The sequence below is a fragment of the Molothrus aeneus genome, chromosome Z, assembly GCF_037042795.1.
Source record: "Molothrus aeneus isolate 106 chromosome Z, BPBGC_Maene_1.0, whole genome shotgun sequence".
NCBI classification, from domain to species: domain Eukaryota; kingdom Metazoa; phylum Chordata; class Aves; order Passeriformes; family Icteridae; genus Molothrus; species Molothrus aeneus.
Genome location: NC_089680.1, coordinates 46,381,252 through 46,442,199, shown reverse-complemented (window position 1 = coordinate 46,442,199; position 60,948 = coordinate 46,381,252). Strand labels below are relative to the sequence as shown.

Genomic DNA, 60,948 nt, shown 5'->3' with positions numbered 1-60,948 from the left:
AGACATTTTTTTGGAAGGGTTCACGAGGCCTCTACCCCTTCTGTCTTTGTCTACATGTGCCAAGGTTGATATACAGCTTCTTGATAAACAGTACTTTGCCTTGAGGAGTTAATAATTGGTAACAGCATCCACGCTATCATTTGGGCACGTATGCTTTTCTGTTTGCTCACTTACACTGATCTGCAGCATCTCACTTGTGAAGGACACTGAGTCTCATAGTCTTGTCACAGCTGCTAGCTCAGCCCAGAGCTGCTCTGCCACCCAATGAGTGATGGGACTAAGGTATGTAGATGAGCTATCTGTCTCAGACTCTGATTAATCAGACAGGACCAGAACAATGTTAGCTGAGGTGGTGACCTGGCAAAAGAAACCTCTGCTATTTGATCTTGGGTGCTGCTGTCTACTTACCAAGTTCCTTATTCAGGGCACTGAGGAGTTTTGCAGTGCTGCCAAGGTACCAGCTGACCCCAAAGAATGAGTGTGAGATCTGTGAGAAGCTTTCTAAAGCCATATGCCATCAGTAAAGGGCCTGCAGCTTTGGGCCAGTCTCTCTCCATCTGCCAGGGACTACTGAGACAGCCAGAGGCTGCCAGCTAAGGCTGGCACATTAAAACTGTTGCAGGGGTGTGTGCAGTGTTCCGGATGCGCGGTACCTGGTGGGCACAGAGAACTCCGAAGCTCTCTGAGCTAATGCAAGGCCTGTGGCACTCACTGCAAGTGACGGCAACGTCCTGATGCTGTCAGGTCGATCTCGTAAGGAGGATCACGCAACCACCTTTCACCATGTGCCTCTGGGCACAGAGTCGAGGACCCACCTGCAGCGGCGATGGTGACGGCGAATGGCACCATCATTGGCTCGGGTGGGATGGCTCCCAAGCCCAGGGATGGCTCCCAAGCCCAGGGTAGCGGAGATGCACCGGAACACCTTGCTGTGGTTGCGGAGGGGCTCTCCCCGTCTCGGCACCAGGACAAACCCTCGCTGGCCACGGGAGGTTGCGCCCAGGGGCCGGGCACGGCCGCAGACCTGATCGCCCCGGTCAGGCTCTTGGGAGCTCCACGGGGCCAGCGGCAACCTCCGGTGCCCGCCGGCACCTCCCGGCTGCAGGGCGCGGCGCGGGGGCGGGACGGGGCGGGGACCGCGGGCGGGCCGGGCTGGGCTGGGCTGGCGCGGCTCCCGTGCGCACGTCCAGACCCCCGTGGCCAGCGGCAAGGTACGAGAGCGCGGGTGGTGGTGCGGGGCGTGGGGCCGGGGCAGGCGCGGGCAGGGCCGGCTCGGGCACCTGCCGCAGCCCAGGGCCTGCGGAGCTCGGCGGTGCCGGGGAGCGGGAGGGGACGCCCGCTCTGCCCGTCTTGCGCCGGGGGTGCCGCAGCTCCCTCCGGCCCCACCCCGCTTTGTGAGGAGCTGGGGCAGCCGCCTGCAGCGGCGGGACACCGACGGCCGGGGGATGCCCTGGCCGCCCAGCGCCGCAGGCCTCGGGCATCCCCCGTGCTGCGGCGGAGCGGGGCGTTCCGGCCGGCCGCGGCCGGGGCAGCCGGTGCTGGTCGCGCCCTCGGCGGGTAAGATTCGCTCGGCGGTAGCGCCAGGGCTATTCCTGCAGGGATCTGCCGGCGGGGTTTTCTGCGCGGGGTGTGGCGGACTGGCAGCCGGCCCGCGGCGGGAGCCCTCCGACTGGGGGTCTCTAGGCAGCGGTGCGCGGAGCAACAGGGCTTCTTGCTGACCCGAGCCGTCCTGGTGCCTGGTCGGGAAGGTTGCCCCTGCTGCCAGCCCTGCCGCCGGTGGCACGGTTTGGCATCTGTATAACTTCGCTTATTATTTATACAGAAGCCTGACCTGTGGCTGTGTGTGCGATGACTTAAATTTGGCCTCTTTCCTGCGAGTTGTGGGGAATTCGGGTGCTTGATGTCAGGGTAGGTCGCATCTTGCACTGAGCGTGACGACAGCCACATCAATGACTCTCTGGCACCGGGATCCCCTGGTCCCACTTCCCCCTGAACGGGCAACTGGCACCTTGAAGGAGTCTTATTTTCAGGCAGCACAGCTTTGAAGACTGCTTCTTCCGTGGGTCTGGCTTTGATGCCGCAGCTCTGTCAAAGGCCAAGACAGGCTGTTGCGAAGGGATGTGTAACAGACAGCACTTTGCAGACCTATGGCCCGGTGAGGCAAGCTATGTGCAGTGTCTGAACACATTGTCACTTTGCAGGGAGTGGTGCCCTCCTTGTCATGCTCTGGAGCATCCTGTCTGTTCCTGATTTCCATGCCACCCTGCCTCAGCCCCAGCCCTTTTTATTTATACTTTCTAAGAAGACGCTGTGCTGCAGTCCTTGTGAAGGGTATTTACCTCGACAGGCTTAGCCTCTTTTGGCCTCTTCGTGCTCAAGGGAAGTGATTTCTGCTGAGGATTCAGGGAACATTTGGGAGAAGGTTGACTGATGGTTGCCTTTAAGCTTCTCCAGTGCAGGCTCCCCAGTGGGTTAACAAAGGAGCAGCCTGTGTAGCCCTGCTGTTCCCTTTGTTCTTCCTCTGGCTGTGCCCTCTTTGGAGAGCTCTGATCTCTCCTGGTTTGATCAGAGATAGGGAGTGACTGATGGAGACACGAGGGAGTTCATGTTTTGGTTGTGAGCATTTCAGGAAACTCTAGGGCATTGGGAGGCAGAATAGGGGAGAGCTGGTTGCTTCTTAGAGACAGGAAAAAAAGATGTGTTTTCATCTGTGCTGCTGTTATTTGGTGAATTAGCATTATGACATCTATTGTTATAGCTTCAATGAGCTGTGTTTCAAATTCATACAATCTGTTATGCTGTAGCAAAAAATCACTGCCCGTTATCTCAGTAGAGCTGCCTTAGACAGGAAATGTGAGACCCAGGTACTGGACAAAGAGCCACACAATTCTGCTGCCTGCACCCCAACTCTGCCCTAAGTTCCTCCTGGCCCCTCTTCCTCTGAGGCAAAGCATCTGAGCATGAGTGTGCCAGTTTTTGCTAGTCCAGGGGTGAGGGAGACCACTGTCCCCTGCCTGACTAGCAGCACTGATCACCTCCGTCCCGTTCATCCATCTAGCTGCTGGCTGTGTCTGTGCAGCAGGTGGATTTCGTGGTGGCAGGTCAGGGTATCTCCAGATGTTGTATATTTCTCATTCTCCTTTTCTGCCTGGGTAATTACTGCCTGTCTTTCAAGTATGCTGGTTTGTCCCCTCTGAGGAAATTTCCCGCTCTGCAAATGCCAGTAATGGATAATATTTTCACATTTCTGTGTCTGCTACATTTGTTAGTAGCTGGATAATGAGTGGATTTTCAGTTGCCTAAGTCTGTGAGTCTCTTTCTAGGTGTGTTGGTACTGGGCAGGTTGCTGTCTCTGGAACAGGTTTATGGTGCTTCTGCAAGGGGGAGTACTCTCTTGCCTGTGGGCTGTCTGGACTGCCAGATGCCTAAATGTGGTGTGAGCTGTGTTTTGGGGATGAATAGCTGAGTACAGAGCAGGTCCCTGTGCTGTAAACCTCAGGTGCCCAAGCACTCACTGTTACAGAGGCTTAGGGAGAGAACTGAAAGCTTTGGCATATCCCAGAAAAAAAAAGGTAATTCTTTGAGTGACAGACGGTTGCCTTGGGGCAGGCTAAGCTGTATTTTATGCATGACCTTGCAGGCTCCTCATAATTTGTGGTCAGTTTGCTGCCTCTGACTTTTTTGTATTCGTTGATCCACAGTGGCTGCATAGCATGAAGTCTTCATGCTACCTTGTTAGATCCTGATTTCCCCAGGCAGGGATTTTGATGGGAAAACTACTGGCGAATGGGCTGTAACAGGGTATGACAGAGACTCAGTGAGGAAACAGTGTGGAGGGAAACTGTGCCAGATCATTTCCCCACTATCTACTCTTGGCTGGTTCAAGGGGACTCAGCTGGTCCTTAACAGCCCCACCCTGTTCTCCACTCTCATAGGAAAACTTTGTTTGAAGTGTTTGCTTCAACAAAAAAGCCCCACAAAATGCCAGCACCTTATCTGAATGTTCCTGACTCCCAGTTATAAACACCAGTGATCTTACAGCTGGCCAGTGGGCTGTCTGGGTGGTTGCTGTGGTTGCTACTAAACTGCTGCTCGGAGCCAAGGGCATCCCTGGTGAGGCTGGACAGCAGCTGTGCTTTGAAAGAGCTGTGTCTGTGTCTGGCCACCTCGTGATGCACAGCAGGAGCACAGACGGTCTGGTCTCTTGCTCCCGTGGCAAGAAGGCACTGGAGTGGTGGTGTGGTGAGGTGTTTCACATGTAGTCATTCCGTGGCTTCCCGTAAGTGCACGCTGTAAAGCTGCTCTGGCTGCAGAGCTGAGTGAGGCAAGCAGCCTGCAGCACACTGCAATTATGCTGACGTGCCTCCTGCCTCTCCTCAGGAGAAACAGGAAAAACCTTTACATCATCCATGAGACTGTATTGGCTGAGAGATTTTGATACTCACAGGGTTATACTGGCTTGTAAGTAGAAGCTAGACTGGCCTGGTGTTTCCAGGGATTTCCCCTCTGTGGTATTACAGGCTTGCCAGCAATTCCCCATTTTGAAAATACACCCTGCAGGGCTCTATTAGTGTAATGCTGATGCTTACTATTTCTAAAGCACTTTGAAATTCACAAATGGGACTTTCTGACCCTCAGCCAAGCAAAATCCTTTCTAAAGCTTGGAGACATGCTGCTGCCAAGAGTAGTACCAATGATAGTGTGCAGCTCCAAGCCCTGTTCTCTCTTCCCTTGTTGACCTGTTCCCTGCTCTGCTTCACACAGTTTCAGATTTTCCAGTGCACAAAGTTTGGTGTCTCTCTCGCTCTTTCTTCTGAGCATCCTTCTGGGCTCTGGTTTGTTGAAGAGTTTCCTTCCAGTCTGGTGAATAGCCTGCTTTTTATCTCTGTGCCAAGAAACATGGACCTACCTGCAGAGAGGAGGTTGCAACTGATGACTCTGCACTGCCTCTCTCCCTCTGGGGGACAAAGTCACCTAGGAAAATGATAAGGAAGACAGAGCAGAAGAAAATCCCAGCAGCTGTGGTATTTTTATAGCTGAGATTAAGACAAAGTTCATGAAAGCTGATAAGATAGCATCCAGGAAAGCAACAGAGGCCAAACTCCATCTTGTTCTTCCTCCTGCGGTACTGGGAGTTGTGCTTAAACAGGAGAGGAAGCAATGCTTGGGGGAGAGCTCCTCCCAGAAAAAGGTGACTGGGCAAGGCTGTCCATGTCAGGGTTGCATTAATACAGGAAATAGGATCCTCATAACTTGAGGATCTTGTACATAAAGTTCAGTAGGGACAGTCAGAAAAAAAAGTGTGGGGAGGGGCCAAGGCAAATACTGGGTTTACTCCCAAGAGCCAAAATTAATCAGTCCTTGCTCTACAAATACCGTGATTTAAACTTGCCTTCCAGAGCATATGTTAAAAGGTCTGAATTGCTCCTTGGGAGAGTTTGAAATCTCTGGATCCCCTCCCAGCTTTTCTGAGAATCAGTGGTAGGGTGCATGAGAAGTGCTTGGTGGGCAATGCTTTTTTCTCAGACATGGCTCACTCTGTGGCCTGGGACATGGACTGATACAGCAGGTGAACAAGAACATGTGCACAGGTCTGGGAGCAGCAGATCTCTCCCTGAACTGTCTGTCCTACTCCAGCCTCACTTGGATCTTGTTTGGCCATGGGGTGTTAGCATGTAGGACGTTTGCCAGTCTGCCAAAGGACCCCTGAAGGGCTGCCCCTGAATGGCCCCCAGTGTCACACCATTGATCTGTGCTGAGTCCTGTAGCACCACAGCTACCCTGTTGGGTATCTGTGCAGTTTTGCCTTCTGGGCTGCAGCAAATTTGACTCTACCAGTGCTGTTCAGCTCTCAGCCACCTTTCACATGGTTACATTGAGGTTATAACAAGTTATTTAAACCAGTGTTTCACAGTGTTTTCCCTAAGCAAGAATACACAAATCTTGAAAAATGTAAACCATATCGCCTTAGAAAAGCATAGCTACCATTTTGCCTGAATTGCTGTCAGAGTTGCAGTGCTCGTTTCTAGGAAGCCTAACACTGATGTTTTTAGGAGCACCACCTGTAATGTGAATGATGCCAGGAAAGACCAATCTTCCTTGTCACCCTTGGTTTCTTCTAGTCTATCTGCTCTGTAAAAGGAGCCTGTGCTGGCAACAAAATTGCAGGGTAATAGGTACAGAGAATCCAGACAGCTCTTTAATTGCAAGAGACAAGTAGAAGTGGTCAAAGATTGTCTTGCTAACATCTACTTAAATGTAATTAGTTCACATTATTTTTCTCTGCCATTTTCTCTAATTTAATTTGAATACCAAAATGCACACATAGAGGAACAAAAACAAAATCAGAATAGCATTGCTCCAAGTTCCTGCTCTTGTAATGTTCAGTTTCTTTACATGAGAGGCCCTTTTCCTTGCAGTCAGGGAGGATCAGAGTCTGTCTTCTGACCCCTCCTGCCTGTGGTCATGGCTGTTTCCCTTTGAATTTGCAAAAGGTCTTTATGTCAGCAACTGATGCTTGAGTCTTAATTGAAAAGATTGATTTTGCTAATGATAGCCTGGCATCTGACATGTTCCATAGAAATCAATTGGAATTCAGTGTCTCACAGTCTTAAAAATCAGGGTATTTAAAGGGTTAATAGGGATTGAAGGGTTTGACTTTACAGCCTCTTGCATCTATTTGAAGCTCATGCTCCTGTCATACATTAATCTTCTTGTGCAGTAGTTCTGGGTGTGATGCATCCTGCCAGGCAACACAAGTCTTGGAGCAGAAAAACCCAACCCTTCTATGAGATTTTATAGGTAAAAGCTCAAGTGGAAAGTTGATGCTTTTGTCTTTCTTGGTCTCCAGGTTGTATTTTGGTGAACTCTTGGTTTCTGTGGAATTGAAAAGATCAAAAATCGCTTCTGTCTTTATAGATAATGGATTCTTCAATTGGGCTGACAAACCACAATGAAAGCCAGTAGCTGGAAGCAGAAGTTATTACTTGGCAAAATAATAAGGCATTTGTGTTTTTTAGCAGCAAAGAGGAGGAATCGTGGGAAGAGCTTCCCAGGATGATGCATAGCTAGAAACTCGAACAGGATGATCACCTAAATAATGTCACTTAGTGCAGATTGCAGTGTTCTCTGGAAGTAGGTGACATCTCTCAGTCTGCCATTAACCAAACAGCAGCTACCTGGCCTCCTGCAGGAGTTTCTGTTCTCCAGCTAGTCACCACTAGAGCATCTCATCTCACAGAGGAGACCATACATGTCTCCTCTCCAAGCTCTCAGCATGTTCTGCTGGGCTTTGCCCTTAGGGTCCCAAGGTGGTATTCTTGTTCCCTAGCACAACAGCTGACTTTCTCTCCTGAGTTATGTTTTATGGTTGTTGAAGGGATGACAGTTTGAAGGCAGGAGTCCTCTGAGCCAGTTTGAACATTGACTGTAAGTGGAGAAGGATTTCACTGGCTGTGTTGACTTGCGGCCTGGAGAGGGTGGGGTAGGTGACTCATCCTCATGGAGGCAGAGCACTGTGTACGACCAGTACTTGCTTTTGTGATTGGTGTGTAATGACCGACTGAGTTCACAATTATCCAGACAGGGGCTTAGCAGGATGTTTTTCTTGACTTTAGTACCCCCACCTCTGGAGATTTTCAGAATTCACATGAATGAGGCTGTGAAAAGCCTGACTTGACTTAAAGGCTAACCCTATTTTGACTGAAAGTTTGTGCTCTGGACCATCCGAGGTCCCTCCCAGCCTAAATTTGCCTGTGATTTGGTCATGATACTAGAAGCAAAAACCTGGTGATGATATTAGAAGTTTCCCTAAGTTAAAGCAAGGAAACCCACAGCTAAAATCCACCTAGAAAGTCTGTCTTGGTCCTTGTGTTTCATGTTTCCTTCCCAATGTTCATTATGCATGTTGAACTCAGATGAGTGGTTAAGAATTCCTAACTTTCTCTGCAGCACATATATCTGCTTTATATCTGCTGAATTAAGAAAAAATATCAAAGGATATCCTTGAGTATATTTTGGTCATTCTTGAGGTTTAAAAAAATCCTATTTCACTAAAGATATCCTGCTCTTAACTTGGGGAATCTCTTTGTTTTGAGACCTTTGATTTGGTGTTCATTTGTCTGTGGGCTGTTACTAGAATAGAGCTTCTTAAGCTTGATAGAGAAAATGCATTTAATGTGTAAAGAGGGAACTGAAGTGACAATTTCTCTACCTTCTCTTTCTCTCAATTTTGAGAAACTAGTCATTATTTTATGTACGGTTTTGTATATTTCTGAAGAGTTTTACAATGTCTATACTTCCTTCCCTGACATGACTTGCAACATGAACTTCTCTATGACTTCATGGCAGCTTACCTTACATAGATAAAAAAATTAGCAGCATTTGTACTCTTATTTCTGCCTGTCTTGCAGTCAAACTCAGTTGTGTGAGTTTGGAAGATTAATGGCACTAGAAGTGTTTCACACACCTTTCATTGTTGTGGGGCTCTGCTTCACTGGTGCCACTGGCCACTACCAGTACCGGCAGATGACCATATAGTGGTTTTAGTCTATTAGTCTGGAAATCTGCAAGTGTCTTCAACTCCTGTAGAAAAGCAAAACTTCCTCAGGAAATCCAGTTTTTTATTTTGAGCTGTTTCCAAACTAACCCTTTTTAAACTTTCATGTCTACCTGTGTCATTACCTGCTGTCCTTCCTACCCCTGGAGCTCCCTGGCATGACAGTGTCATGCAAGGCAGGTGTAGCACTCACCTGAAGTCCTTGAGCCTGCTCAGGGAGCCCTCTGTGGGACTCATCCCACTTGCTGTCATCTCAGGCTAAGCTAGGAGCACAGTGCTGATTTTCCACTGGCTCTGACCAGTCTTCAGAAGTTTCCTGGAGCCTGAAGGCTATCTGGTACTGGAAAGCCCTAGATACTGATGTAATTTCATGAACACATATAAAATATCCACAGAAAACTGCATATGCAGATAGCTGCGGTGAAGCCCTGTGTGTCCTACCCAGTGCTTTATTTCTCACTCTTCTTACACAAACAGCCTTTGTTTTTGCTGCCTAAGGCATGGAAATAGCATCCCAAGCTGCCTGGCCTGTATTATGTCAGGAATTCAGAATTCTGCTTTAATTCACAGCCAGATTTTAAGGACTGTGCTACCTTTCTGGGTTTTCTTTAATTTTTTTTTCTTTTTTGTACTGCACTGATTTAAAGAAAACCCCAAAACGGTCTGGATACATCTATAATGCAACTTGGTCTTCGATGCCTTGTGCCAAACTAGCTTCCTGCAGCTCACTGAGGACCTGGTAATGCAGAAGGGAATGCAGAGAAGGATAACTGGAAAAGGTATGTCTGAAAAGGGATATGACATACAGCTTTTCACATATGGTAGTATGATGGGATGGAGGGTTCAGATAGGGAGTGATTGTTCCTCTGTTTATCATTGCCCAGGAACTACAGGATACAGATAAACAGTGTAAAGCATTGACACAGGATGTTGGGGATGTGGTTCAAGAAAAGCCATTAGATGAATCTGCAGGCGGAAAATCCATTAGGGCTGGCTAAACAGACAGATAAGCCTTTGGCTCAAAAAGTCAGTGAGGCACAGATGCTCAGAGCTGACTCAAAGCCATAGAAAAGATCAGTTTGTCAGCATGGATATCAGCTATGCTGGGGAAATAGGCTGGCATAGAAAGCAGCAGTGGTAGAAGGACAGAGAGCCTGTAGCAGGGAGGTCTGCTGGGATGTGGAGGCACTTCCAGAGGTGCTCCTGGCTGGAAGGGTTGAAGTGAAGGCTGGTGCATTGGGACAAAGCTGGAAGATGATCAAAACTCATCCTGGCGGAGATACGTGAAGGGGCTGTGAGGAATGAAGTATACAGTGATTAAACTACTACAGTGTGGGAAGAGAGGCTGATCTTCACTGCTGGGAGGTGTGAAGATGGAGAGGTGTGAAGAATGAGACTGGAGGAGAGCAGTGGTGCTGAATCAAATGATCAGAGATTGAGGAGCACCTAAAAGAAATATTAGAGTGCAGTACTTGGAGGAGAGCAGGTAAATAGTCTATATGAAGACAGGTAAGGCTGAAGGTCAAACAGAGAGGGATGTCTGTGTGCAGTGACTCCCCTACATGCTAACTGTAACATCTACAGTTCAAGAAAAGCAGATCTGGAGAGTGAAAGGGGTGATACCAGGACTTTTCATATCCACAGGTATTTTGGATGTTTTAGTTTGACTCAGCTGGTTCCATAGCAGATGGAGAATACTGGGTCCTGATCCTGGAATGGTTTTAATTTCAGCTGGAGAAAATCCTATCTGCATGTTCCAAGATGGCGTTGCAATGCAAACTGGAGTGCAATGAATGGCAGCAATAAAGAGATTGGCTCCAAACCCATGCTCCAAGTCTGAACCAAACAATACTTTTGTACTTGCACTGATGGAATAGTTTCAGAGTGATGGCAGTGATTTCCAGAAACTGTATATTTGCCAAGCCAGCAGGTGAATGAATTGGCACAGAATCTCTTTTCCCTGGCAGGGAAAGCATGGGTAGTCTTCCCACTTAGTCAGCATCAATCAAAGCCAGACTAAAAACCAAAAAGCAAAACTCAACCTGCTACTGATGCTCTAAACGATGAATTTTAAAATTTATGATGTATAGGGTACCATACTCACAATGGGGTGACATCAAACTGGAGACCTGTCCCTAGTGAGCTGCCACAGGGCTCCATCCTTGGCCCTTTAACATCTTCATTAACAGCTTGGGTGCAGCACTGAAAGGGATACCAAGCAAGTTTGCCAATGACACTTAATTGCAGGAACTGTTAACTCCCTTGAGGACAGAGAGGCCCTGTGGAGAAACTCTGATAAAATAGAGGGCTGGGCAACCACCAACAGTATGAAGTTGAACAAGGGGAAGTGCTGGATTGTGCACTTGGGATGGGGCAGCCCTGGATGTGTGTATAGACTGGGGAGCAAGAGACTGGAGAGCAGCTCCATGGAATGGGAGCTGGGGGTCCTGGTCAGTGGCAAGTTGAACGTGAGTCAGCAGTGCCCTGGCAGCCAGAAGGGCCACCCGTGTCCTGGGGGGCATCAGGCACAGCATCACAGCCAGGCAAGGGAGGGGATTGTCCTGCTCTGCTCTGCTCTGCATTGGGGCAGCCTCACCTCGAGTGCTGGGGGCAGTTCTGGGTAATAAAAGACATTGAGCTGTTAGGGAGTGTCCAGAGGAGGCCAACAAAGATGGTGAAGGGCCTAAAGGTGAAGCCATATGAGGAGCAGCTGAGGTCACTTGGTCTGTTCAGCCTAGAGGAGACTGAGAGGAGACCTCATTGCGGTTGCAACTTCTTTGTGAGGGGAAGAGGAGGGACAGATACTGATATCTACACTCTTGTGGCCAGTGACAGGACTTCAGGAAAAGTCCTGAAGCTGATTTAGAGAATGTTTAGGCTGGATATCAGCAAAAGGTTCTTCACCCTTAGGGTGGTGGGGACTGGAACAGGCTCCCCAGGGAAGTGATTACAGCACTGTGTAAGACCCCTTGGGGCGCCCTGCGTGGGAGACTCCTAATAAAAGTTCTATGCCAGGAGTAGGAGACGAACGGAACTTTTTCAGTCTTCAGGTTGCTGTTTATTTTTATCTTGTCAGAAGTTCTGTGTGCCATCTACACCAGACTCAGCACACATGGAGAAGACAGCAAAAAAGGTCACAAGATGTACAGTTTCAAGGTTTTTTTTTTTTAAAGCTATTTTATCCAATTAACCCTTAAAACATACTTTATTTCTACTTATCTATCAATAACTAATTATATGTCTGCCACACAACATCTGCATTGTGGCTCTCCCCAACACAGCAGAAAATGGAGTAGATGAAGAAGGAACCAGCCAACACCCAAAATCCTCCATTTGTTCTTCTGTCTACCTCCTTCTGTCTACTAAAAACCCAAAATTCTAAATTTTTCACCCTGTGATAAACTATACTATTATCTATTTCACACACTTGCAGATTCCAATTAATCCCAAATTCTTGGAAGCCCTCTCCATGGAAGAAGGTTAAAAACAGTAATTTCCTGGGAATCAGGACTTGTCAGGACAGGCAGTAAAATACTCCCCATGCCCTGGGTTCCAACACAGCACCAAGCCTGACAGCGTTCAAGAAGTGTTTGGACAATGCTCTCACATGGAGTAACTCCTGGGATTATCCTATGCAGGGACAGGAGGTATATTTCAACAATCTGGATGGGTCCCTTCCAACTCAGCATATTCTATGATTCTATGACATGGTGGAAGAAAGCATTGGCTGTTGTGCCTGTGACACCTGCCTTTGCCACTCTCTTGCTGGCTTGTCATGCTTCATGTAAAAGTGGCACCTGCTGTTAAAGAGCTCAAAAGTGTGTTAGGAGTTTTCTGGAGAACAGACAGATGTCAATTCTGACTTAATTAGCCACTCAAAGAGAAAGGCCTCAACTTGAATCATAATTCCACAGGCACTGCATGGGTGTGGGAGAGTTTCCCACACTTCTCTTCTGTGTGGGCCCCTCACTATTTTTTTGTATGCAGATGATGCTGTTTGGCAGGTGAATGAATTCTGCAGCTATGGGTTTCAGAGAATACCTCTGATACTGCCTGCTGCCTTTCAAGGAACAAAGTCCTGCTGTCATTGCCTTCAGAAGGACAGGGACCATTTCCCTCTAATTCTGGCTCACATCTGAGAAACTCTCAGCTAGTTTTTCTCTGGTCTATGGTAGTAGGTATGTGTGTCCTTTGCTGCCAAACCCATTTGCTAGCAGAAAGATACAACTTCTGGGAGGGCAGTTAGAGAGCCAAACTCTCCTTGGCACTGACAGTGTAATAAGCAGACCAAGAATGCAAGCTGCAGCTGGAGGGAAGTAAGTCAGACATTAGAGAAAACTTCATCCCCAGCAGGGCAGTGGGACCAGGCAGGTGGAGACCATCATCCTTAGGGACTTCGAAGGCTCCACATCTGTCCCGATTTAGAGCTATGGATAGGTTGACTGTGAGGCTTAACTGGAGACCAGAGAGGTGGGGTCTCCTACACTGTGCCCTTGCATGGCTGTGCTTTCCTTCCCAGACAAATAGGAGCCTGGTTAGTGCCCCTCCATCTCTTCAGCAGTTTTCATTTCCCCAGGCAGCTTCAGGGATGAGATACAGACTTGGTGTCACTGGCCAGGATCTCATCACATTCAAGCCTGTGTACACAGCTCCAGCCATGGGGGAGTGCAGTGACATGGCATCACATTAGATGTAAGGGCTGTATATTGAGACATCCAAGTGAAGTGTGTAACCTCCAAACCTCGACAGAACTCAGGAGAAACATCTGCACTGGGTGCATTTCCTTTGTCTCACCATCCTGCTGAGCACTTCAGGTTTTCTCATGCATCTGTGTTCTGGTGGCTGCCACAACTGCTCAGGTAGGCAGAAGAGGTTTGAGAGGAAATCTGGCTATCCCAATGGATTCCACTTTGACTCCTGTGGGCAAGTAACCAAGATATTGGGAGGTGAACAATATTGAACCCATGAACCTTTGCTGAAAGGAAAGCCTTTTGTACAGTAGCCTTTAGAAAAGACACCCTCTCTGCCAGATGTCTGCAGGTCTCACAATAAGGACAGGAGGGCCAGGTGTCCTTGTCTTCCCAAAGAACATAGCAGGTTACTGAGACCCAGCTGCATCATTTTGATGGAGAGCTGAACTTTGGTTTCTGAAACCCAGAAGCCAGCTTGGCCTTGAATAGCAGGAAACTTCTTTTTGAGAAACAGGAGAGTGAAAGCCTGGTGTTCTGGTTTCAGGAGAAACTGCTGAGCTTTGGAGAGTGTCTGATGACAAGTTTTTCAAGGTTCCCTTTCTGACAAGAAATGTGGCAATGTCCCTGAAAGTTCGTAACTTACTTTTTAAGCTGAGTTTCTGCATGTGGGGGGGCAAAGAGGCTTTGAGTTTTTATTGTTCTTTGAACCAAGATTGTTTTATTTGCTTTCCTTTTCTAATGAAGCAGGATCTTGCCAGCATATAAAAGGTCTCTAAGGTGGAATTTGGCCTCTTGTTGAATTCAGAAGCACATTAGTACTTACAAGGAAGTTGATAAGCAATAATATTTTCTTTGCTGCCCAGGTAACCAGCAAAGTGAAAGAGGGTATTGTCTCTGGAGAATGCAGGCAAGTTAGCTTTATCTTTCTGTACACAGGCTATCTTGGAAGGCTAGAGGTGAATCAGAGGAAGGCGGGGCTTACCCTCCAAAGAGGCTGCCATTGCCCCATCCTTTGCTTCTGTAATACTGCCTCCTGCCCTTCCTTGGAGCTCTGATAAGCCTAATGGAACTGAGCTGAGGTTGGGGTTGTTTTGGGTTTTGCTAGTCTCCACACTCCCCTGATCCACTATGATATCTTGTAAAGGCCATGTTGACTGAAGGCACTTAGGTCCTCAACTCACCATGTTTCTTTCTGTCAGAACTTGCAGAGTATGGCACCACATGAGGCAGAAAAGGGAATGGTGAAAGGACAGGTTGAACTGCCAAAAAAAGGTGTTACCACTGAGTGTGTAATCATTCCTGGAGTATTCTCCTGTGCCTCCTGGGATGTACAAATTGACTTTGCACTGACTGAGCACAGGTGTGTTCACACACCGTGAAGGGTGGTCTGTACGCTTCAGCTTGATTTATAGCTGACATTGGCTGAGAAATATTAATAAAGAAACTTCTCCTGTGGCTGGGGGTGATTTGTGAGCAAGTGGTATGAACCTTCAAGAAGCAGAGCTCCAGGTGCTGTTGGCAGTGGAGTAAGAATGATGGTGCCTCAGGCTCCCTTGCTCCAGGTTGCTTGTGGGAAGAATGATGCTTGTCAGGCCACTGCAGGGAAGTCCAATATCTGGCAGCAGAGCCTCCATGGGTACTTCCCAGCTCCTGGGCTTTCTAAGCAGGCTGGAGGCTCCAGACTGCCTTATGCCTATAACGAAGGTTAAACCAGCCCTCTATGAAATTTAATAAAGATAAAAGTCAGTTTCTGCCCCTGATGTGCAGCCTCTCCCTGCAGTGAAAGGAGCAGCTCTTGTGAAGGCTGTGAGGGTCCTGGTGGGCAGCAAGTTTGACCAGAGTCATCTGGTAACTCTGCAGGGTACCTGCAACCTGAGCATCTCCACAAGACTCCAAATAGGCACATTTTCCAAGGGGGCCAAAGGGATCTCATCAGTCTTTCAAACTCGTCTGGACAGTCTAAGGAACCTGACCTCCCTTTGTAGTGAGCTTTGCTGTGGGCTGAGGACAGGACTGACTCAGGACCTCCAGAAGTGCCTTCTGGCCTGAGGTTTTCATGTGGTTATGTGATTTAGCATTGTAATTTCTCTTTGCTTCTCTCACGTGTCCCAGGGAAGCTCAAGTACACATTTGGCATCAAGATTGGAAGTGACCACAGCAATAAAATAAAGAACAGGTGACAATTCAGCCAGTACTTCATGATGTGCACTTCAAAGTGTTCTAGGGGGTTCTACCCAAAATATAGTCTTGGATTCCTCACCAGATCAGATGACAGGAGAGCTTGAGCCTCTTCAAAGATACTTGAGACTGTGGTCTCTCCTGGTTTTTCTCTTTGCTCTCTTCGCTGCTCCTCAACATCATTGCTGACTGTGCTGAGTTAAAAATAACCTGGCTGAGCTATTTTTATAAGGCACATGTACTCCCTTGTCCATCTCCCTGGTTTGCCAGCATTGCAGAAGAGCACAGAAGAGAAGTAGCAGGCAGTGGGATGTGGCAGTAGCATGGACAGGTGTCACCAGGAGGGCGTTATTATGCTGGATGCCATGTGGTGTTGCTGCCTGCCTTGGGAGTGCACTGTGGTTTAAGCCTGTGTCTGAACACAAGTGTAGCTGGAAAACTCATCAAGGAAGGCCATGGGATTTTTGCTGTCTCAGCCTTGTCTTGTGAAGAGTGGTCTTGTTTCACTCACTCCTGGCAGCCCTTGCCTGCCCATGGACATATGTGCTTAAAATTATTTTGAGGGTCACAACACTTGGTGTATCTTCCAAAGTAAAAAAATTTGCACGATGTGCATTTTGCCAAGCTTGGGACCTTGGCATGAATTTGGCCTTAACTGGACAGCCTTGAGTTCCATCATTAGAAGGATGCTCTGAGACAAAAAATGTGGTACCAGCTGGTGATGATGTTTGTGGGGTGCATGGCTGCAGTGGGTTTCTGGAGTCTTTCTATTCAGTACAGGCTGGGTCTCTATGCAATGTTGGCCTTCCCTGGCCTAAGCCAATAACTGGGGGATGCAAAAGTACTGAAAAACCCTTTTGCTTATGGTCTGAGCAGAAGATGCCTGTGTCAGTGGAGGAGCCACTGTCTCACGTCTCCTTGAGGCTGTGTCCATGTGGCACTACTGCCAGCATGGGGGAAGGGCTGGCATGACTCCTGCAAGGATTCACATGAGACCTCAAGTCCTGCCCTGGCCACTGTGCACCAAAAATAAGGGGCAAGAGGGGCTGCTGTGCACTGTCAGAGAAATTCCCTTTTTGTGGATGAGGAAATCAACCCATTATTTCAGTTTTGAGTGACTCCTTCACCTTCCTACTTCATGTCCTCTCTACTTGTGCAATGCTTATTCTAGAGCTGTTTGTTTTCCACAGCCAGCTTACCAGGGCACCATATTTAAGTACCCGTGCCATGCTGGAGAGCTGCAAATACATTGGAGTGTTTTTTAGAGCTGGGTTTTCTGTTAACAGACAACATCTCTAGAATATATTGTTCTTTGAGATCTTGCTTTCTGCTGTGATTTTGTCCCCCACCACTTCTGTGGATCCTGGTCCATCTGCACTGGTGGCACGCCCTTTCTCAGGTAGCCAGTAGCCTGCATGATGTGCTCTGCCTGCAGTGACAGAAGCAGTTCCCACAATTCCTGATGGGCTTCCCAGGAGAAGGGACCTTCGTGGTTCTGCAGAGGAGCAGTACTCAAACCAGCATTGGTGATGGACATGGACAAAGTGTCTCTTTTCATCACCTGTTCTGCTTCTGAAAATACACCTTGGAGCATCTGACTGATGCTTGATTTGGTGAAGGCCAATGCTTCATTATGAGGCTTCATTATGAGGCTGTTTTATAGTGCAGGAGAAGGATGTGGCGTGTATGCTGTGTGTCTGGGGAGGCCAGGATGTCCCTCTTGGGAAGGGCCGGCTGCAGCCTCTGAGCTGCTTTTGGGAAGAGACACATGTCTATTTCTGAAAGCCGACTGAAACCTTAGTCTGAGCTCCCTTAATCTGAGCCCGGGAACGGTGGGTGTGGATCCTTATGGAACAAAAGACAAAGAAAGGCAATTGATAAAATCGAGGCCCATCGCTGGATGGCTGATTTAAAAGGCTGGTTCCCAGCTGGCCAATTTAAAAGCTTCCAGCTTTGGTCGCAGATAGGGTTGTTTTTCCAAGGATATGCCTCTGAGCAGCTGTAAAAAGGTCCTGCTGCCTGATAGAAAGGCGTGCTGAAAGGTTTTTATTTGCTACTGTGGATTGATTGGAGTACAGATGCTCTGGAAGACGTGCTGCATTATTCATGTGGTAGATACCGTTGCTAAAAGCTAATGTACAGCCTGGAGGCTGTGAGGAGTGGTACGGTCCTTTGTGTGGTTTTGTTGATTCACTAGAGAGCCTGGACTGCTCTTAAGCTTTTTTTTTTTGAATACTGAGATTGATAAAGCAAATCGAGGAATGTGAGATCACTTAGTTGATGGTTCTCTACCTCCTTTCTTGTTTACAAAAACTATTTGAAGCTTTCTTTCTTTTTTTTCTTTTTTTTTCTTTTTTTTCTTTTGAATGCATTATTCATACACAACTGCTTGCTAGGCTGGCCCTGTTTGCAAGACTTCATCAGTAACTCAGTTTTCTTGTGGCACCAGCTTAAACTGCTTCCCTATCCCGGCTCAAGTGTCTGCAGTAAGTGTCCCACTTCGGATTCTCCATTAATGCATATTCAGCAGCCTTACCCATTAGATTGCCGCTGCTGTACACAGATGCTGGGCACCCAGCAGCAGCAGCAGTGCTATGGGACACACACAGGTCCTGTGTTTCTGCACTCTGGCTGCAGTAGAAGGCCTCACACAGCACTTGTGCAGTGCTGTGACCCACGGGCCCTGTTTTCGTGTGAAGAGGAGAAACTGCAGCACGTGGGGGCAAAACTGCAGTGTGTGTGCTTGTGACTGGACTGCCTGAGGTCCTGTTCTGGAGACTGGCCTGAGAACGTGTTTTTCTGTAGCTCTCTCTGCTGACTGTTAGCAGCTGGCTGTCAATTGACATGGTCAAGACCATGCTCTGATGGTTAGGTTCTCCCTCTGTGGACTCTGAACTGATAAACCTCACCTCCAAGGCAACATTTTCTTCTCAAGGATTTTGCTTCTCAGACCAGAGTTGTGGAAGAGACATAGCCTCAGTGCAGACTCCACCTGCCCTGCCGGTACAACCAAGTCATGACCCAAAAGGTGAAAGCCACCATATCAGTGCTTGTTTATTTCTCTTGTAACAATAAACTTGTAGCCCCTGAGCTTGTAGTGTTGTTTGAGACGACATGTTCAGATGGTATTTAAAGCTCTGGGTTGTTTTATAATCATATGGTCTGGCTGACTTTGGTTCCAAAGGAATTTATTACTGACAATTTCCCCTTGATAGTGTTATAGCATGGAAGTGGAATTTGGATGGCAAGGTCTGTCTAGGGTGTGTCACCTGCTGTATTGCAGGTATGCCTAGGAGAGTGTCCATGGCTTTAAGGGGAACCCAGCTTAAGCTGAGAGGTTCACAAACCATTTGGTGTGATAGATTTGTGGAAAGCAAGTCCAGAAATGGAATGGTCTGTTCTTATTTGTTCTCTCTGGTCTTCTGAGCCAGAAGGCTGGTGTCTGGTGATGAAATTCTGAGGGCTCTGATTTTGTGTTGAAGCAGCAACTCAACACATACTATGATAAACCAGGAAACTATTTCTCATGTGTGTTTCTTACAAGTTGTAGATAACAATTCCTCTGTTTGAAATTCCTCTGTTTGGCTTCAGAGTTGCCTTTTAAAGGGTGTATTTGTATTCCATCTTTGAAGATGGAAACATGTGTGGGTGGATTTTGGAGAAAAAAAAAAGCAAACTCAAAAGTGTAAACCTGAGAGCATTAAATTAAATTAAAAATGTTGCCTGGATGAGAGTGGGAACCAGCAAACTAGTCTGAAACGTGGGTGTGGCAAATGGACACACCTGGGCAAGTGGATTGCCAGTGTATGGCCTGGCCTCTGTGTGCTTATGGCCTTGCTCTGATTGTGCTGCTGGGTGCAGGGAAGTGACTGTCAAAGGACAACAGTCAGAGGTGCTGGACTTAGGAGGTGTGTGACTGATTACTTGCAAAGTTAATGCGTAAATGTTCTGAGGGGGTGTTCTCAGGGAACAATTCCCCACCCATTTCCTGGGCAGGAAAGGACAATTCCTATTTTGAAATTAAAGAGCTATAGGAAGAAGAAACAAAAATGGCAATGATAGTGTTATCTGCTGAGCTGTAAAGTGTGAGCTATAGTTGTTCTCTGGATTTCTAGAGTTTTTGCTTTTTATGTACTGCAAAGGACAGACCTTTGCTTATCCTGTTAGTACCACTGGGCTTTCCAGGCCTGTTTATGTGGGAATACATTTTCAGCAGAAGCTAAAGCCTGTAATTATATTAATGCAATCACACCAGTATTGCTGGTCCTCCTTGGCATGCAGAAAGTAATCCAAAAGAGGTACTTCCTGCAGGGGTAAAGGAGAGGATGCTTTCATCCCTATCTTGACTTTAGATAGCCATGTCTGCACGGGCACATTTGTTGGTGTGCAAAGTAAAACCCACTGTAAGCAGGAGTGTGAGGCTGCCTGTCCTGCAGAGAGCTGCCAGGTTGCACAGAGCTGCAGGCCTGACTTTCCATAGTAGCAAGACTTTGTGCAGCCCAAGAGGGCAGGCTGTGACAGGAGGTGTTCTCTGGCTCACTGATTCTGAATCTGGGCTCCTGGGTGTTGCTCCAGATGTCCAGTCACAGGTGAGACAGGAGGTCTTCTTCTGCTGCAGATAAGGCTTTCTGTGAGTGATCTGCTAATGATACAGATGCTTGCTGCGCTGGCCATGGAGTGTAAGACTGTGTGTTGGAAAAACGTGCTCCCAGAGCCCCAGGAGAACAGAAGCTTAGAGATCCTGAGGAATTGCCCCCCTGGTAGGCTGTGAACAACAAGCACTTTATAGTCCTGCATGCAGCCCGGTCTGGGGATCCCAGTGGGTTCTTGGGATACTGGGTGCTTAGCCAGGGAGTTGTTGCCTAAGGGATGCCCTTTCATCAGCTCAGCAGTGCAGTCCTGTCTGGTAGGGATCACAGCTTCCAATCACAGTAGATTCTTCTAGGGACAAATGCAGAGCCCTCCCCAAGCCTGGCTAAATTCCCCTGTAGCAGCAAGAAGGGATGAGTGGTACTTTGGACTACAGTGGGGCAGTTGATGTTGGACAGTGCTCACAGAAGGTGTGTGGGGACCCCAGTCAGTGGGGCTGCAGCACACATGAGGAGCTGTCTGAAATTAACTTAGAGCAATTAACACGTTCTCTTTGAGTACTTTACAGAGGATGGAGGAGGTTCCTGAACTCTAGACACAGGAGAGCTTGAAAGCTTGAGCCTCTCTATAAGGAGGACATCAGAGCAACAAGAGAAATTGGAACACATGAGAGAAATAATGAGATGAAAAAGGCAGCATGAGCATGGCGAAACCAATCATGTCAACATTCTGATTTCATCTTCCAGAGGGTGGTAAGCCCAGTGGATGTGGGATCTTTTATCTTGACTTCAGAAAAATGTTAACCCACGCTATTAAGATAAGAGAATATGCGCTATATACATCTATCTGTGGTCAGGTGTATGTAAATTTGGTGAGAGAATTATGGAGGAGAGCTTACATGACAATTTGGTATCAGAATGAGAAGATTTATTGAGAAGAATTCTGCAGGGTTCTTCCTGACATCTGGTGCTTTTTGTATTTTTATTAGCAATTAGGACAAAGGAATCAACAATAAACAGGAAACCAGGAGGAGCAGGATGCTTGCAGAATAACAGGGCTCTGGTTTGAAACTGCCTTGATGAGCTGAAGTAATGGCATGGGAAAATTAGGAAATGGTTCAGCAGAGAGAGGTTCAGGTCTCCAGATAATGCAGTACCATCAGACCCAGTGCAGTTCTGCAGAAAAGCATCCAAAGACTGCATTTAATTCCAACACAACCCAGTGACATGCTGTAGAAAGAAAACAATAAATATGAACTGGAGAATATCTGGTAAATTTAAAAGGGAGCCTAGTATGGTTCTGTCCATGCATGTAAGTGGAATAGATGCATTCTGCCAGTTTGAGGTGCAGCTGCTCTGGTAAAATGCAGATGAGCCAAAGAGAGTGGAAGCAAGGAGGACAAATTTGTCAGCTGTTCAGAAAACATGTCTGACAGAAGGAGAATGAGGTAAAAACCGGGTAAAACTGGGAAGCTGTGTGTCAGCTGTGGAGGAAAGCTTGCTGCAGTAAGAAGGGTTAGAATCTTTTGCCTGGGATCTGGCTAAATAGAATAAGAAGCAAGGGACAGTGATTGCACAAAAGGAGATCTTATTTTGACAGTGGAGAAAAGCTGCATAATTGTAAAGATAGCTGTCTGCTGGCTTAAGTTTAGTGGGATGCTGTCTCTCCATTATTTGAGAATTTTGGGGAAAAAGTCCTTAGGGGAGGATGTAGAAAAATGAATGAGAAGGACAGGAAAAAAGATGTACTCACAAGACCTGTGATGATCTGCTTTCGTTCCATGAATTTATGCTTCCTGTTTGAGGACCTTCTTGCTAACCTCATACTGTGGTGAGGAACTATCATAGTACTGGAATCTGAATATACCATGTCATGGTGATTTTGTGTTTTCTTAATGCAGTTTGGCTTGTGAAGCCTGGTAAGGGTTTCCAAAAGCTGGGCTGACTCTCCATCTTTCTCACTTTTATCTGTGAATCTACTAAGTTCCACTTTTACTACTTTGATGTCATTCTCCTTTTCCCAGCCTCTCCAGAAAACCTTCTCACCTTGCCTGTTCCTCATCTAGTTTGTTTTGATTGAGAGAGTTTGCACTGTGGTCCAGATATTTTTGCTGCTTTATGTCATCTGAGTTGCTGCTTGCTTTCTTTCCCCTTAGCATGGCCCATATGACAAGTCCCTTGCAGGCAGTGTTGTGTAACAGGGATATCTTCCATCTTTTTCACACTGAATGCACACAGAAAGTTCTGGTCTACTTTCACTGTACCTGTTCAGGATCTTCACCCAAGAGATCAGGGCAGATTTCACAGGGTCACAGCATGGTTGAGGGTGGAGGTACATATGGACTTTACCTAGTCCAGCTGCCATCTCAGAGCAGGTTCAGGGTATTGTCTAGTTGGGTTTTTAGTGTCTCTAAGACTCCACAGCCTCTCTCAGCAACCCATGTCTCAGACAGGCAGAGAGTGACCACCCTCAGAGTCTAAGAGTTCCTTTTTACATTTAACTCTCTGGTCAAGCTCAGGCTGAACAGCCTGTGCTTCCCTGGATCTTCTGTCTTGCCCTTTTGAAGGGTGACACTTATGTTCTTTCAGTCCTCAGGGACGATACTTCATTGCCATCAGGTTTCAAAGAAAATGAGGAATTACCTTGCAGGAGCAAGGGCCAGCTTCCTCAGCTCCTGTGGGTCCATTCCATCAGGCCCTTGGCCATATCCAGTCTGTTTAAATGTTCCCTGACCTGATCTCCCTCCAACAAGAGTCAGTCTTCCTTGCTTTGGATTTTCTGGATCTCTCAGGGCCCCAGGGTGCCTGAAGGCTGATCTTAGTAGTTAAGACTGAGGTGATGAAGGCATTCAGTGGCTCTGTCTTTTCAGTGTCCCTGCTGCTTTTTCTAGTGCTCCTTTGCAACAAACTTCCTCATTTGTGCTTGGAACTACTTCGGGAGACATAACAGAGTTATAGTTAGTATTTATTCTTTCAGCCTTCTCAGATCAAAATAAAAGTTTCACGTTTCCTTTAAGAAAGGAGATGAAAAGCTGGAGATCTGTTGTGACACCTGCATCTTCCTAGTGCACCAGTGAGCAGCCTTCTCAGTACCAGAAGACTTGAAGGTGGTCCATGGAGTACCATTGCCAGTTGTTGGAAAAGATAATTTGTTAAAAGCTTGTCTCCAAGGTCAGTTCTTAGCAATATTTTCTCCATAGGGACAGCAGTGTATTTCACACAGCCTTACCCAAAAACTTTCACAACCCAAGAAAAGGAATGCTTAAAATGAGAAGGAACATCATGACCCTTTCAACACAAAGTTTGGATGGCTGGATTGAGGGCTTGGCCTTGATGTGTTGATGTACATTCTCATGGGAAGATGTTGTTAAAAACAAGTTGTCACCGAGCAGGAGAGGACAGGAGAGAGGAGCATTTGCCTTTATGATAAAGACCTTCCTCATGGGGAAGCAAGAGCTTCTAGTAGGTTGAGATGAGGGTTGTCTCAGACCAATTAAGCAAAAGGATGTCTTCTCAAAGCCTCCACCCACTCTTATACCAGCCTGGCAGTGCAGTAATTCCCTTGGTATTTTCAGGGCTCTCCTGTAGTTTCTTTGCAGGCTGAACCAGGGACTGCCTCCCCACCTGCCTGGTGGTGCATAGGACTTGGTATTTTGGAGTACACCCATGTAATTAGTCACTCGGTGGTTAAGAGAGTCAAAAGCCCAACCACACTAGCTTCCCTCTGGCTGCTGGTGAGTCCTCTCTGGAAGGAAGAGGCAGGTGCTCCTGAAAGTACTCTCTGCTCTGCTGGTTCTCCAGGTCATGCATGGAGAGCGTGGGCAGAAGTCTGTGAGGGTAGGTCAGCCTAAGGAAGGTGGGGCTGGGCACCAGGAGAGTGAGGGAGTCTCACTTCTGGGAGTTTGCAAGGTGCAGCTGGAGACAGCTGCAGCCATACTGGTATGTCACTGAGGATGGCCTTTCTTTTAGCCAGAAAGTTAACTTGCATGCGTGATAAAGCTGTCCCTTACTGCAGCTTCAGATGGAAGGGAAAAGAGGAGAATGGGATCAGGTTGAGGTCGCCTGGGAATAATACTGGTGTGGGGTTGAACAAATGATGACTGGACTGTTCTCCAGTGGGCTGCCTGCTCATGCCTGAGCCTGGTCCATGTTAGCACAGGTCTGTCCGGTCTTCCAAAACTTTTTTGGCATGATGCATGCTACTGGAAGAAAACTACACCTTACTACAATACTTGATTTAGCAAGAGTGATGTGTTTCCCACTCTCCTGTTTCTAATGAAGCCCTTTTCATATCCATGATAGCTGGTGGCAAATGAGGACACATGGGATTGGAAATTGCACTGATTGCTTTTACTAAAAAGTGACACCTGCTGACTAGCATAACAAACAGACACCTTTCTCATTGCTTGCTTGCTTTGTGATCACTGTACTCCTATCAGGGTTGCAGCCAGCACCCTTTCTCTGCATAAGGCAAGAAGAAATGGTGAGGAATGCATTTGTAGCTATGTGAGGTTGAAGATATTAAAGCTGTCTGGAAGTGAGAAGTACCTCTGCACACTGTTTTTTCAATGCCTCTCTCTTTGAATTCTCTTGCTTAACCACAGGGGCAGGGTTGCAGTACCAGGTCCTGGGGGGAGAGATATTTTCCCTGTGAAAGAAGCATTAATAGCGTAATTCAGAGTAAATACAATTATGTGATGTATTTGTGTTTGCCAAAACTGTCCCAGTCCAGCTGTGTGGACCTGGGACTTAGTTGTTCTTGTTGATTAGTTAGCTGCTAAAAGCAGCTGTATCCCAGTGAAGGTGCTTGTTGTATCTGAGTCTTGCTAGTGTGTCCCATGCAGGTGACAGGTGCCTTCTGCAGGTCATGTAAGACTCATTAACCTTGCTGGCAGGAGGTATGTACTGCACTGCACTGCTTCCCTGATCAGAGCTGTGCCCTGTGCCCTGATGCTGGCTAGTAAAAGCAGAAAGTCTTAGAGCAGTCTGCTTAGCAGGTGTTCCTCTGCCAAGATTCATCAGGAAACATGATGCAGCAAGAGTCACACCTCCCTGATCAGGAGAGGGGGCAATGGTCTGCTTAAAGCAGAAAGACACTGAAACCGGGACCCTGTGCCTGTGTGCAGAATGCAGAAGCCTGGCTTGGGCGCGGGGAGCACGTGTCTTCCTGCTTCAACATAAATCTGGGGACTGCAGAGTGTGGAGAGGGGAAGTAATTTTTATGGAGCTCTCTTGTACAGTTTGCTCTGTATGGAGCCATGTCATGAAATTTACAGTGCATGTAGCTGGCTCTCAGGCCGAAAACCAGCAATATTTCATGATATATTAATTGCCTTATTTAAAACTATGTGTTTAACTGTTTCCTTTCTGCAAGTCCTGGGGTACTGGGAATGGAAATGTATCCCCTATTTCCAGTACACAGCTTGGTGTTCAGTGTGAGGAACTACTGAAGCTGACTTCATGTACATCTTTTTCTTGTCATCTGGATGCAAGCATTATCTCATTGTCATTGACAGAGACAAGGTAGCTGAAAGGGCTTTTTGAGTCTCCCAGAGTGACTCTTCTTACCTTTAGGCATCAAGTTACCTTATTCATTTTTTAATGGGGAGGAATGAATTTTGAGAGAATAAGCAGTGTGGAAGAAAAGTGGAGGGGAGGAGAGAGATTTTAGCAGAATAGGAAAAGGATAAGATGGACGAAAATGATGGATGATTTCAAGAAAGAGGGAGAGAAGGCACCAGAGAAAATAATGGATCTAGGCAGATTCTGGGAATGACAATGATTCTTACTTCTGTTTGATTTTATTACTTGGAGCTGCATGCAGATAAAGATTTTATTTCATGGACTGGTGGTACAGAACTGAGAAGAGGATGTGTGTCTTCTCAGGAGTTTTCTAGCTGTATATCCTTGTGCCACTTTCCATCTGCTTTTTTTGCATGAGGTTGGAAGTTTGAATCTCTTGCGGCTTCTCCTTGGGTGATTGCAAACAGTTCTCTCAAGACTTGCAAGGCTGCCCCTCTGGGTTTTTTGGCCATAGAAACATCACTTAAAGATTATTAGGCTGAAAGGAAAGAGGCATTACCAATGCAATGCAAGTTTAGCATTCCAAACAAGAAGGTAAAAAGGAAATGAAGTTTTGATGGCATTTGAGATTGAAGTGTTCATTGTAACTTTCAAAATCCCCCTTCTAGCATTTGCATTCCTTCTTTTCTCCCCTTTCTATCTCTTTTGACCCTGCATACAAGAGAAGGATTGAGGACAGTGTATTTTTTCTCTCTTGGTCTCTCTGCTTTTCAAATTACCCCTAACTTTCAAGGGATTGAGACTTCTGAAAAGGTCTTTTATTTGATCAAATTCTCTTAATTCCCTGGGAGTAAGGACAGAGGAGAAAGGGAGTCCTACTTGTCAGGCTAGATCACTTGAACATCTGAAGTGCTTTTCAGAGTGGCAAGTAAGAGGTATAGGCAGAGTTTGGAAACCTGCCTATTAATAGTAGAAAACAGTACTTAAAACGTTTTCTGGTAGTCATGTTATATGCTTTCCTTGGGAGTGCACCGGGACTAGATCTCCAGAGGTTTGGCTGGATTTCAGCCTGATGTCAGGGCAGCTTTTGTGCAGGAATACCACACAGGCCGTGTGGAGAACAGGTCTTGAGGAGAAAGGAGACTTCTTGCACGAAGCTGGGGGAGTGTGAAGCAAACATAACCATTATTAATTCATTGGCATGTTTTTCTACTCTGCTCAGAGGTGTGCAGCACAAGAGAACATAAAACAGTTGTTCGGCATGGGGCATGCACCATGTACATAATGGATTTGTGCAATGGAACCATTGTGCACTATGAACTGGAAGGCTCTGAGCCCAGGTGTTCTGAGGAGTGTGAACGTGTCATTGTGGATTTGGATGGGGAAGGGTACAAGTTTGTCTCTTCAGGAGATGCTGTGCCACATTGTGGTCTCTTGAAGAGCTCTGTCTGCTCTTTGATCGCTGCAATAGTGTTTCACAGATTTCACTGAATATTTTGAGTTACAAGGCACCCACAAGGGTCACCAAATCCAACTTTTCAGTGAATGGTCCATATGATCCAGAGATCAAGAGCAGAGGCAGCTAGTCTGTCCCACTGTTGCTTACCTGAAGGCAGACAGAGCTTGAGAGCTTTCTGTTAGAACTTACAAACTTTTACTTGGAATAAAAATACTGCCTGTCTAAATTGGCTTAATTGAGTGCTGCTTCTGCAATCCACCCAGCCTTTTTGTGCCCTACTTCCACGCTAAGCCTGTAATACAGTCTTGTGAGAGACTCGCCAGTTTCATCTAATGTGATGCTTTACAGACAGTGATCTTGTGTTTGCACAGGCTTAGTTTGTACGAAACTCATAAAAAAGGCTTTGAATATCTTACAGGTGATGGAGTAGAATGCCTGTTTGTGTCACTGGAGTCAGCCGTGAACCTTCTTCCTTCACTGCCTTGAATAAGAGAAACAGTGACAGGTGTTGGCATGGGGAACAGAAGCGGTCAAGGACTTGTGCCTGGATGGATGCGTGCTGGGTGGAGGAATGCTGGGTGCGGCCAGGACCCTGCTGTGCAGGAGGTGCAGAGGCCGTAGTTCATGTCTGGAGCCGGGTCCCTCGGGAGATGAGTGTTGGGATGGGCCATGGGCAGCTCTGGGAACCGAGAACAACTCTCTGCAAACAGGAAAGTGATTTCCAGCCTGGTTAGCTTGAAAAATTTTCTGGTGCCAGAGACCTCAGATGCCTTTCTGAAGGAGCTTCATGTGGCCTTGCCAAGAGCAGAAATTTCTTGTGCCTACTGGACCTGTTCAGCTCCTGTGAGTTCTCCAGGTGGCATTTTGTACCTCTTTGAATGCTTTTATGTATCCATTTCCTTCTTTTATGGTGATGTCATGTGATCTCTGCTTTTGAAAGTGCCACCCCTTTTGCTCACCAATATCTTCAGGTCTGTATCTGGATGGGGTGGTCTTGTCCTCTACAAGTCTTTTTTGCAGTCCCACGGAGTTGCTGAGATTAACCTCAAGGAAATAGGGCCCACTTTTTTTTACAATGCAGCGGAAAAGGTTTCAGCTCAAACTCAGCATAAAACAAACAAACTGAAATTAAACTTTTGCCTTTCGTCTACCATTATACTGCTCTTAACAGTAACCCTGAAGAGTGATATATTTGGAAGGAGCTACTCTGGCCAGTTAATGGTTGGAATCATGGCCATTGCTAAACAGCTTTAATTGCAACTCTGCTCTTCGTACCATAATGAAGCAGGTTGTTCTGAAGTAGCTATATCTGATTCAGCTGCTTTGTCCCTTGATGTTAAAATTTGAAATTTTGGCATTAAGTACTGCAACTGAAAATTGCTTAAAATGGAGATAGTGCACTTCTGAGTGGGTTAATGCATCCAGCATGAGTGGGTGTATAGCCCTGCCACACTCTGGACACAGCAGACTTATTGCACATGAAATTAAAATTATTATCTGATTTCTTGCCAATCTCTGTGAGTCTGTTTTGTGTCCAAATCAAGAGCAGCTGTAGCTCTGTAATCATTGCTAGGCTTTATTGAATCTGCCTGGGAAATGCCAGGAGAGATTAATGCCATTCTCTCTCCCACTCCTATGACTGATAAAAGTTTTGCTGCTCCCTAATTGGAAACTTCTTTGATGCAGTTAAAACACATGTCTTTTGACTCTCTTGTCTCCCCTAGACTTTGAAAGGAGATTATTTATATCCTCCTTGTACCAACTTGTTCTGTGTTTGAAGCCTACTGTCATGGCTTCCCTCCTTTATCTCCACCCCGAAGTTTTTAGGCTTTCTTAGCAGATCTCACTCCTCTGATCACTGGTCCATACAGGTCTGCCCTGAATGCTCCTCTAACTCTCTGGCATGTCCTAAAGAGCAGTGCCCAGAGCTGAGGTCTTTTGTCTAGTGTTCATGTCACTGATGAAGCACAAGCTGAACAGAAATCCCAGTGCAGGCCAGTGGAGTGGAGTGTGAGCACACAGTATACAGCATCCTGTTGTGTGCACACTTGCTTCATGTAGTTTCTCTCTGGAAATACAGACAACTCATGCCATGACTTGGTACTTCAGCACAAAGCCAGTCTACCTCATTTCTTGCTTGTATTTTCAGAAGAGGGAACATACCTCTAAAGAAAGAAAATACATGGAGAACATCCAGGTTGGTGAATGATGGGGTTGCTCAGCCTTTCCCTTTGTATAAAGTCACCAACAAAAATTTCACCAGCACTAGACTCATTGTTGAATTGGGATAGGTGGCAGCAGACACTCTTGGCTCCAAGAGAGCCATGGTGCTGAGCCCTTGGGGTTTGTTTGGCAGGTGGGGGCCTGGTACCTGATAGTCCTGCTGTGGGCATCTGGAAAGTAGAAAATGAGTCATCTTCCTGGCAGTCAGCAGCGGGATGCATGGAAGTCCTGGCTCCCAACACTTCTGGTGCCATCACAGCTGGAGATGTGCATGTCTGTTCACAGGGAATGAGGAGAGCTCTTCTTTTTGGCTTTTTCTTTCCTGGGCTGGCACGGTCACACTGCCCAGCTGTGGTTCCCTGGGGAAGCAGAGTGGGAGATCTCATTGCTGCCAAAACACTCCAGTTCACCTCCTTCCAGATGGGATGTGACCCCTATCATTTGTTCTCTTTTTAATCCACATCAGATACTTTCTATGATCTGATTCTGCTCAAGTGCCTTGTTCTGGTTTTTGGGTTGGTTTAGCAATTGTTTGGTGTTGTGGTCTTTTGCTTGTTTGTTTGCTTGTGTTTTCATAAATCCCATCCTCCCACATATTAATTTTCTGCTCGGAGTAAGAGAAATCTGCTTGTGGATGGGGCTGAAGGTGCCAGACCACAAGCACTCCAGGATTGTGTGCTGGACAGGTCGCCTCCTAGCAGTGTGTGGGGCCACACCCAAGAACTGGTATTTGTAGGAGATAAGGTGCCCATCAATCTTCTTTCAGGCCTTTCCCAGGATGTAAAGAAAATAATTTCCTGGTCTGCTCCCGACACTGCCAGGGATATCAAAAACACTAAGGATATCAAAGATGAGAAATGGTAGAATAAAGCATTGACAAAGTTCTTACACTATTGTTTTTACACTATTGGGGCTGACTCTGCTGCTATGAGTCTTTCACAGAGCACTGTGGCGCCAGAGTAAAGGGTGCTCTCCGTTTGATCTGGATTAAGCTACCATATGTCTGGGTTTCCTCAAACATATTTCACTTTTTTCCATGTGGCTATTTTCTCCAGGATCAAGATAAATTCATCCAGAATTCACAAATATCAGTCATGGTTGTAATAGGTTGACCCAGGGTAGATGCCAGGCACTCACCAAAGCTGCTTACTCATTCCTCTCTGCAGCTGGACAGAGGAAAGAAAATTTAATGAAGAGTTCCTGGGTTGAGATTAAGAAACGGGAAGTGGCCATTCATCAAATAGCATCACAGGCAAAACAGGCTTAACTTAGAGATATTAATTGAATTTATTACTAAGAAACTCAGAGCAGGATAATGAGAAGTAAAATAAACTAAAAACACCCTCCCCACACCCCTCCCTCCTTCCAGCTCTACCTCCCACTCCAGCAGTGCAAGAAAACAAGGAATGGGAGTTATGGTCAGTTCATCTCCTGAGGCTGCTCCCACTGCTCAGGAGTCATCTCCTGCTGCACCCAGGATCCCTCCCATGGGAGACAGCTCTCCATGAGCTTCTCTGACGTGGCTCCATCCCATGGGCACCAACCCCTCTCAGACTGCTGCAGTGTGGGTCACTCTTCTGTGGGGTGTACTCCTCCAAGGGCCCCTCTCTCCATGGGTCTCCCAAAGGATCACAGCCTTCTCCAGGCATCCACCTGCTCCTGCATGGGCACCTCCATGGGGTGCAGGTGGATCTCTGCACCCCTGTGAATCCCCATGGGCTGCAGGGGCACAGCTGCTTCACCACGGCCTGCAGGGGAATCTCAGCTCCAGTGCCTGGAGCAGCTCCTGTCCCTCCTTCTCCACTGACCTTGGTGTCTGCAGAGTTGTTCTTCTCACATGTTCTCTCTCTGCTCTTCTCTGCTTGCAATTACAGCTCTGCAACCACTTTTTGTTTTCAATTTTTCTTAAGTATGTGGTCACAGAGGTCTTACCATCATTTCTAATTGGCCCAGCCTTGGCCAGTGGCATGTCCACCTTCGGAACCACCAGGGATTGGCTCTACGGGCATGGAAGAAGCTTCCAGCAGCTTCTCACAGAAGCCACCACTCTAGCCCCTTGCTACCAAAACCAGCCCATGTAAAACCGATACAATGGTGCAGGCAAATCTGTAATCCTAGGATAAGTGGGATGCAATTGGAAAACTGGGAACATGCTAGGTGATGGTGAAGCATGTGTTCAGTTCAGTTGTACAAGCATATGCCTGCTTGGTTGGTCTGACATTTCCTCAGGAGTAGTAAATATGCCACAGCATGGCTCTCATTAGAATGTATTGAGGTGCTGCAGACATCCATAGGCCTCACAGCCCTTCTAGGAGCTCAGTCCTTTGGCAAGGGCTGAGACATTTGCAGTCATGTTTTGCATGTGAGTCATGAAAAGCTAACATTTCAGAAACAGCCATGTAAAAGAGTGAGAGCTATAGCAGAGCAAAGTCCCTTCAGTGGTACTGCATTGTGTTTCTGAAGACAAGTGGTGGAACTGGAGTCTGTCTTTACCTGCCTGTTCTCTAGAGGTCACACAACCATTTTGATGGTCATGTTTGGTAAGCACCAAAGAGCTGAGTAGGCTGTGCTTGTGGGTATCAAAATACCTCAGTGGTTTTCTGGGCACCCTTTCAGGTGCCAGAAAGAAAATTCTCACCTGTTCTGAGTACTGGGCTGAGATTTGCTATGGCTTTGCTTTTTTATCTTGTAATTTCAGACTCAACTGCTGAGCTCTGCCTTAAAGAACCAAAAGAGATAACCAAGCAACAGATTCTTGGTTGATTCCCTTCTGTTCTTCCTTCCATGGCCTGTTGTTGACTGCACTTGCTGCATCAAGCTTTCATGAAGTTTCCTCTGCTCTGTAATTGAGATTTTCCTCACAATCAGATCTGCTTCTCAGAGTAGTAGTATTCTTTTGGAGTGAAGACCCAGGAATGCCTACAGTGAGGCTACAGAAACAATTTTAAATTGTGTGTCCTTGCTATATCTCTTACCATTGTCCTGCTTACAGAGACAGAGGACCTACTTCCTCTCTTCATGCCAGCAGTGAGGAATTCTGAAGCAAATGGATGCATTTTACTCTGTTTTGTGTGAAGTACAACATATTCTTTCATGAGATAGTGTTTTCAGTGCTAGTGATGCCTTGTGAAGGCTGACCTAGAACAGAGACTAGACAGAGCTAGAGAATAAAACAGGTATTTATTAAGAGGTCTCAATAGATCCACCTTGGGCAGCACAACCCAAAATGGCCACAAAAATGGAAGACCGGTCACAGGGTCTCTCACTTTTATAAGTTTTGATCCATTAATATATTGGAGCTAATTGTCCAATTACAGCTTTAGCCCATGAAGTCCAATCCTTCTTGTTTTCTCTCTTCAGTCCACTGTTGTTTATGCTCTTGGGCCTGAGATCTGGATTGGCTGTCCTTGGTCCCCAGGTAGAGAAGGAATTGTTTTGTCTACCTATTCTGTGAAGAGAGCTTACTATCCCATAATATGAAGCCTAGACTTACAGACTAAAGCAGAACAGAATCTGAAAAATATAAAAGCTAAAACCTGAGGCATCACTAGGGTTGCACATCTCAATAGGCAGAAGCTGTCTGGAAACACTGTCCAGCCTGAAAAAGCTGGTATCTGACCTGGTAAACAGGGATCTGAGAAGTGCTTGTAGGGATCTTTGTATCCTTCTCCAGGAACTCTTGGCAGCTTCAGGAAAAGATCTACTTAATGTTTTTTGCTGGGAGAGGTGGTAATAAAAAGTCCACAAAGTCCCAGGATATGTTCCCTGAGAGCTGAGTGAGAGGACATTGCTAAGCACAGTCATTACATCAGCTGTATGGTTAGAAATACATGAACAGTACTATAATCTGCACTATCCCACTCCATCCTGATTCTCCCCTCCTCTACAGGGAGGCTAGCAATATTGGGAATTAGGTCAGGATGATGAGGAGGGAAGGCATGAGGTTGATTCCTGCATTGCAAAGGCTGTGCTGCCTTCCTTCTTTGTCCAGGATGCCAAGGGCTCTGTGCTACCCTGACAGAGGGTCATTGATCCCTTCATCAGTGACTTTTATCCTTTTGTCAGCTCAGGATCAGTCTATGTGCTGGCACCAGAGGCCTGAGCAGCAAGTGAGGGAGGTCTTCCACCTCTTTGACCAGAAAGAGGACCCAGACCTCAGTTCCAGCAGCCTCTCAAAATCTGCTGTCCATGTGTCTCCCCAGTGTTCACGGGTGGTCTGCATGCCTCTGCTGTGGGCACCCTGGCATCTTGCTGTGCCACAAGCAGTGGGGTGAGCTGGGAATCCCTCAGCTCTGGCTTCAGGCCTTACCCAGTGCTGCACACACGGGATTTTCAGGTCCTTGGGCTCTGCCCATATGGGCTCCCACAGCTCAAACATGGCTGTGCAAGGAGGGACCCTCTACACTAGGGCTGACCCTCCAGTGCAGGGAGAAAGCTAATGCTTTAGCTTTTTAGTCCAAAAAACATTCAGGGAAAGCATATTGATAAGGGACTGGGCAAAACATTAAATTTTCAGACATTTTAAAATGCACAAACAATGCCTTTGAATTATTTGATGATGATAGTGCCTGTTCTTGCAATATAAAAGCAATCCTGTCTTACTGACAAAATATTGGTATAGTTTTTGTCACTTTCTCCCCCCTCCCCCCACCATTCCTTATACCAAAAGTTGCTCTTTGCACTTTAAAAAAAATGGTTACCTGTCCAAACAACAGTTTTTATGAACGAGGAAGAAATGTGTTGTCATCACTTCCTGCCAGAGGAACAGGTGAGAAAGCTGAGCCTGAAAGGCATACTTCTGGTTTATTGGGTTGAAAGTCTGCCTTGTATGGGTGTGCATCTTGGTATGTTGGCAGTGGCATTTTTTGGACAGTACAAGATACACATGGCTGAGATCCAGAGGCCCTAAAATCACAGGATTACAGAAGAGTTGAGATTGGAAGTGATCCCTTGAGATCATCTAGTCCAATCCTTCTTCTCAAAGCAGGATCAACTAGAAAAGTTGCCCAGGACCATGCCTCCAAGGATGGAAACTCCATAATGTTTTGGGCAACTGGTGCCAGTGTTGAACAACCCTCATGGAGAAAAAGTGTTTCGTTGCATATAAATAGAGATTTCTGAGTTTCAGTTTGTACCCATTGCTTCTTGTCCAGCTGCTGGGCACTGCTGAGGAGAGTCTGCTTCTGTCTTCTCCACTACTACTTTAATACTGAGGTATTGGTGTGCATTGATGAGATCCTTCTGAGCTTCTCAAGGTGAAGAGTCCTGGCGTTCTCAATAGTTGCTCCTCTGTGCTTGGTGACTCCTTTCTCTAGAAGGGGCTTGAAACTTCAGACCACACACTCTCTCCCAGCTCGAAAGCAGTGTAGCTAGAATTACCTTGCAGCCAGGCAATTTAGTTCATTTTGGAAAGATAATAGTCCTGCTGTAAGAAGCAACTACTGCATATTGCTGCATCTGGGCAACACAGTGATTCCTCCCCCTCCTCCTGGTGTGAGTAAGCCTAACCATTAAAATTGTAATGAACATGAAATTGTTTGAGAACACTGCACCTCTGGGGCTGTTTGGGAAGGTAGCCACTTGCATATAACCTCAACTTACTTTCTGCCTGTGAATATCCCTTCTTCTAAGATCAGCTTTCAGGATTGCTGCTTTCTTCTTCAAATAACTTGCATTTCTTTGTTTTTGTTTGGCACAGGTATCTCTCACTGTATAAAAGACCCTTTGCACCTAGTGTTTTCTGTGGAAGAGATTTATTCAGCTAAAAGTATGGACAAATTAGGGTTGGCATAGGTAAAACATGCTAAGGTAACAGAGAGCAACAAGGATGACTATGAAAGCAACTGGTGATCTGCCAGGACACAAATACTACAGGCATGTGTATTTGTCCAAGGTGGGGTTGGCTCTGAGCTGTGTCAGTAGAACTGGGAGGAGGCAGGAAATAGGATAGAACTTGTGTCCTAGTACTGTTCACAGCCCAAATCTTCCAGTGTGACACAGCTTTGTGGAACTTTGTATTGATGAGAGCTTGTAAAGCTCCAGTTTGACTGCCCAGTATCGAGCCATTTGGTTCCTTAGCCTTTGATAGACATCCCAGGAGGATGCAGTACCATGCCAGCAACATGAACATTTTGGTTTAAAATTGCTTAGACCTCTGCTTGTCAGGTGATGATGCACTTGGCTTCCTGCCATTGAGTGCATGCGCGCTTCCCTTAACCCTTCAACCATGTGAGCGAGCTCTCTAAGCCTTGCAGTAGCTCAAAACCTAATTGGTTGGGTTCCCTTGTCAAATTGGAGTATTGTTGATCCAGTATCACTGATAATACTGTTCACCAAATGCACATTAAAGAGGTCAATATGGGGCAAAACCATGCCTTCTGACAGTATTTGCCTACATTCCCAGCTGTTGTGCGAGGTGCTCTTTCACCCATAATCTTTCTGTCTTTCTTTTCATTTCTGCATTTCTTTTCATTTGGGCAGTAGAATCTTATCCCTACACTCATTGTATGCCTTTTACTCTCTAAATCTTGTGGGATCTGGGTTTAAGAGTCTTAATTACCTTCTCTGACCAGCACTAATAGCTATTTGAAAATAGCTAGTTGAAGGACATGATTCTACCCCTCTGCTCTCATGAGACCTTACCTGCAACAGTGCATACAGTTTTGGCGCCCCCAGCATAATAATGACATGGAACTGCTGGAGCAAGTTCAGAGGAGGGCTGTGAAATTGCTAAAAGGACTGGAGCACCTCCCTAGTGAAGACAGGCTGAGAAAATTGGGGCTGTTCAGCCTGGAGAAAAGAGGACTGCGTGGAAACCTCAATAGCAATCTTCCAGTATCTGAAGGGTTCTACAGGGAAGGTGGAGAATGCATCTTCACCAGGAAGTGTAGTGGTAGGACAAGGACTAATGCATACAAACTGAAAGAAGGGAAACTTAGATTAAATATTAGGAAAAAATTCTTTACTGTGAGGATGGTGAGATACTGGAACAGGTTGCCCAGAAAAGCTATGGTTCCCCCATCCCTGTTTGAGGCTGGTTTGGATAAGGCCTTGAGCAACCTGGTCTAGTGGGAAGTGTCCCTGCCCATGTCAGGGGGTTGGAACTAGATGGTCTTCAAGGTCCCTTCCAACCCAAACCATTCTACGACTCTGTGACTGTATGATTTTATGAAATCTGTTAAATCAGTTCTATTAAGCCTCACTGCTCTCTGTGAGAAGGGGTTCTTGTGTTTAGCATGCTTTATGTGTCATTTAAACACCATTTAGAATGCATTCTGTCAGAGGGCTATAGTGCAGTTATAAACCAGACACGCAGAACATAATTGTCTGTGGAAAAAAGATCAATAGGTGACTGTAGCTATTCCTGTGATCTGCCAAACTTATTTTTTTCTGTTCATGTGAGCAAAATTTAGAATAAGTTTTGGTCCTAAACCACCTGAGGGCTAAACAAAGCATGCATCCAGACTGGCTTGTTCACTCACCGTCTTTCATGCTTTCCATGCTCAATATGTTGTATTTTTCATGCTTTCTGAACTCTATCATACCAGAATTCATCTCCTCTTGAACTTGCTGCCATGTGGCCCTACCCCAGCGATAGGGACTGCTGGCACATGCACAGTCCACCTGGCTGGTGATGCTGAGAGCTGTCACTTCTTCCCTGCACTCTCCTCTCTCCATCAGAGATGTGCAACATGGTTATGGCAAAGGAGTGAACACCAGAAAAAAACTGCATCTACAGCTTGCTGGCTGCGGGTTGGTGTGAGCAGCCCAGGTGGGGAGGGTGAGCCTGTGGTGGGAAGAGGGGAGTGGGGCTCTGCAAGCCTTGCCAAGATGGCCTGTCCTTATGCCTTGGATGTTGTGTTTCTCTCCTTGCAGATGTCGTGGCACCCGCAGTACCGCAGCTCCAAGTTCCGCCACGTGTATGGCAAAGCTGCCAGCAAGGATAAGTGCTACGACTGTGTGCCCATCACCCACAACATCAATGACAACCACTTCTGCGCCGTGAACCCCAGCTTCATTGCTGTGGTGACGGAGTGCGTGGGCGGCGGTGCCTTCCTCGTCATTCCCATCAAGCAGGTGAGCTCCCCAGGGAGAGCTGGCTTTTGGGAGCCCGTCAGGAGGCTGGAGGAGGGACATCTTCTAGGGAGCTGGGTCACAGAGGATAGTCAGTAAATGCTGTTACCCAAATTGCAAAATGATGGAAGAGGCCCCAGTTGCGCTAGCAGGTGACTCCTGGCATGTGTGTATTTGTATGTCTTGCATTGCTGCTTGCAGATTTTTAACACCTTGCTTCATTTTACAACTCATTTGCCTTTCCTGTATAGTCAGCAGAATGTGCTGTTCTGATGTTTGTCTCCTGGGAGAAACTGCAAATTAAAAAGTATTTAGTGGATAAAGGGGGCAAAACCAGAAAGCTGCTTTAGCGACATGGATTCAGCTATGACCAAAGGAGAATATGGTATGTTTTGTTCTACCATCTCCTTTGTGGAAGAGTGGAGACACAGTTATCAGGCAATGAAGCTCTTAAACTTCAAGCAGTGCTGCTGTGAAGACTTCCCTTTCAGAAACAAATCCCCTGTATATGAGTTTTCATGACTTAGGATGTGGTGAGAGGGAGAAGCTGGCTGTCTGATGTTTATTGCTTCAGTAAAATTAGGCATGCACTAACTTCAATATGGGATTATGATCTCTCTGGAATCAGGACAGAACAGATGAAAGGCAAAAGTTCAGCCTTTAATTAAAAGTTAATTGATGGTGTTATTGTAATGCCACTTTTTTAATATATATTTGCTAAGGATGAAAGTGAACTGGTTGTGCTTGAAGAACCTAGCACAGTTTCCGGCCCTTCTGGACTTTGTTAATTCATTCCTTCAATGCTGGTGCAGTTTAGAGACTGTCCTTCTAAAATTAACCACTACCCTGTTTTTCTTAACTGATTCACTTCTGCCCCCGCAATGATGGTCTGTTGAGGCTCAACAACTTGTCTTTATCACAGAACTGCACCTGTAGGCAGACAGCTATTGACTGTGGGGGATGACCAAGCTCTGACAGTGCTGGCAAAAGTAGCTGAAGGTGCTTGTACTGCTTACTATTAATTTTCCTGTCTTCTCACCTCTTCTCAGCTTGGCTAGTCTTTGTAGTAATTTTTCCTTCTTATACCTGCTCAGATACTCCACCCAGTTTTGAAATATTGAATGCAGAAGTCAAAGGCATGGCGGAACTAAAAAAGATACAGAAAAGGATAATTAAAGTATGTCAATGAAAATGTAAAAGTACTTTCATATGAGGAAAGACTTCGCAGGTCATGCCTCAGTCAGTCTGGGAAAAAAGGCAAGATGTATAAAGCTGTGAGGAGAAGAAGTTTAAGGAGCAACTCCTTTTGATTTGTTTGGTGAAGGGGATTCTGGAGACCAGGGAGCAGACTGTTAGCAGCAGATGTAAATGCTGCTGCAGTTCAGATGTGGGGCTCTCTGTTCTGGCTGCTGATGAGTCCAGAAGAATTAATGGCTTCAAAATGGAGCTATGGACAGGAATTGGCCCCTTAAGGGTTAATCTTTGGTTGTGGATCAGAGAAATTAGGTGCTTCACACAGCTGTTCTCTGAATACCTGTTGCTGACCTATGCTGGGGGGGTAAAGCAGCCTCAGCCTCCCAAAATAAAGGGATTCCCTGAGTCAGGACCTGCCATACCAGCTACTTTGTTTTGGCTACTCCACTTCCAAAGTGGTACCGTCTGGTGCAAAGCAGAAACTTTTGACTTGTGCTTCTGATGGTGGCTTTTTGTGACTGCCATCTCTTGCTGTGAAGGTGAGCCATGGCAGACAGTGTGCTGGACACTTGGCTTGCGGCCTTGGCTGCCAGGGCATAAAGGCAGCTTGTTCTGCAGACCTGTCTGGGACAGTATTGCCCTCTTACAATGGACAGCTGACTGTGGTTATTTTTCACTGGATTCATGGGAAGCAGACACTTCCCAGGTGGGACAAAGTGTGGAGGAAGAGCCCAAGAGCCCAAGAGCCAGGATGACATTTGGTCAAAGCAAGAGGTAGTAGCCAGGACAGGGAGGGCTACAGTTGCTGAAGAGGATAAACAGCCTGTTCAGGGAGCTGTTCTTTTCCCTCCCTCCAATGTTTTTTTAGTTCATTCTGCATGTGTTGCTGCTAGGGTGGCTGCCTGTGTAAGGATATCCTTGAATGAAGCCTCAGCTTTGTCCTGTTTAACTGCACCTCCTTGCTTGTTTGTTGTACTCCTGCTGAGTCACAGACAACAAGGTCTCTCATCTCTTGAATAAATACCACTTCTTTCCTTCTGCACCAGTCTTCTTCTCTGAGAGCCTGGGGGTGGGGTATGGCTAGGGACAGTGGAGGTTATGTAAAGAATGAGTTCTTTGCCCTAGATACCATCCTTATAGCAGGCCTTTGCATTCAGCCTTATAAGAAATTAGTTGAATATTTGCCATCACTCTGGAAATGGTCTGTAGCAGGGTGTGACAGTGACATCCTGGTGAATATGTGCCACACATGGTGGAAGGGCAGCACATCTTAACAGAGAGGCAAGGGGCTGCAGCCACAGGGGTTGCCTGGTGCCCAGAACAGGCTGACTGTAAAACTCCCAAGTTCAAGGAGACATGAGCTCAGTGACTGTAAATGAGAGATCAACTGCTTTCCCACAGTGTGGCCTGGATGTAGATGTGTGGGGAAAGTGCATGCACAGCATGCCAAGGAAAGATCTTGACTGGGAGGGAAATTTTGTGGCCTTCCTTTGAAAGATGAAGTCCTGCCCTTTTCCTTTCCTGATGACCAGACTGTTGAGACCGCATCTATCTCTTCCTCTGCAGCAAAAAAAAAAGTGAGAACAAGGTCTCAGGAGATTATTTATACCCAGATCTGCACTCTCCAGTCTTTCAATGTGTCAGCACCAGGTGTGAAAGGGAGGATATCTGTGGCTGTGCAGACTTCATAGACACAAACTCCCCTCCCTTCTCTCTGGGAACATGGACTGTAAAATGAGAGTGCTGATGACCCTTCTGGCCTTGCAGAACTGACAGGTGTGTGAGCGCTGTGCTGGTGCCCTTCAGGGGCAGAGGTGGGGCTGACTGACCTCACAGTAATCTACCCCACAGAAATCTGCTGGGAGAGTTTTGACAGATGTTCCACTAGAAGTGATTTTTGTCAGCAAGCTCCAAGCTTTTCAGAAGTGCTAGAACTTTAGAAAGGGAGTGGTTGAAAAACTGCTCATTTTCAAGCTCTGCAGGCAACTGTGGAAGTCAGGTACCACTTCATGGAACGACAACACATCTAGTTACTGAAATAGTTTTTGATCTGTAGAATGAAATTTCCTCTAGCAATGAAGATTTTCACTTCCACATGAAGATGTGCATCTGAGACTAGCAGCTCTAGTTTTATGTCATGTGTTTTTTTGGCTCTTGGGGTGTTCATGTGTGGCGTGTCCCAGGGCTTGCAATGGGGCAGGTGAGACTGGTGGCTGGGAGAGCAAGGGCTCCTTTTCCAAAGCCTGGGAGTAGGGTAAGTGGGAGTGGGGTAAGAGAGCTTTGAAGGATGGGTCAGGCAAACTGGGCTTAGGACAGCCTGGGAGTCTCCCAGAACGGAGTGGGGAGCAGACAGGCAGCTAACTCTGGGAGGGGACAGAGTTCCCTTAAGGATCAAGGGATCCTTCTCGATCCAGCTGTCCACCCCTTTTAGTTGTCATCTTGAAACCAAGCTCTGAAGCCTACAAAAGGACACTGTGGGTGGAGGAGTGCTTCTTATTAAAGGCCTTTTATCTCTCTTCTGCCTTCCCAAATCTCTTTGCATTGTTGCTGTTATAAAAGGGAATTGGTTTAGACTGTAGTTTTAAAAACCACAGTCTTTTACATTTCAAAGCCCTTTGGATGTTCAGTTTAAAGCAGGTTAGTCCCAGTTTATGCAACAAACTTTCCAGTGAAGCCAGAATAGTTACACACTGGTGTCCTGTTCTGTATGCAAAATTGCAAAAACCCCCCAAAATTTAAAAGCTGGGAAAATTATATCCTATCCACGGCCTGTTTAGGGGTAGCAGATTCCCCTCAGCTCTGCTCTCCTAAGACCCACCTCTGGAGAGGTGTAGGGAGTAGTACATCTACAGAAGTGTCTGCTTTCTAGGAGAGCACACATTTGCAATCATTTTGGTCTACAGTTCTTCCTGGCAGGAAGCAGTACGCTGGTAAGCACCACCGCTCTTGCCATTATGTCTGTCTCCCTTCTTCAGTGACTGACTTTTGCTCTTTAGCTGATGCCTGGGGTGGGTCAGGGGGCTCCCCACGCTTTTCCTGCTTCTTACAGAGGGAAGCAAGCATTACTTCAATGTTAATAAAATCACCACCACCCTTTCTACTATTTAAATATTCAGACTTGACTCTCCAGCAGAGACGGTGCCGGCAGTGTGGGTTTGTTCAATGCAATACAGCCCCCATCTGGCATAAGGCTCCCAGTACACCTTAGGGCACTTAGTCTGGGATTTGTACCAGTGCTGCCACCTAAACATGGCATGGTTTTGGGCTTTTTTTGAGAGTCCAGAATGCTGATTGAATTTGATGAATGGCTGGATTTGAACACCATAAGAGAGAAATAGCTTGCTGAAAGCAAAACGGTAATTTGTAATTTGTGTCACAAATACCTTGGTAACCCAAAACCGAAATAAATTTTTTTTGCTGCTTGTAGGAAATATCTTCTGAAGGAGAGTTTGCTGTTGTTTATCCCCCCAGCAAAAGATCTCTAAAAAATGTCGAAGATTAATCTCATTCATAGATGTTTCTCCTCTAAATTACTCTTTGGTGTCTGAACCTAATACTGTCTTCCAAATGTGTAGGCATGCATGGAAATTTTTTCACAGCAACATGTTCTTGGGAAAGCCTGGCAGACTTTCTTTCCTTTATGGTGGTATCATCAAGACTTGACTATCAGGGACAGCAAAAACCCCATCTTTAACAGGCAGAGAACACCTAGGGCATTTGGAGAACAACAAGCAGAAAGTTTCTTTCTGGAGCTGCCGTGAAAATGCCCTGTAATTCCATGACTCACCTTGATTATATTTATTTTTTTCCAGACAGGCAAGCTTGACCCACATTATCCCAAAGTATGTGGGCACAAAGGAAATGTTCTGGACATCAAGTGGAACCCATTCAATGACTTTGTAATAGCTTCATGTTCAGAAGATGCCACAGTAAGTTTACCACCTTGTACTGTGTGTTAGTACCTGGCTAATGTGCTTTTTGGAGAATGAAGTTGAAAGAAACCAAAAGCTCATGAATGTGAAATGATGTGAGATGTGAAAACATGCATATACTTATTTAAGAAGTCAGGAAAAAGTAAGATTCCTTTCTTTCTCCTGAATTCAGACCTGTGTGATGCCTTCCAGATGAAATACCAAATCAGTGTAATGAGGAAGATCTATTCTGTGGGCTTGTGCCTTTTTATGGTGTGTTTGTATGAGGAAAACAAAATATGAGTTTAAAATGGAACGGCTATTAAAGTTTAATCTCTTTGAAACTCTGTCTTTACTTTAAAAAAAGCTTCAACACAACATTATCTGGACTAGCTCTTTCAGATTAATTCCCCGCAGAGCTTGTTCCTGCACTCTGTAGGGTCATGCTGGATCAGCTGTGGTGAGGAATATGCATCATACACTTCTGCAGTGGGTGCTTGGCTGAAGTTAGTGTGGGTAAGATGTAGACACTGTGGCAATTGAAAGATTCTAATTGTGTTTGTAAGGGACAATTTAGCTCATATCTCCCTACTGGAAGATCACTTTCAAAAGGTCTTGTAAAAAGTGTGATGCTGACGTCTTTGATAGTGAGAATGTCTGACTAACTGCCATGCTTTTTTCCAGAGATCCCATGTGAGATCCCACTGGGTTTATTCTCACTCTGCCATAGAGCATCAGGGAGTTTTCTCCTGTTATTTTCTCCAGACCTGGCTTGGTTCACGTGCTCTGCCATTTTAATTCTGCCAAAAAGTCAGTTTTGATTATAAGCTTTTTTGATTGTCCTTCCTTTTTTGTGACTGCTTGTTTTGCTTGTTTGGATACTCCTCTGTGTTTTTTTTTTTTTTTTTTTTTTTATTTCTTTTAAGGCTTCTTTCAGTTTCTGAACTGATGGTGAAGATTTTATTGTATCTTCCAACCTGTATCCAGGCTTTCATGCTATCTCAGGAGGTATGGCATGGTATGACTTACTTGTGGCAGAGGGCACCACCTTGGCCACTCTTTTGAGCCTCATATGAGAAATGAACACAATCCTCAAAACATCCCACTGCAGTTACAGAATCACAGAAGCGTTTGTGTTGAAGGGGAGGTTTCTTTCACCACCTCTCTAGGCAGACCACTTGTTCCTATTCTTCACTCCTCCCAAGGGGAATCTTTTTCTTTCCAGTGCAGTTAATGACTGCTGTATCCTGCCCTCCTACCGTGCATTTCAAGACAGAGCCTGGCTCTGTTTTCTCAGTTAGTCTTGTAAGTATTATATCTTGTAATAATATATCTCAGTTAGTCTTGTAAGTATTGAAGCTTTTATCAATTTGCTTGGAAGCTGTCTCTTCTCCAGGCTGAGCATGACCATCTTCCCCAGCTTTTACTTGCAAGATAAAGTGCTGCAGTCTCCTGGGCATCCTGGGTGGGCCTCCAACATCTTTCTTGCACTGAGGGGTACAAAACTGGATGTACTATCCCCAGATTTCCTTTCCAGTTTTCTCCAGAAACTTGACACTGGATCATTCCTCAGACTAAAGAATGGAAACAGGGAGCATGTCACAGGTCTCAGTACCAAAAGTAGTTCCAAGAAGTCTGCCTGTCTGTGACTGTACTTGCTTTTTACTACTCTCCCATCCTCATCCTAGCACCAGAAAATGGTATCTTAGGGGTCTTCTGCACTGTGACATGGTGTAGAGACATCTCCTCCCTGCCTGCTAAGTAGCAAGGACAGCAGACTGTTTCTTGGTGTGACTGTCTTTCCTGATACCTCATAGCTGGACCTTGGATGTCACTTCCTCTATGCCCTACTCAAATAATTGGGTTTCTCCAAGCCTTGTTCAGATGAGCTGAGAAGATCTCCAAGGCTACAGATCCTGTGGCCTCAATAGGTCCTCCTTCCAGGTGTTGAGTATCCTTCTAGGGAAAATGGGATGCATCTGATCTCCAGGCATTGCTATATTGCCATATACATCCATATACATCCATTGCCTTTGATGCTCTCCTTTTGTACCTTCAAAGAGTTTGGCTCCATCCTCTCTGTGCCTTCATGCTATGTAGTTGAAGGGCAGCCAGAGACTGAGCAAATTATTTTCTTTCGAGCTCTCCTCAGATTTGCTGTGTTACTGCTTCCTTCTCATCGCTTGTCTGCTGTTGGACTCGTTCTGTGGGGTCAACATCTTACTTAACCTGCCTGTTCTGGAGAGCTCAGATTGGACATACTGTTGAGACATCTTCATGGCAATATTTCTTCTGTTTTAAGAGAAGTTTGAGAAAGGTTTTTTGGGGGTCACAGAGGTGTCCACCGCTTCCACTGGGCTGGACATAAGAGGAAAAGCCTTCCTTCCAGCCTGTTGTTAAAAGCCTGGTGCTCTCTTCTATTTCTGAGCATTAGTAAGCCACTGTGCAAGTAAGACTTGTGGCTTACTACAAGGATGCATCTAAATGCTTACTGGGCTGGGCCTCCCTTTGAGCAAGGCTACAAGCCTTCTGAGTAGATAATGGAAATTTCACTTCTCCCACATTGCTCAGAGGTTTCTTGACTGTTAACCAGCCTTTCTGGAGCTTGCTTTGGTGGTACCACTGTTACCAAAAATTGGTAAAAATAAAAGCTTCTTAACACTAACATAGCATTAAATAGCAGACATTCTTTATTTAGCTGGGTGTATGAGGGGATATCTCCTCTCAAATATCATGCATGCTGACTACAAAAGAAACTCCTGTTTAGATACTATATTTTATGTACATAGTCACTGATTTTTCCCTGAATAAGCATAGTAATAATTTCCCTAAAATCAGTAACATATTTTCTCTCTCTTTTACTCATGTGTTCTTCTGTCCTGGGTATCTCTTTGGTCATCCCTGGTGGTCAGTGACTCTCAAAGTCATACTTGACCACACAGTCAAGTGGTAAAAGTTGGCACAACTGGGCTGGTTGCTTTCCAGTTCTTTTTCTTACAGAATGGGCATTGTGCCGTTCCACAGGCAGTGGTTTTTGAAGAATAGGCATTGTGTTAGCCTGCCAGGTGCAGACAATTTTTCATCTGAGAGCACCACAGCTATCTTTTGTGGTGCACAGCTGGAGCTATGTAGAATGGTACTTTTGGGCATGGGAAGGATTGTATGTTCTCTGTGAACAGTGAGTTCCAGTTCTCCCTGCTGTTTCAGGTGGGCTTAGAGCTGAGGCCTATGCAAAGGCCTAGGGGTTGAGAGTTTGAGCTTATCTTCTTAGCCCTTCTGTTCTTCTTGGCAAATCATCAGGCATGAAGAGTTGAAGTTCTGCTGCCCTCTGGTTAGAGGGGCAACTCTGTGCCTTTTACTTCATTTTATCAGACTTTCCTCAAGAGGTATCAGGGTAGACAGCTTGTTCGTGCTTGGATTGTCCCTACTAGCCCTGCAGGCCTGAGTCCAAGTCCTGCCTATTCTGCACACCAAAGAACTGGAAATTTCTGCCTTTTAATGCAGTCTGAGATTCCAGCCAGGTGGTTTTCTCTGCTTTTATAACCAATCATTTCACAGCATGAGGTGGCTCATTCTAGGCAGTTCTTGTCAGCATGAACACAACCTATTTTCCCCTTTTCTAGTCTCTTAGCCCCATTTCTTTAGTGACAGCTGTTGAAACTGTAAGGAATCAATCAGTCTGATTGTAAAGTGTGATATTTTCTCTAACTACTGTAGAAGTTCATGCAGATACTGCTGGACTCTACAGCCATTGCATTTCTGGTGGGCTTGATTCCTTATTGGGATAAAGAATACACTGCTGAGAAGGGTGCTGATGCCAGGAGGTCCCAGAATTTGGGTCTGCTTGTTATTTGTCTTAGAAAGGTGTGATCCTCATCAACCAAACAGTAGGAGACTTGGGCATCTGTGGCTGGTTTCCACAAACAATGTTCCAAAGAGCATTTTGCTTTTGCTTCAGGCTAAGAAATAGAAAAATTATGACACAAGCATAGTAATTTTCATTGAGCCAAAGAATTAATCATCTGTTAGCATCCTAAATACTTGTATTTCTAGGGTTAGTGTGGGAAAGACTCCTTTTATACCCACGTAGGTTCAGCCCCTCTTGCTGGTTTCTGCTATTGTTTTCTTCCACCACAGGAGGACAGAGCATTTTTGTCTTCATGCAGCATCCTTCTAGAAGGACCCAGAGCTGTAGGTGGGCCTGTTACAAGACAGCACGCTCCCAGTGCTGAGTGGCTTCAGTACACTTAAGAGGCAAGGGCTGCAAGATTAATGGTTTATTTCTTCCCCTTGGGAATAACTTTTCATAATTGTGCTGACAGGTCTAAGGGTTGGATTGCCACATTTAAAGAAACCCTGGTAGGACTGTTGTCTGAAGATAGAACATAAAGAGGAGTCTTCAGGTCCACAGAATAGTAAAGATACAAATAACAAGGATAGGTGTTCAAAAAAGCCAGTTGCATTCCTATTTACTACAAATGGAATAGTAATTCCAAGGCAGTTAATAGCTATTGATAAATTCCGAACTAGCTCCTTCTCAGGAATTTCACAAAGACCCATGCTGTGCCATTCAGGTTAAAATCTGGGACATCCCCAATCAGTTGCTAAAAAGAAACATTACCACTCCGAAGAAAGAACTTCTTGGGCATGCTCGAAGAGTCGGTCTGATTGAATGGCATCCCACGGCTGATAACATCCTCTTCAGCTCTGGCTATGACTACAAGGTGGGTCTGTGCTCCTAGGACACCCTGTTTGGCTTGGTGTTTTGAAATTTTGTTTTAATTTCAACCTGTAAGATGGTACTAAAGAGTTTGGAAGCTTTCTTCAGGGGGAATTTCCATGGTGACTCAAAAGCAAAAGGATGTTGCTATAAGTTCAAAAGGACTGTCTAATTTTCCAGCCTTCTGATGAACTTCAGTCTACTCTGCACTTCTCATTTACTGAATTGCATACAGCATGCAATGCCGTCCACTTTTCTTTGTGCTACTGAACGTATATGCACTGATGTTTTCTATTTTTATGTACAAAATGTGGTTTCTAAGGAAATTAAAATATTGGACATTCTTAGCTGACACTGATACATTGCTGTTAGTGTCAGGAATTATTTTAAGTGATGGAGAACAATCACTTATGATGGTAAGACCTATACATGTAGAGAAAAGATGAAGTGAATAAAATACACAAAGTCCCGGGTGTGAGGCAGCAAAGGACTGATTTTTTAAATTATTTTTGCTCCAGATAATGATCTGGAACCTTGGTGTCACGGACGCTGTTATTTCAAACCCAGTGAAGATTCTTGATGCTCACAAAGATGTGGTACTCTCCATGTCATTCAACACAGATGGCAGTCTCCTTGCCACTGCTTGCAGGGACAGAAAGATACGTGTGATAGACCCTCGTGCTGGAACAGTCCTACAGGTAGGTTGGGTTCAGAGGTTTATGGTCCATCTGATCTCACCTCTTGGAGTGCTTCCTCTCCTGGGTACCTTCATTGCCATAAAAGATGATGCATCTGCATTGCCCAAGGCACTATATGGCGTTGTTCCCTTCTATTTTCCACAGAATGCTTGCTGTCATTGTTGAAAACAGGGATTTTGTATCTTGATACCATGTTCCTTGCTCCTTGAAACCTTACTTGGATTGTATTGTTTTCATAGGTACCTTCTGCAGCCCTCTGAGGGACATGGGAGGGAATGTAGAGATCAGGTGGAGAGGTGGATGCAAGTGTACATTTGTCCCAATGACAAATGTCTCAATGGTTGTTCTTGTTGCCTGGATTTTGTTGGCTAGGTGCAGCTGGCTGCATTTTGTAGCTATTTGCAGAGGTTTGTGTACACAGAAAGTCCTGCCTGGAACTACTAAAGACTGCTGTCTTGCAAATACGTGAATCAATAGTTAGAGAGGTGAGACTGGCTCAGCCAGTCAGAGCAGGGTGTTGATAACACCAGGATTGTGGGTTTAATCCCTGTATGGGCCATTTGCTTTAGAGTTGGACTTGATGATCTTTGTGTGTCCCTTTCAACTCAGAATATTCTGTGATGTGTTGTTGAGATTTTGGGAATGATCCTGAAGAGTTTAGGCCACTATTTTCAGATGCCTGTGAAATCCTGCTCACCATTGTTCAGCTGGGCTGAGCAGATCTTTCAGATGTGAGTGAATGAGAGTTGTCAGGTAACATAAAATGTCACTATGCAACAGATATTGTCTTACTCAAGCAGTGTCCTTTCTCTTCTACAGGAAGGAAGCTACAAGTCTCACAGAGTCAATAAAGTCTCATTCCTTGGAAACATGAAAATGCTGTTTTCTACTGGAACGTCTCGGTGGAATAATAGGCAAATTGCATTATGGGATCAAGTGAGTTGGACCAAAAATCCTAACCCTACCAGCTTCTGCTTTCTCTCTTTTGCTGTCACTTTAACTTTCCACCTGCCACATACACAGGAATTGATTTATAACAGGAATTCAGAAGTGATCTGTCAGATTCCTGAGGGGTGATAGGTCTTACTGGTGTGAGACATAACTGAGTTTCTGGAGAGGTTTTCAACAGAGAAGCCTAAGAGAGCAAAGTGAATGCTGTGCCCATGTCCTGGTTTTGGCTGGGATAGAATTAATTTTCTTAGTAGCTGGCACAAGGTTGTGGTTTGGATTTAGTGTTGAAAGCACACTGACATTTTGGGGTGTTGCTAAGTAGTGCTTACCCTAAGTCAAAGACTTTTCAGTGTCTCATGCTCTGCCAGTGTGCAGGTGCACGAGAAACCGGGAGGGAGGATATCCAGGACAGCTGATCTGAACTGGCCAAAGGGATGTTCTTTACCATAGAACGTCATGCTCAACTGGGGGGACTTGGTCAGGAGCCATGGATTGCTACTCAGGGACTGGTTGGGCATTGGTCAGCAAGTGGTGAGTGGTTGTGTTGTCCATCACTTATTTTTCTTGAGTTTTATTCCTCTCTCTCCCTTTTCATTACAATTGTTATTGTTCTTTTTTTTTTCAATTACTTAACTATTTGTATCTCAACCATGGGTTTAATTTTTTCTGATTCTCTTCTCCATCTTACCAAGGGGAAGTGGGCAAATGGCTGCATGGTACTTAGTTGCTGACTGAGTTAAACCACAACAGCCCACTACAAGAAGAAATCGTTCAAAGGACCTCATGGTTACTGTAGCTCTGACTTAACGTGGCTCTTACTGGTCTTACTGGCAAACTGGTCCTGGAAAGAGAAATGAGCTCTAGACACAGCATACTCAGATGAAGCCCTCAAAGAAGAAAATTATGTTGGGTGTTTTTGATTTCTGATGATTCCTGACAGTAGAGTACTGAGGTAGTGCTTAATTGGTCATTTCCAAGACATCTGATCTCCTGTCAGGATGGCTGCTCTCATCTGCCCTTTCATATGTAGTGAGATATTTTTACTTTGTCAGCATCTATACATGCCTCTGTGCATCAACCACCATGCAGCACAATCTTTTGTCTCTTTGTAGTGCTGTCACGCTTTGTTACCAGACAAAGCTGGTAGACCAGGCCTACAATTTGCTATGATTTGGCTATGTTTGGACATAGCTTCTTTGCACATGTGAGAGACAAAGCACAATGCTGCTGTCTGAAGGCTTTCCACAATGCTAAGCAGTGCTGTGACACTTCATGGGTGTCATGTCAGGGTTTTACGTGCTTGGTTTAAAAACATAGTGGAAAGATCTGTGAAGCAAGGTGTGTAAAGCCTCCTTAGGAACAGGGATTGGCACAGAGCCTCCCCAGCAGGCCTCTTTCCCATGTCCACACCCGTCTTTGCACCTAAACAGAAGCCCTGGCTTACTGCAGCCTGCAGCTGGTCAGTTCTGCAGGAGAAAATGTGTGTTAACCCTATGCTAAATACATGTTTATGTGAGAATCACCACATGGACAGCCATAAGACACCAGAGTCTGCTTTGTTAGGCCTCCCAAAATCACTCCCTTCAGCAGTGCAGAGATAGCTTTGTACAAGACATGAGAGCTTTGCATATGGAGTGGTGTGCTGTGTCCTCCTACATGGCTTACCTGCAAAAGGCCAGTGGGAGGTTCTGTCCTTGTATCAGGCACCTTCCCACTGTGCAATGCTGGGATTGCTTGGCTGATGCAGACTGCTCTTGTGGGTGGTGCACTGTCATGAAAGTATTGCCTAGACTAGAGGTTTTGAGAGAACATGAGTAAAATTCAGTGTGAATTTTACACCAGTGGTGCAGGTGTACCCTGAAGGCCCCTTCATCTCCTGCGGTCTGGCCCGTGTAGAGGCAGGCAATGTTTCTTACCATATCTACCCTGAAATGCCATCGGATACCTGAGGTGTTATAGTGGTAGGAACTTCAGACAAGGACTGGGACAGAGCACCCATTTCTCACCCACAGAGCTTTGCAGCAGTCTGTGCATGGCTGTGGGTCATTACAGAGCTGTGCTCACATGCCACTGCCAGGTGGGGCTCAGGTGAGGTGTCCTGGACTTGAGGTGACTCACAGGTGATTGCAGCTGACTCTTTTTCCTGTGTCCTGCCCAGAATGACCTTTCTGTGCCTTTACTGGAGGAGGATCTGGATGGCTCCTCGGGACTTCTGTTTCCTGTCTATGACTCTGACACACACATGCTTTATGTGGTGGGAAAGGTAAGTGCTTTCCACATCAGCAAGTGCAGGCCTGTTTGATTCTGCTGTCAGCCTGTGTTGTGACAGACTGAGGTCAAAGATGCTCCTGAAGCATGTTAACCTAAGGATATGAGCAGATGGGGTGGGGCCAGAGGGTTCTTCATCATCAGGTTACATTTACCACCTTTACAGATGTACCATGTTTGTTGTGGAGAGGTACGCAGCTGGGTCCTAACCTTCCTGTATAGGAATTTGAGAATAAGCATTTGTTTCATGGTTGATCCTGCATGGTTGCTTGGGGCCAGGAATTCTCAGATTGTTATGCTGAACAGCAGAGTCCGGCTGATGTTGATTTTCTTTGCCTTTAGGGTGATGGAAACATACGGTACTATGAGGTAAGCCCTGAGAAACCATACCTGAACTACCTGATGGAATATCATTCTCACTTACCACAGAAGGGAATTGGTGAGTGCCAGAATGTCTAATGTTACAAGAGGATTGTGGTTTCTTCATTTTAGAGGCTGCCAGAGTCTAGGAATATCCAAAATTCTGTTTAGAAAAGAGAATGGAGAACCTCCACACAGGTTTACAGGTGTTTACAGTCAGCTTGGCATAGCTCACCCAAATATGACAGGTGGTATTACAGGGTCAGAGCTTGGAAAGGGCCCTTCTGACCAGCATGGGCTGGGCAGTTTTACCAGTCACTGCTACATCTCCTCTTACATGCCTAGTCAAAGTGGAAAGGAGGATAGTCTGGATTTAAAAGTAGAGAATGCTCCTTGCCACTTGTCAATCTGTTTCAAGATTTTTGTCTTTGAGCTCTATTTCCATCATTTCCACTCTGTGATTTCTGTGGTAACAGATGCTTCACAGCTTAATGCCTTCAGTCTTTATTGCTGTCTACCTTCTTTTTTACTGACATTTCCTATTCAGAAATAGATCTTTTGTGGTTAGGTCACCTCTCCTCCCTTGGAGACCCTTGCTTATTAACCTTTGTACTACCCACTGTTTAATTAATGTCACAGAATTTAGCTTTCAGCCCTCAGACCTTATTGTTAACCCTTTCTTGAACCTTGTCTGGTCTACTCTGAGTCATATTCCTCTACATATTTCCTCTACACTATCTGTGGACACTCCTACTCATAGAGAACATTGGTATGGATATTTGGCAGCACTGAATTTTGTGCCTGCAGGTTTCCTTAAAAAAAAAAAAATTAAAGGAATATATTATTTAAAACTTAACTGTAAGGATCTGCTTGTTTTTCAGTTTTTATAATCCTTTTTTTTATAATCCAGTACAACATCCTTATTTCTCATTGTCATAGTCTTTTTAAAAATAATTTCATGCAAAGTAAGTGTACAGGTGTTTTTAAAAGGTGAATCAAGTCTACTTCCCTAACTTGCTTTGTTGAGCTGATCAAGCGTACTGCTAAGGTTATTGTAAAAAAGTTCCTTTAACATATTATCAAAACAAAATACTGTATGGAGGAGTGGAGTTTAGATTCACTTTTAGATGAATTTATAATGAAAGTGCAACAGGCCTTCATGTAGAATCTGCTGCTTAAAGAAGTCACTGGGTATTAGTAGAAAACTAAGCTTGGGTGCCGTGAAGCAAGGTCTACAAGCATAGGGAATCTCTTTTTTTAAGGGAATTGATGTGGATATAGCTTTGAACTGTACAAGCTAATGAGAGAGAAACCCACTGAGGTTATCAGGTAGTTTGGAGACCTTGAGTGGCTTAGCCAGTCCCTAAAACACAAATGGGCAGAATTGATGTCCACACCCTTCTCATTCTCATTTCTGTTTTGGGACAGAATTGGGGGAGGATAATTCCCTGGAAGGTATTTCAGCCATATAGAGCTATTCTGGTGTTGTTTAGGTGTCCTGAAATCCCTCCTCCTAGTGATCCTGATACTCAAATGCTGTGGCATTACCTGCCAGCTCTGCTCTCTTCTGCTCACTCTATTTGGAGCCCATTAGAATGAATAAGGAGCAGGAGGCTTAGCATGAAACCCACGCATGTATGTAACAACATTGTCTGACATAAAAAACAGTAATTATTTAGTCTTGTCATTTGTGCCACTGAGCCAGTTATGGACGCAGACCTCAAACCATGCTGATGTGGTGCTGATGCTATGACGTCTTTCATGTCTTGATGACCCTTTTCACATGGCTGATGACATTAACTTTCCCAAGGAGATTTGTACTCCATTTATTTCATGCTCTTCCCCCAGGAATGATGCCAAAGAGAGGTCTTGATGTGGCAGCTTGTGAAATTTTCCGTTTTTACAAACTGATTCCAACTAAAAGCCTGATTGAGCCCATCTCCATGATTGTGCCTCGACGGGTAAGTTGACAGATCATGTTCTTATCTGAGGCAAATATCAGTGAAAAAATGGGTGCACTGCCTCCTCTCTGCAACCCTTGGGGGAACGAGAGTAGGTAGAACAAGAGATTTTCTCTCTCCTGGCATGGGGGACGTAGCTGGCCTGTTTCTGGGGCAGCCCTGCCAACAAACCCTGTCTGGTAACTCAAGAGTTACTCAGGAGTTTATTCAATTTAATATCTGACTTTCCAAGACATGCTGCCAGGTCTGCTAGCTGTCTGTAAACTTCTCCAATAGAATCTGTGTGACATAATGACGAAAGAGGGAGAGGGGTTGGAGCTGGTGTTGGGTGGCATAACAATCTCCTTGTGGAAGAAGGAAGAATCACCCTGGTAAAATAGGAACTATGGGTGTCTACCCATTGGGTGGAGTTGTGTTACAGACGGTTGTTCTGCAGCATGTAAGGCACGACCTGTTGCACTGAGGGTGATGTAGGAGTAAGTCTCAGAGCTGGTGTCATTAGAGAAAGAAACAGGCCTTGAATCTGTAGCTAGCCAAGGTAGCTCCTGTGTGACTGTGTGGGCATAGGTACATGGGAAATGTCAGTACTGTGCTCTCTACTTCCAGAAAGTAGAATATAAAAAGAAGGTACGAGTTCCTTGCGTTCAGAGACACAGGAGAGCTAATGCTCACTGCAACTCCCAACCAGGCGTGTTCCTCCAGCTTGATCTCCTTGGCCAGTTTCTGTCAATTGATAATCAGCTGATGATTTGGTACTTGTCCATCCTTTGTATCCATGTATTCACCCTCAGGAACATGATTTCATGGGAGTTGAGTTAGCCTATGTTAACCTCCCCGAGTCTGAAGACCTTACTAGCACGAATTAAATTAGGCCTCCAGATACAATTCTTCTGAGTTCAGGTGAGGAGCAGAGAGGTCCAGAGCAGGTGAAAAGACTTTATGTCCCTGCAGTGAGTGCTCATGGCACTCCCTTGTGCTGAAGGGGAATAAATTAATTTCTCCACCACAATCCAGTATGACCTCTTTAAGCCAAAATCTCACTGACATAGTTACTCTGGACTTTTGTTTGTTTCCAGTCGGAATCATACCAGGCAGATATCTACCCCCTGACTGCAGCAGCCCAACCAGCACTGACAGCAGAAGAATGGCTCGCTGGGATTAACAAAGGTCAGCACATGGAGAGCTCCCCAGCCCTTCAGCTCCCCTGTGGATGTGATAACCTGGTCAAAGAGTGAGAAAGCTAGATAAGTTTTCCCAGAATTGGCCTGGGAGACTTTAGGGAGCTGGAGATAAACAATTATAGCCCATTATTAAAAACAACCTGTAGGTAGTGTTTTTCTAGTATCTGTTTTCCTGTTATTCTCGTAAGATTGTTTACAAATGGGTGTCTTGTTAATTAGCCAATCAGGGGAAATGTATTAAATGACTACCTGTATTGACCAGGGTGTAAAAAGAAGCAGTTCAGTAAAGATGGGAGGTACTTATACCAGTTAGCCTTCTGACTGTCTATGTGTCATTTGTGACGCTCCCCAGCTGCTGCCAGCTCTCTGGCCTATTACCTGCTAGAGAAAGAGAAAAGAAGGAAAAGGAGAGGCATAGTAAATATGGCTGGAAGTTAAGATGATTTGTTGGCTGTAAATTCTGGAAGCTGCTCTGGTCATGTGCCTCCATGTTTATCTTCGAATGAAATGGTTAGAGCTGGTTCTTAGAATGAATTGCTTAGTGCTGATTTTTGAGTGTGGTTTGGGAGTGCTCACTTGTCTCCTCCCTCCCTAGGGCCTCTCTTGGTATCCTTGAGACCAGGCTCTGAAGCTGTGAAGTCCCTGCCACAGTTTCCTGATCAAGAGCCCCTCACAGAAGCTACTGACGTGAGCCAGCAACAGGAAGCACAAGGAAGGATATCAGTGGAGGACAAGCAGAAGCCAAGAGAGATTGAACGTGGCAGAAAAAGGCTGAAAGTGGAAGAGAATCTGCCAGAAAATCAACAAACATGCCTCTCCAATGGCTTTGATGTATTTCAGTGTCCACCACCAAAAACTGAAAGTGAGGTATGAATGTCTAGGGTAAAGTGTTGGGGCTACAGGCTAGGCTCAAAGCCAGATGATGAAAGAATGCCATTCACACGGTGGCAATTCAGGGAGGGGTTATTTTTCAGGCCTGAGTCAGTGCAAGCTCTTTGTTCTTTGTGGTGGCAAAAACTCAGCCTGCCCTGACTGCCACAAGGAAGCAGAAGTACAGCCCAGCAGTGCCCTAGCTGAGGGTGTCTGGAAAGGAGGGGGCAGTCACCATTCTCACTTCCTAGGCATTCTTGTGGCACAGACCTACCTGGTGACGGGCTGGGCACAAGGAGGTCCTTGGGACCTTAGGGTTCTGGGGTTTATGCAGGATAAGCCTTTGATGAGAACTGCAGTCAGCAAGCCTGCAGCAGAGGTGAGGCAGCAGAGATTTCTGTGAAAGGAGTGGGTGTACTCCTGGTGCATCCATGTAGTCTTAACTGCCTGATGTACTGTGGACCCTGACATGGGAAAGAGTCTGCATCTGCAGCTCACTGCTAAAGGTCAACTTATTAGTGCAGTGCTGTTGAGATTGGCTGCTGGCTGCAGCATGCACCTGGGAAATCCTCGAGAAAAGATCCTGGCAGGTCCACGATCTGTCTTTAATAATGGAAAACCACCTCTCAGTATAGTAATCAAAGCTGGCACAGTGGTACATCTCTGTGGTGATTTGTCAGCCTCCCACTGTTGGCAGCTCAGGGACATTTTCAAGTACGTGCAGTTTGTTTGCTTTTAGGAAACTTGGAATAATTTTCTTCCCCTACCTTTCATCTCTGCAAGAATTTAGCATCTGCACCTTGATAGGGCAGGAATTTCCACATCTGAATTTCCCTGTGGTGTGAAAAAGGATCTTTTTCTGTGTGTTTCTGAGCTGACACCCTAAGGGTACAGAAGCAGCCTTTGCAGAGCTGAGTGCTCTGCTGCATGCATAGTGAAAGACAATGCTAGTCCCAACTGGAAGAAGGAAAAAGGAGTTGTCCAAGGTCAGAGAAGGAGATGTGGCAGACCCAGGAATCTAGACTCTAAATACTTCCTGTGAAACACATGCAGTCACTACCCAATCTAGTGGACAACAGGAGCATTGCTGGTGTTGTCTGCTGGTTGAAGGCCTCCTCCTTAGATGTTTCTCTCAGAAGTGATGTAACAAGTCTGATGGCATTGTCAGGTTAAACCTAATTTTTTTAGTGTAAAGGAAATAAAATGTGTGCTTTCTTACAGCTTTTACAGATGTATTACCGGCAACAGGAAGAAATACGTCGACTACGTGAGTTGGTAATCCAGAGAGATATCCAAATTAAACAGCTGTCGCTGGAGCTCAGAAACCTCTGCACGGACACAGATGATTAATGGGATTGCTGGCCTACAGCTCTTTGTTCCCCTGGACACAGTGGGAGACTCTAGTTCCTGCAGATAACTCCTCCTAGGTTTTTTACTGGGGGTAGAATTGATATTTTAGGCAGCATGGACTTGCCTGGCTTGTGGTGGTCACATTTCCCTAATCATCACCAGACAGTTTTTGATGGACTTGCTGCGCTTCTTCAGGCTCCCTTTGCTTGCCTGCTCACCAATGTCAGAAGCTTGTGTATTAATGCTAGTGAGAGACTTTGGAAAATCTTGCTCTTCTGCTCCTGGAGAAGTTACATGTTAAGCTCTAGGAATGACCTGTTTTGCTGTCCCTCCACATGACAGGAGACTGGGAGACTGAAGGCAGCTACCAGCTTCTTTTCTTGCTCTGGGCCCAGCGATGTGGCTCCTGTGGCTGCTGTCCCCTTGCTCAGGGAGTCCACTCTGCTGAGCTTCAGAGGCACCTCTAGCTCCAAAGTGATCCTTATGCACCCCTCTCACCTCACAGCTTGGCCCAGCCCCCAGGTGCTTTGGGAAAGCCGTGGCTGCCCTGACCTGGTGCTGGGGATGCCAAGGGCCAGCACTCTTGTGATAGGAAAAGTAGACTTGGTGTTGGATGTCTTGCTTAAAAAAGGTCATGGTGTGAGCTAGCTCCTGCCAGAGAAGCTGAAGAGTCTCTGTGTCATGTGAGTTAGTGGCCTTCTTTCCCTTCTTCTGCCAAAGACCAGCTGCAGTCAACTGGGGGTCATCAGAGATTGAGAACAGCATTTAAAGCTCCACAGTGTTGACAGTGGGGGAATTTGCTAGGAAGGTTTAAAAGAATGAGTAGGGACTTGGACCCCCAGCCCACTGCAGGCATTTCAGCAATGGTGCTAGAAGATTTGCGTCAGCCACAGTAAGATCACAGGGCCGTGGCCAGTCATGAACAGCCCTCCAGGGTTGCTGGGATATCACTTGTCCTTAATGACTGCAGCTGCTTCTTCCTTCACACCCAGGTGCCAGCACCTTGTCCCATTCCTGAAGCCGTCTACAGCTGCAAGTTCCCTCTTGCCAGCTGTATTGTTCAGCCCCCTGCATCCTCCCAGGCTGCTCAGCCTTCCTCAGCCCTGTGGCCACACTGACCTGTGCCCTTCAGCACCAGCTCTCTGGCTCCATGCTGGACCTTATGGAGATGTCTTAAACCCAGGCAGAGCAAGCAAACACTGTTTAACCTGTAACTGTGCACCTCTATTGTGGCACATAGAAATCATGGAATCAACTAGGGGATATGTCTAGGACAAATCCTTGTCACCAGATGTGTTTTATTGGCTGCATTTTTTTTTTTTGGCTTATTTTTTTAAATACGAAATAATTTAAATTATTTCCAAAGTAAAGTAATTTTTCCAGGGGATTTTTACATCCTCTTGAGAACTGTTTCTTTGTTAATCTATGACTGGCTAGCATAGAAAATGGTTGGCCACTATGTTTTTATCCTTGGGTTTTGTTGATTTCAGCATTTATGGAAAAGAAGGTGCTTTTATTTAGGCTTTGGGAGTCTATTTAATCAAAACTTCTTTTTTAGACGGTATGCCTGTAAAAGCGTGGACTGTGAAATGTATTTAAATTTGGAGCTTAACTGCAACCACTAATCTTTCACTGGAAAAAACCTTGAGGAAATGGAGTTTTGCGTTCATGATCTGTGCCTAAATAGTATTGAGTGATCATTCTAAGTTTCAAAACTCCTAAAAGCTTTGTAAAAAACTGTTGAACATGGGGATAAAAAACAAATCTGTGCAATGAAAAGCAAATATAACTGAATAATAAATATATTTAGAGTTTTGCATTTTTATACATGCAAGATTGTTGTTTTATTATTGTATTTTTGAAGTGACTGAAACTTAAGCTCAATCAAGGGCAGAAAGGAGTGTCACCTACTGTCTCTTTTGCTTGTGTCAAGCTGTGGCCTTACAGTAGGGGGTGGGTTGTACACAGAGTTATGCAGATGGCCCTTTCTTTTTACATCGTTCCCAGTTGCCCTTGATGCCACAAAGGGGTGGCCATTGCACACTGAATTACTGTGTGTGTTGCCTTGAGTAAACTCAGTGCTGCTGGAGACTCATTCTGTGTGGTGAGGTGTCTGCTGCTGTCTTGCAGTCCTAGCTCTTCTCTTGTGCAGTACAACTCTGACCAGGCTCTTTTAGATATTCCACATGAGGAGGATTTAATGTGTTATTACCAAATTTATTTGTTTGAAGGCAAGATTTTGATTTAGCAGACTGAAGCAGCACAGAAAAAGCACAGGATAGCAGCTGCAACCTCCAGCTACGTCACAATACAAGCAAAATTCCCATTATGCTTACTGTCATGATGCTGGGCATCTCCAGTCACCAGGAAAAAAAAAGTGTGGTCTGAAGCCATCTCAAGTCTGTAGCTCTCTTTAAAGCTCATTTTGTTGTTTTTGTTCAATGCTCTGATTCCCATGGGCATCATAGCTGTGGTGAAAATCTGAAGAACCATTCCCTGTGCTCCTGTCCTTGGAGCTGTCTTTCACTGTAATGGTTTGTTTATCAGTTACAGCTTTGGGCATAGAAATGCTCATGGCTGCATTTGAGATGTAATTTTGAATGTTTTTTGTAGCATATTTTAGGCCAGTGTAAGGAGAAATAATGGTGGAAATTGCTGGAGGAAGACTGTGCTGGGAACTTTGTGCATCTGCCATGGCATCAGGACACTGTGACCTCCTGGTCTTGTAAGGAACCTTGTGCTGGTGAGACTGCCTGGGCAGGCACTGTGTCCCTCCTCAGGGGCTGATACAGTCTCACTGCTCACACCAAAGCCTAGAAAAAGGCAGCAGCAGGCAGATTAGTGTGGGAGGCAGAGGAAGAGCCTGCAGGGCCTTTGTAACTCTGGTGTTACGGCTGCTTAACCTGAAAGACAGAGTTAACCACAGCCCTGCAGTGTTAGCTTGCCTGCTGGATTTAGAAACACAACACTTCACATCTTCATCTTCTACTCCAGGCCAGCTGTCAATTGCAGAATAAAACCTAGACAGTAGTTGTCATTCTCATTTTATTTCTCTTTTTGGAAGGCTGTACCCTTGGTGTGCTGAAGGAGCTGCAGGCAGAGGAGAGCATGGAGATGATGCCCCCTTGTTTGCCCTGCAGTGGGAAGCAGCAGATTCCCCTTGTTGTCTTGGGCTGGGTAGCATCCCTCCCTAGGACAGGGTGGCTGCAAGCTGCAGGGGGGCACTGAAGTGAAGTTGCAGTATCAGGAATTGCCTCTTGGACATGCTTCAGCACTATTTAAGAGCAGGATCTCTGGTCTTGTGCTGGAGCCACTGCAGTCTGTCTACAGCTCGTCTCTGCTGGGAGCCCAGGACTGGACTTGGCACTCCTCACATGGCCTCACCAGCACTGAGGGTACAGGAAGGACAAATTCCCCTGAGCTGCTCTTAATGCACTCCTAAATACAGTTGAGGATAATGTTGGTCATTTTTGCAGAAGGCCAGTGCTGCTGGCTCAAACTCAGCTTACTGTCCAGCAGGACCTCACAGAACTTCTCTGCAAAGCTGCTCGTCAGCTTCACAAGTCCCCAGCACGTGCCAGTGCGTGGAGCTACTCCTCCTTACCTGCAGGATGGTGCAATTGCTCTTGCTGGGCTTTGTCACATTCCTCCCTGTCTAGCTCTGCATTTCGCCTGTTGAGGTTCCCCTGAAGTGCAGCACAGCTGTCTACTGCACCTTCCACTTCTTCCACTTTTATATGCTCTCTGAACTTGCTTGAGTCTGTGCTGTCCCATCCTGCAGGTCACCAAGGGAGAGGTTCAACAGTTTTGGATTTGTTTTGTAAACATTTTTTGGTTTTCTGCTCAGAAATCCAGGCTGACTACACCTGAGCACCTTCTGATTCTTCATGCCTTTGGAAATGCTCTCCAAGAGGATTTTCTCCAACATCTTCCAAAGGATTGCATGAGGCTGTAGTTCATTCATCTTCTTCTTACATGGTTAGAAGGCAGGGCTGAGATTTGCAACTTTTTAATTTGCAACTTTTCCCACTCACCTCCACCTTTCAAAGGACACTGAGAGTGGCCTTGCACTGCCACTGGCCTTCACCTGCCTCAGCACACTTGGGTCAAACCCATCTGGCTCCATAAACCTGTGTACATACAGGATGTTGAAGCATATCTTAACCTGATCCTTCCTAATCTGGTATACAG

At 45.8% G+C, this 60,948-nt stretch overlaps 1 protein-coding gene across 1 annotated transcript; it reads left to right on the top strand.

Annotated features, from left to right (window-relative positions):
* The first annotated feature begins 1,152 nt into the window (after positions 1 to 1,152).
* CORO2A (coronin 2A) lies at positions 1,153 to 58,591 on the top strand. Its single transcript, XM_066569839.1, has 12 exons — positions 1,153 to 1,211; positions 37,096 to 37,296; positions 42,300 to 42,416; positions 46,973 to 47,122; positions 47,637 to 47,816; positions 48,636 to 48,752; positions 50,926 to 51,030; positions 51,378 to 51,474; positions 53,244 to 53,356; positions 54,433 to 54,523; positions 55,133 to 55,404; positions 56,629 to 58,591. Exons 2-12 carry the CDS (start codon positions 37,096 to 37,098, stop codon positions 56,755 to 56,757), a joined length of 1,572 nt encoding a protein of 523 aa, XP_066425936.1. The 5' UTR covers positions 1,153 to 1,211; the 3' UTR covers positions 56,758 to 58,591.
* Positions 58,592 to 60,948: the final 2,357 nt, after the last annotated feature.

What these genes read in the sequence shown, in the direction of transcription:
- CORO2A (XM_066569839.1), top strand. Translation starts at nt 37,096, where the DNA reads ATGTCGTGGCACCCGCAGTACCGCAGCTCCAAGTTCCGCCACGTGTAT. An exon ending in GTGCTGGAACAGTCCTACAG is followed by an intron (nt 47,817 to 48,635) that starts GTAGGTTGGGTT and finishes TCTCTTCTACAG; the next exon opens with GAAGGAAGCTACAAGTCTCA. An exon ending in CCATGATTGTGCCTCGACGG is followed by an intron (nt 53,357 to 54,432) that starts GTAAGTTGACAG and finishes GTTTGTTTCCAG; the next exon opens with TCGGAATCATACCAGGCAGA.